Source organism: Fringilla coelebs (genome assembly GCF_963513975.1).
Source record: "Fringilla coelebs genome assembly, chromosome: 10".
Lineage (NCBI taxonomy): Eukaryota > Metazoa > Chordata > Aves > Passeriformes > Fringillidae > Fringilla > Fringilla coelebs.
Window position 1 is genome coordinate 25,154,791 of NC_140036.1, and position 70,390 is coordinate 25,225,180.

The 70,390-nt window shown below is 53.1% G+C and overlaps 5 protein-coding genes across 5 annotated transcripts in view; all 5 read left to right on the forward strand.

Moving 5' to 3' along the window:
- Positions 1–3,224: 3,224 nt before the first annotated feature.
- On the forward strand, positions 3,225–15,258 carry IGSF10 (immunoglobulin superfamily member 10; the record flags this gene model as incomplete). Its single annotated transcript, XM_084212284.1, has 10 exons — positions 3,225–3,418; positions 4,479–4,608; positions 5,239–5,629; positions 6,135–7,926; positions 8,395–8,567; positions 8,865–8,980; positions 9,729–10,116; positions 10,209–10,358; positions 11,815–12,697; positions 13,350–15,258. 10 exons carry the CDS (start codon positions 3,225–3,227, stop codon positions 15,256–15,258), a joined length of 6,126 nt encoding a protein of 2,041 aa, XP_084068410.1.
- Positions 15,259–31,687: 16,429 nt separating this feature from the next.
- On the forward strand, positions 31,688–32,717 carry P2RY12 (purinergic receptor P2Y12; the record flags this gene model as incomplete). Its single annotated transcript, XM_084212468.1, has 1 exon — positions 31,688–32,717. The coding sequence occupies exon 1, from the start codon at positions 31,692–31,694 to the stop codon at positions 32,715–32,717; it is 1,026 nt and encodes a 341-aa protein (XP_084068594.1). The 5' UTR covers positions 31,688–31,691.
- Positions 32,718–35,291: 2,574 nt separating this feature from the next.
- On the forward strand, positions 35,292–37,001 carry P2RY13 (purinergic receptor P2Y13). The gene is made up of 2 exons (XM_084212091.1): positions 35,292–35,367; positions 35,887–37,001. Exons 1-2 carry the CDS (start codon positions 35,318–35,320, stop codon positions 36,929–36,931), a joined length of 1,095 nt encoding a protein of 364 aa, XP_084068217.1. The 5' UTR covers positions 35,292–35,317; the 3' UTR covers positions 36,932–37,001.
- Positions 37,002–54,166: 17,165 nt separating this feature from the next.
- Positions 54,167–56,021, forward strand: GPR87 (G protein-coupled receptor 87; the record flags this gene model as incomplete). Its single annotated transcript, XM_084212092.1, has 2 exons — positions 54,167–54,200; positions 55,000–56,021. The coding sequence occupies 2 exons, from the start codon at positions 54,167–54,169 to the stop codon at positions 56,019–56,021; spliced, it is 1,056 nt and encodes a 351-aa protein (XP_084068218.1).
- A 7,527-nt stretch (positions 56,022–63,548) lies between these two features.
- P2RY14 (purinergic receptor P2Y14) overlaps positions 63,549–70,390 on the forward strand; it is a 7,862-nt gene continuing 1,020 nt past the window's right edge. The window contains exons 1-3 of the mRNA XM_084212198.1: positions 63,549–63,618; positions 68,186–68,273; positions 70,003–70,390. The exon at positions 70,003–70,390 is cut by the window's right edge and continues 1,020 nt beyond it. Coding sequence (XP_084068324.1) covers positions 70,021–70,390 — 370 coding nt within the window. The 5' untranslated portion in view covers positions 63,549–63,618; positions 68,186–68,273; positions 70,003–70,020. The remainder of the gene's footprint in view (positions 63,619–68,185; positions 68,274–70,002) is intronic.

Genomic DNA, 70,390 nt, shown 5'->3' on the forward strand with positions numbered 1-70,390 from the left:
GCTGGGAGCTTGTGCAGCTCACTGCGGTGGAACCAGGATGTCTGACTGCGGCCGTGAGCCACAGGGGAGCTGTACCTGAGCGTGCTATTGTGAAAATCCCCAGCGTGGGGAGCACTGACCCTGCTTCCAGAGCCCCTGCCGCCCGGCTGGGAGCTTGTGCAGCTCATTGCGGTGGAACCAGGATGTCTGACTGCGGCCGTGAGCCGCAGGGGAGCTGTACCTGAGGGTGCTATCGTGAAAATCCCCAGCATGGGGCTCGGAGGGTCAGGGCAGCCTTGCCAAGGCATCCCGCCACCCACCAGGCATGGGAAGGATTTGGCCAGCAAGGAGCTGTGAAGGAAAAGAACAACATGAAAACACTTTGCACCGGGCCTTTGGGGAGAATTGGCACAATGTGGACAGAAGAGAGAGCGTGAGGAGGCACAGACTGAGGCAGAATGCTGTGCTGCAGGAACAGAGGCACCTGCAGTGCTGGCCTGGGAAACAGCTGGGACACTATCACAGGGGAACAGGGGCATCAGGGAGGGACCAGCCCATGGCTGCAATGGAAGAACAAATTTAAAACCAAACCTCATCAAACAAAATCCAGATATATAATTCAGTACCTAATTAAGATTAGAATTGCATAAAAATCCCGTTTGCTGACGCTGATGCATGGAACACATCAGGGTGGTGCTCTCCAAAGCTGCCTTTTGAATTGAATTTCTACTGACCTGCCACGGTCACCTGCCCACTGTACCTGCCCACAGTGACCTGCCCGTGCCCCAGGAGCACACAAACCACACCGATGAGCTGTGGAGCAGCTCTGCCTTCCCTCCTGGCTCGGACAAAGCCAAGTTATTCCACAGAAAGGTGGGTTAGGAGCTGAACTGCTAAAAAATGAGCTGAAATTGTGAAATTCCATTTTTGATAGGTACAATTTGCTATGCAGATCCAGTTCACAAACACCTCCTTCCCTCAGCTTTTCCCTTCCCATCACTCCTGAGCTCACACTCAGTCACACTTTCTTGCCAAAATATAGTTTCACTTAACAAAAAGCTCCTTTCATCCTCCCTTGTAATGAATTCCAGCTAAACCAATGTCTCAAAGTCAGACATGGGCCAGGACTGCCAGCAAAGCAGCGAGCTCAGCCGGGGTTTGTGCAACCATTGTGCTCCCTGTAAGGCTGCCCTGGGAGATCCCAGCCACATCATAATAAAATATTCCACATGTTCCTCAGCCACCTTCCTGAGGGAGAACTTGTATCTCTTTGTATCTCTTGTAATTTAATGCTCTGCCTCTCAGCAGTGAGAGCTGCAGCTTAATGACAACAGACAGCACATCCTGAGATGAAAACCTTGTTCTTAAAATATTGACAAGGTCCATGTACATTTAAAACATTTGTTTTTATTTCAATGCAAATTTTCCAATTTGCGATTTTGGAAAACATTCTCAGAAGTGACTTCAGTTCCTTGTCTACCATGTCTATAAATTATGCAGACTGGTACAAATAATTAAAAAATGTCTTTTACCTGATGTTTAAACTCACAGAAGCACAGCATTGGAATGTTCCAGAAGCCTTGACCTCAGTCTTCCAGAAGAAAAATTTGATGAACTGAAAGAATGCAATTGATGCTTTGCTTTTCAGACAGTGATTAAGATGGAGAAAAGGCACCTAACAACAGCCTTCTCACCTTCTCTGGCACTCGGGGGAACAGAAATCAGTGTGACCTGTCAACATTTTCCCTGTTCTTAGGGGGACACCTAAAAATGCCACCTCAGGATTTAGTGCAGGGCTCAGTTGAGGCATTGTTCTTTCCCCTGAGACCAAAGTGCCAGTGACACGAGTGGGTGAGCGTTTCTTGGCCCCAGCTCCTGTGCTGGATCGAGGTGAGACCATCCAGCCCCTGAGATAACAAACACCAGCCAGCGAGTTCCACCAGTGAAGTTCTAACTGGCTTACACACAACACCCCATTCCTGCCAACCCTCCTGAACTCCCACAGCTCACATTTGATTTTGAATTCATCTGAACAGTTTCAGAACCTTTAAAAAGATATTTGAGGCTTTGTCTTCTCTTTAAAGTTTTGTATTGCCTTTACATCTCCAGTCAAACTCCTAGAAGGAGGTTTGCCCTAGAATGACACACTCTCAGCAGAAGGGCGCTGTCAGTCGAGTTTTGTGGCTGTCACAGACACCTCCGAGCCAAGAAAAGCACCCGAAGCACCGACAGACACCTCTACAACGAGAGGAAACTTGTCGTCCAAAACCGAACTGAGGGTGGCACCGGCCGCTCTCGGGAGGGATCGTGCGCGAACAGCCCCGGGCAGCGAACGCCCCTCGTGTGCGGGGCAGCCGAGCCCCGGGGAATGCGGGGGTCCCGTGCGGGCCCGGGGGGATGCGGGGTTCCCCTGCGGGATTCCCCGGCGGGATTGCCCTGCGGGGTTCCTGTGCCGGGTTCCCGTGCGGAGCCGGGGAATGCGGGATTCCCCAGCGGGGTTCCCCTGCGGGATTCCCGTGCGGAGCGCGCAGGGAGCGGCGGTGCCGGTCCCGCAGCATCCCCGGAGAGACGGCGGACCCTTCTCCCTCCCCGGCTCTCAGCGAGCGGTGCCGATGGGGCTGCGGGAGCCCGGGCTCCCCACGCGAGGAGGAGGCGGTGTGGGGTTTGCCCCGGCCCGGCCCGGCCCGGAGCGGGAGCGCGCCGGTGGGGACGCGCAGGTGGGAACGAGCGGCCGGTCCCGGTGCCGGGGAGGGTTTGTGCGAGGGATGCGAAATGAGTTAATTTTGCTTGGAATAGTTGCTGGCGGGGAAGGAGCTGACGTGTGGAGACGCCTCCGGGGGATGAGCCGCCGGCGGAGCCGGGAACGCCGAGCGCAGCCGGGCCGGGTCCGCAGCCGGGGCGCACGGCGGACACGGGCTGCAGCTCCCCCGCCGCTCCCCGCGGGATTCCGGCCTTTCCTGCGAGCGGCAGCTCCCGGCACATCGCGCCGGGCACGGGCACAGCGGGGCAGCTGTCAAATGACAACGCTTTAGGTCACGACACAGATCCGTCGCCGAGGGGAAACCCGAGAGTTTGGGGGCTGGCTCGTAGGCGGGTTTTTCTTTCAAGTTAAGAATTCTTTTTTGCTTATGGCTTAAACCCGGGCGGCTCAGCTCGGCTGGCGCTGTAAGCCCGCGTGTTCTGCTTCCCCGGCAGGAGCCCGTCCGCCGCCGCTGCTGGGGATGGCAGTGTAGGATCCCCGCAGGATGGGGGCCCCGCGCAGGGAACGGCCCCGCTGGCTGGGGACCCTCCTGGCCGCCTGCCTGGCCACCCTGCCGGCCATCAGCGCCTGTCCCCGGCCCTGCGCCTGCCACGGCTCCGCCGAGCTCCACTGCACCTTCCGCTACTTCACCGCCGTGCCCCCGCGCATCCCGCCGGACGTGCAGCGCATCAACCTGGGGTACGTGCAGCCGCGGCATCCGAGCACTCAGCTTGCCTTTCAACACTTTGCACAGCAGTAATTAACCGTCCAGATTTAGGGCTAAAAATTAACCACGGCAGTAGGTAAGTCTATAATGTTCTGCAGTGCTCAGCAGGGGCTGCAGCCACAGCCAGCAGAGCCCGAGACCACCCACAGTACGGAGAAATTTTGGGGATCTAGCACAGGGCACATGAGAACTTCAGAAAGTTTTGAACTTAACTTTCCTTTATATTACCTGAAGGTGTTGTGTCTGTAGCATGGACCCTGGGAGGAGGCTGAAATAGATTTCTCTCTGGGAAGGATAGTCCACAGCTCAGAAAGTGGTCTGGGAAAGGAGCACAGGTATTAAAATCTGCAGAGACTTCGCAGTGATGTAACACCAAGGTCGGGGGTTAGATCCCCCTGTGAGCCATTCTCTTAAGGGCTGGACTCAATGATCCTTCTGGGTCCCTTCTGGTTCAGCCTGGTCTGTGATTCTGTCACTTAGAATGTCCCACAGTGTTAGGGTCTCTGCTTTCACCCCCTGAGTTCAAGGGAAATTTCACTTGTCTGGCCATGTCAGCCTCCACGGTGGCTCCGTCCTCTGTGTGGTTTAAGGAGCAGAGACTAGATCATACCCAGGCTTGTCTGGCCCCTTCATGCAGTTTCCAGCAAGTGTCCTCTCTCTTAAATCAAATTATGAGACCCATCAGCAGTATCTGTCTGATCTGTGTGTCCTTTTTGACACACATAACCTTTGAACCATCCAGATGTGTCTGCAGAAAATACACAAGGAACTTTTCACTGAATTGGTAGCAAAGTGAGCACAGACAGATGTGTTTCATTGCTGCCACTCACCCCACCCACTGGGAATTCATCAGAACCCCGTCCTGGAAAAAAGTGACCACCTTTTGTGCTAACCTGTAGGAATGACTTACTTTCTTCTTGGCAAGGGGAAGTGCTGCTTACCTTTAGCCATTCCCAAAGAGTGGTTCTTTTGTTTTGGGTTTGTTGGATGTAAAAGCTGTGAGTTGGGGCTGACTAAACCCATCCTGTACAGCTACAACAGCCTGAGAAAACTCAGCCCCACGGACTTTGCTGGCCTGGAGAAACTGGAGTTACTGATGCTGCACAGCAATGAGATCAGTACCATCCCTGAGAAGGTGTTCAGCGATTTACATTCACTACAGGTAAGAGCTAAATTAGCCAGTGTTAATTTTGTTATGATTTAACTCTCAGTGATACTGGTAGGCAGCCACAGAGCAGCCTTCTGCAGCATTTCAGTTTCCTGTTTCTTACCTTGTTCATGTGAAAGTCAATGGCCTTCAAAATCCAGTATCCTGGTGGGAAATGTCTTTCCTTCCCAGCTAGGCACTCAGGTACAGGCTGTAGAGCATGACAAACGCTTTGGTAGATTTCTCTCAGCTGTACCTTAGCAGGCAACTGCAGTCAAAACTCTCTTTCTACAGAGAAGAAAGGTTGCAAAGCTGCAAATACTGTGTCTGAAAAAGGAACCTGCCATTGTTAATTTGCTCATCAGTTTGGGGCTTTTTGAGGATTTTTTTTTCCATTGAGATTTCCCTTTCCCTTCAGTACGATCCTGTCCCTTTCTTGCCTTCATGAAAAAAATGCCTAATTGTGCAGAAGCTTAACACAGTGCATATAAACATTTCAGTTCTTAAAAGAAACTCCAGTTAACTGGCATTCCTGGTCTGGTGAAGAACTTTCACTGCACAGAGCAACCTGCAGCAGCATTTATTAGGGCTCCTATAACTTTAACATGGCTTAATATTATGCATTTGTTACTTTTTCATGAACAGGTCTTAAAAATGAGTTACAACAAGGTCAGAGTGCTTCAGCAGGATGTATTTTATGGCCTGAACAGCTTGGTACGGCTGCATATGGACCACAATCAAATTGAATTTGTGAATCCCAATGTTTTCTATGGACTCACTTCCTTGAGGCTGGTCCACCTGGATGGAAATTTACTTCAGCAGCTGCATCCAGACACTTTTGTCACCTTGCGCTATAGCCAAATATTCAGAATATCCTTCCTGAAGCACATCTCTCTGTCTGACAATGTGCTGACTTCGCTTCCACAAGAGATGTTTTCCTACATGTCAGAGCTGGAGAGCATTTACCTCCACGGGAACCCCTGGTCCTGCGACTGCAGCCTGCAGGGGTTCGCGGGGTGGGCACAGGAGAGGCCAGGTGAGCTGAAGGCTTTGTTTATGCTCTTCAATCCTGTTGTAGCATCTTACTCTTCCTGATACAGGTAATTGTCCTTTATTCATCTCTTTATTCTCCCAGGAAAGACTGAAAGATAGGATTTGTGTTGGTGTGTTTAATCAGGATAAAGAGATTAATGCCACTGCGTTTCCCAGATTAAATGAATCTAGTGGCCATTCCCAAGTGCAGCTTTCCTTAATGGAGAATTTTCCTTGGCCGGTCCAAAGCTTCTGTGCTTTGGTAGAATCCACAGGGAACAAGCTAACTTTAGTGGAACTGGCAAGAGCAAGGGCCACATTGCACTTGATTCTTTGAAAAGAAAGTCAGGAACTCAAGGGACTCTGGGACTTTCTCTGCTGCTGCCTTCACATGTCACTTCAAGCTTTGGTTTTATTTTATTCAAAAGAACCACTTGTTAGTAGATATATGTCATTTTTACTAGTAAAACTTGTAGCACAGAAACTTACTGAGGTTTTCTTCCCCTCAGATGTTATAAAGTGCAGAAAAGAGAGAAGTTCTGGTGTCCAGCAATGCCCGGTCTGCGCTAGCCCCAAAAATCATAATGGGAAAAGCTTAGTGGATCTTCCTTCTGCATCTTTCACCTGCATGAAGCCAGTCATCCATGACTCCCTGAAATCCAGAAACCTCTCAGTGCCAGATGATGGGGATTTCAGTGTCGTGTCACCCAGGGACTTGATAGCTCCAATAGGATCTGTGGTTCTGAATATGACTGACCAGGCAGGACATCGAGGCAACTTGGTTTGCAATGTCCAGAGACCTAAAGAAACGTCTCCTATCTCATTTGACCAAAATGGCCCCAGCAGAGTGCTCAAAGCCTCGTTCTCAGCATTCCTGGTGTGTGGTATCGATCCTGGGCACATCCAGCAGCTCTGGAGCATCCTGGCACTGTACAGCAGCTCTCCTTTGAAACTGGAGCAAACCGTGCGGGCGGCTGAGGAGCCTTTTGTTAGCTACAAGTACAAGCAGATGTACAGCGAGAAGGATGAGCTCTTCACCGGGATCGAGGCTGAGCTGCGAGCTGAGCCAGCGTGGCTGATGCAGAGCCAGGTGTCCCTGCAGCTGGACAGGACAGCCACCACGCTCAGCACGCTGCACCTCCGCTACGCCGCCCGGGCCCAGGTCACTCTGCCCAGCCAGGACCAGGAGCAGGCGAGGCACGGCTGGGCCATCATTTCCAGGGACAACAGCACGCAGACGGAGCACACCGTGCTGGTGGGGGGCTCGGTGGAGCTGGGGTGCCAGGCGGCTGGGCAGCCAGCTCCTGCCGTGGAGTGGGTACTGGCTGACGGCAGCCAGGTGCGAGCGCCCCACATCAGCGAGGACGGCAGGATCCTGGTCCTCCAGAGCGGGGCGCTGGCGCTGCGGACGGCTGACGTGTTCGACTCGGGGCTCTACCACTGCATCAGCACCAACCGCCAGGATGCTGACGTGCTCACATTCCGAATCACAGTGGTGGATCCCCACGTGGAGCACAACGGCGTCAATGGGGCCCAGCTGCCGGCTGCTCTCGGCAGCACGCTGCACCTCCCCTGCACGTCCACGGCTGCCCCAGACCCTGCCGTTACCTGGGTGCTACCTGAGCGCACGATTCTCCGTCAGTCTGCTGGAAACAAACACATTTTTGCCAATGGCACCTTGAGAATACGAGGGGTGACGCAGAGAGACGTGGGCTACTTCCGATGCGTGGCGGCCAACCGGTACGGTGTTGATCTCTTGGTTTTCCAAGTGCTGGTGAGACAGGACGGAACTGCTCTGCAGAAAAAGCATGGAGCTCTGGGAGACTGGGAAGAAGGCTCTGGCAATGAGCTGCTGCACTCTGCTGCAGCACAGAGACATCCCTCGGGCGCTGCAGCCGCCCCGAGCGCTCCCGGGGAACCTGCTGCAGCGGCCGCCAGCAGCCAGGGCGCACGGAGCCAGAGCCAGAGGAGCAGCCACGGGAAAGTGCCCCACTGGCCCTACACAGACAGAGCCGGCCGGCGCTTCAGGGGACACAGGAGACAGTTTGTGTCCTCAGGCAGGAGAGCTGATCCTCAGCGCTGGGCAGCCTTGCTGGAGAAAACAAAGAGGAACTCAACAGTGACAGGCAAACGAGGAGAAGCTGCAACAGAACCACCCATTCGAGTCCGTAAGCTCCCAGAGGATGAGGAGGAGACATCTGGTGATCTCGTATCTCCAGAAGAAGGATTCATGATACCAGCCACAGAGAGATCCCCAGTATCTGCTCTGGGCAGAGCAACAGAGCTCATGATCACTGCAGGGCCCAAGGAGACTGAGAATCTCCCTCCTGCCTGGAACACCCCCCTCCTTCTCACAGAGCCATTAACTCCCCTGCCCTCACCTCTTCCACACTCTGGGGCACCTGCTAGCAAAAGGCTGCAAACACTTCCAAAACCTACAGACTCATGGGAAAGATCTGATTTGAGTCAAATATCAGCAAATGGTGTAAAACAGCCAACTGTACCAAGTGGGACAGCCACACTCTTCCCTGCTGGGCAAAAGTCAGTATATTCTGGGGAAAGTAATAACCAGCACCTGAAGTCTGCATCCATGACACCCACTACAGAAGCTACAGGCACCAGCAAGGCTGTAACTCCCCAAAACACAGCAGACAAGTTACATATTTTTACTGAGTCTATTGATAATGTCCCCACCAAAACAGATCACCAGGTCTCTGTGACAACAGTCCATGCACCAAGCTCTGAATTTGGCCCCATTTATTTTCATAGTACTCAGAAAGGAGGAACCTCTAATCCACCACTGGCCTTGACTTTTGCTACTCATCAGCAAATTCAGGTTATCCAGGATGTTCCAACTCATCCAGCCCAGCTCCAGCAGCACTATGGAAGACGAAGGAAAATTTCTGGTCGGAGACAAATTGTTAGACCAGAACGTGTCCCAGGTATGAAGGAGCCCCGATACAATTTTGGGAGGCCAGGGTCTGCCAGAGGAAGTACAGCTGTGGCTACAGGTGTTCAACTGAATATGAACCATGTTTTAAATGTACCAGCCTCAAATAACTTCAGCAGTTCCATCAATCCATTTAGCCCAGAAACACCCCAGTCCTCCCCCTCCACCATGAAAATGCCATTGGAGCGCCCCGTGGGTGCCCATCAAAACACAGCATTCCTCAGGGAAGAGGAAAAGAAACATAGTGCAAGGCAAAAATCTGCTACCACAGTCATGTCCGTCCCTGCAGAGGACACTGCCACTACTGCAGCCAGTGGACTGGGTGTGACGGGTTTGAAACCAACAGTTACACTTGTTGTTACTCCTCAAACCAACACCAGAGCCGCCAAAAGTAAAATACTCAGAGTGGGAGGAAGGAGAGGTCAGAGGAGGAAGAGGCCTCCTAAAACACCTGCCCCACAGCATGTGACTGCAGCCCAGAGCACGGCAGGCACCCCTGCAGCCCAGAGCATTGCAGCCACCCCTGCAGCCCAGAGCACTGCAGCCACCCCTGCAGCCCAGAGCATTGCAGCCACCCCTGCAGTGAGCATTGCAGCCACCCTGGCAGTGAGCACAGCCACCCCTGCAGTGATAATTGCAGCTACCCCTGCAGCCCAGAGCATTGCAGCCACCCCTGCAGTGAGCATTGCAGCCACCCCTGCAGCCCAGAGCACTGCAGCCACCCCTGCAGTGAGCATTGCAGCCACCCCTGCAGCCCAGAGCACGGCAGCCACCCCCATGGTGACAGCTTCTACATCACCAGCTGTCCCTCCAAGCCTGGCACCTGCAAACCCTCTCCCTGGGAGCATCAGTGCAGTCTCCAGGACCAAAGTGGCAGCACTGGGGGTCCCTGACAGCCCCGAGGCACCCCAGCACAGGCCCATGGCAGGCACGCAGACGGCAGCAGCCCCAGGCACCTGGAGGAGCACCCCATCAGCAACGCCACTGGCCGGCAGTGTGACAGCTCAGAGCCCCCCCATGGCACCCCAAACCACACCAGACTCGCAGAGGAACACCCAGCTGGCCAGTCCTGCCCAGACACCCACCGTGGGTCTCCAAACCTCACCGTGGCTGGACGAGCCCCCCGGTGCCACGAGTGCCCCCCCTGCTGCAGTCAGGGCCACGCCAGGGCCAGGACCTGCCCAGCACACCAGAGCCAGCGCCGGGGCAGGAGAAGGGCCAGGACCTGCCCAGCACACCAGAGCCAGTGCCGGGGCAGGAGAAGGGCCCTGCCTGGATTCGGGGAAGGGAGCTGTCCGGGAGGAGCAGGGGGCACAGCCCGCAGCCCCAGCCGGAGCCCTGCCCGGCGCTCCCGCTGCAGTCACTGCCCCCAGCACCCAGCACCCCTCCCCTCTGCCAGCCCCCACTGCCGCCGGGCCCGCAGACCCCCCGAGAGCCCCCGAGCCCCCCCGGGGGCATGGACAGCTCCAGCTCCAGCCCAGGCCACCTCCCAGGGGCACCGAAAGGGGGGACGCGCTGCGGGCACCGCAGATCGCACCTCCGTGGGGAGGGCACTGGGACGGCTCTGTCAGTGCCTGGTCTGAAAGGAGGCAGAATCAAGTCACCAGCACCCTGCCCAGTCACATCACCTTAGGTTCTGCAAGCAGAAACCATTTTTCAAAGCCCAGAATCGTTGGAGGAAAAGTGGCTGCTTTCACTCTGGTGGCGAATTCAGATGCTTTTATTCCATGTGAAGCTACTGGGAACCCCCCTCCAACAATACAGTGGACCAAGATACCATCAGGTGAGCTTGATAAACCTCTCTAGAATTTACCTTCCATTAACCCTGTAGTTTGGCACCTCTTTTGTGTGCCAAACTCATGCATTGCTTCATTTCAGAGTACTGTGAAATATTAGTGAAAGGCAAACTTGGAAACAGTGACAGAGACTCACTGGAGCAACTTAGTGCTGATTCTGGAACAGATCTTTAGTGAAATGATTAAAATAATCAAATCTATGGTCAATTATAATTCCTTGCTTATTGTGGGAAGAATTCAGTATTTATTGTACATTACCTGCTATTCCAGGACAGCGAGACAAGTGAAAACAAAAATGTGGTAAAACCCACTCGAATTGAGTCACAGCAGCACCAGGTTTGGATTGCAAAGCCCCACGTGCTTTATCCAAACTTTGTCTCTGGTGGAGATTCAGCTTCATTCTTACTTTAAAGCTTTGTCAGTCTATATGCAGAATTCTCTGATTTCTTTCCGGTTTATCGCTGTTGTCTTGGTTATTTGGGCAGAGCAGAGCAGGTCAGGGTATTTGGGACTGGGGAAAACGCAACAAGAGGCAGGCAGTGCCAGGCTATGCCAGGCTGTTCCAGGCTGTTCCAGGCTGTTCCAGGCTGTCAGGCTATCCAAAGCAGTGCCAGGCTGTCCCAGCTGTCCCAGGCTGTCAGGCTATCCAAAGCAGTGCCAGACTGTCCCAGGCTGTCCCAGGCTGTCAGGCTATCCAAAGCAGTGCCAGGCTATGCCAGGCTGTCCCAGGCTGTCAGGCTATCCAAAGCAGTGCCAGACTGTTCCAGACTGTCCCAGGCTGTTCCAGGCTGTCAGGCTATCCAAAGCAGTGCCAGGCTATGCCAGGCTGTCCCAGGCTGTCCCAGGCTGTCAGGCTATCCAAAGCAGTGCCAGACTGTCCCAGGCTGTCCCAGGCTGTCCCAGGCTGTCAGGCTATCCAAAGCAGTGCCAGGCTGTCCCAGGCTGTCCCAGGCTGTCAGGCTATCCAAAGCAGTGCCAGGCTGTCCCAGGCTGTCCCAGGCTGTCCCAGGCTGTCCCAGGCTGTCCCAGGCTGTCAGGCTATCTAAAGCAGTGCCAGACTGTCCCAGGCTGTCCCAGGCTGTCCCAGGCTGTCAGGCTATCTAAAGCAGTGCCAGACTGTCCCAGGCTGTCCCAGGCTGTCCCAGGCTGTCAGGCTATCCAAAGCAGTGCCAGGCTGTCCCAGGCTGTCCCAGGCTGTCCCAGGCTGTCCCAGGCTGTCAGGCTATCCAAAGCAGTGCCAGACTGTTCCAGGCTGTCCCAGGCTGTCAGGCTATCCAAAGCAGTGCCAGGCTGTCCCAGGCTGTCCCAGGCTGTCAGGCTATCCAAAGCAGTGCCAGACTGTCCCAGGCTGTCCTAGGCTGTCAGGCTATCCAAAGCAGTGCCAGACTGTCCCAGGCTGTCCCAGGCTGTCCAGGCAGTGACTGTCCCTGCCTTGCTCCGCAGGGCGCGGTGCCGCGGGCCGCTGGTCGGTGCTGCCCAACGGGACGCTGGCCATCGCCCGGGCGGGGCCGCAGGACGGCGGGCAGTACCTGTGCACGGCGGCCAACGCGCTCGGCTCGGCCCGGCTCCTGGTCACGCTGGCCGTGCGGGCGCACCCGCCGCGCATCGCCGGCCGCGGCCGCCCGCTGACCGCGCTCTCCGGGGGCTCGGCGGCGCTGCCGTGCCGGGCCGAGGGCAGCCCCCCGCCCCGCATCTCCTGGCTCCTGGCCAACGGCACCGAGCTGGGGCGCGGCTCGGCGGGCAGCGGCAGGGCGCGGGTGGAGCCGGACGGCACGCTGCTCATCCGGGCGGTCACCGTGTACGACAGGGGCATCTACACCTGCCTGGCCCGGAACGCCGCGGGCACCGACGCTCTGCCCCTGAGGCTGCAGGTGGTCGCGGCCCCCCCAACCATCCTGGAAGAGAAGAGACAGAGCGTGGCAGGAAGGGCGGGGGAGAGCCTGAGCCTGCCCTGCACGGTGCGGGGCAAGCCCGAGCCCAGCGTGCACTGGGTGCTGCCCGCCGGCGCCGTGCTGAAGCCCCTGCAGGGGCTGCACGCCAGGCTGCTCCTGCTCGCCAACGGCACGCTGCACCTGGGCAGCATCGCCCCCTCCGACAGCGGCACCTACGAGTGCATCGCCACCAGCTCCACGGGCTCGGACAGGAGGGTGGTCAGCCTCGTGGTGCAGAGCAGAGAGACACCTCCGAAAATTGCCATCGCCTCCCAAGAACTGACTCGGCTGAGCTTTGGGGAGAGGTTGCTTCTGAACTGTACAGCAAGTGGGGAGCCCAAGCCCAGGATAATCTGGAGGTTGCCCTCCAAGGCTCTTGTGGACCAGTGGCACAGGTATGACCCTTTTTTTCCTCCTCCACTTTGGAGCTTCAAACACTGTCTGCTCACATAAGAGCCTATTACAGCACTAATGCTCTGTGAACTAAATCAAACTTTAAGTATTAACAGTTGTGAAACACCTGTTCTAACAGCATCTATATCTAATAACAGACCTATTAACAGATCACATCAATTGCCATAGGTGAGTGAGGTCTCAAAACAGGTACAAGTCATATTTGAATTAAGGTGATTACTGTCACCATGCGCTGGCTGACTGCTGTCAGTTTAGAGGAGGGGAAGTTATTTGTAACAGATTTGTGAAGCAGGGCTCAGGAGGGAGGGGTTTCTCTCATCTCTGCCAGGTCTACCTTTGGGGGTGTCCCCCCACCCCCTCTCACAGTGGCACTCACCTCCACCTTAGGAGACACAGCCCCAGCTCAGGGTGCTCCCAGCAGAGCCAGCACCGCTCACATCCACCCAACACCAAAACTGGCAGTGACATCAGGGTAGGACACGCTGGGTGGACAGGAGGCACAGGCACAGCACCTTTGGAAAGGCCTTCTGCGTTGCACCCTGCTGCTAACAAGCTCAGTCCCTTCCAGTGCTCAGTGTTCACCCCCAGCACTTGCTTCCATAATTCTTTTCCTCTCTCTCTTGCTCCCGACAGAATGGGAAGTCGGATCCATGTCTACCCCAATGGATCTTTGGCTATTGAGGCAGTTGCAGAGAAGGATGCAGGTGATTACCTGTGCGTCGCGAGAAACAGACTCGGGGATGATCTGGTACTGATGAAAGTCAGCATCACCATGAAACCAGCCAAGATTGACCACAAACAGCAGTTCAAGAAGCTGGTGCCATACGGGAAGGATTTCAGAGTGGACTGCAAGGCCTCGGGGTCGCCCACCCCAGCAATATCCTGGGGCCTGCCGGACGGGACGGTGGTGAACAGCGCGATGCAGGCGGACGACAGCGGGCACAGGGCTCGCAGGTACGTCCTCTTCCACAATGGCACTCTGTACCTCAACAAAGCTGGAGTGGCAGAGGGAGGAGACTACACGTGCTACGCCCAAAACACTCTGGGGAGGGACGAGATGAAGATCCACGTCACGGTCGTTGTGGCAGCCCCTCAGATAAAGCACAATCACAAGACACACGTTACAGTGACAGCTGGAGACATGGCCCTGCTGGACTGTGAGGCTGCTGGAGAGCCCAGGGCACAGATATTCTGGTTGCTGCCCTCCAGTGAGATGATCTCCTCGTCCACAGACAGGCACTCCCTGCACGCCAATGGCTCGCTCTCCATCAGCCAGGCCGGCCTGCTGGATGCTGGGGAGTACCTGTGTGTGGCTCAGAACCCCAGCGGGGATGACAGCAAGCTGTATAAGCTGGATGTGGCTGCTAAACCCCCCATCATAAATGGTTTACACAGGAACAAAACGATCATGAAGGTGGCGGCAGTGAGGCACTCCAAGAAGCACATCGATTGCCGGGCGGAAGGGACGCCTCCTCCCCAGATTATGTGGATCATGCCCGATAACATTTTCCTAACAGCCCCATATTACGGGAGCAGGATTGCGGTGCACAAAAACGGGACACTCGAGATTCGGAACATCAGGCCCTCAGACACGGGGGATTTTACCTGTGTGGCACGTAACGATGGGGGAGAGACTGTGCTGGTGGTGCAGCTGGAAGTCACAGAAATGCTACGGAGACCAATGTTCAAAAACCCTTTCAATGAAAAAATAATAGTAAAACCTGGGAAAACTATCACGCTGAACTGTTCTGTGGATGGAAACCCTCCCCCGGATATAAGCTGGATGCTGCCCAACGGCACGTGGTTTTCCAGCAGCATCAGGACTTCCCAGTTTTCCACAGGAAGCAACGGGACCCTGACCCTCTACAGTCCCGAGAGCCAGCACGCCGGGCGCTACCGCTGCGCTGCCCGGAACCAGGTGGGCTACATCGAGAAGCTGATGGTGCTGGAGGTGGCCCAGAAGCCCAGGATCCTGACCCGCCCCGCAGGGCTGGTGCGGGGGGTCAGCGGGGAGCCCCTGTCCCTGCACTGCCTGGCCGAGGGCAGCCCCAGGCCCAGGCTGGCGTGGACGCTGCCGGGGGGCCGCGTGCTGCAGCGGCCGCAGCTCAGCGGGAGGCTCCTGCTGCTGGAGAATGGCACCTTGGTCATCGCGGCAGCCTCGGCCCACGACGCAGGTGACTACCTGTGCAGGGCCCACAACGACGCTGGAGACTCCTCCCTCACCATTCCCGTGGTGGTCGCAGCCTACGCCCCGCGGATCGTGGGCAGGCCCCCCCCGGCCATCCACACCCTGCCGGGGGCAGCAGTTCAGCTCCACTGCGTCGTGCTGGGCATCCCCAAACCAGAAATCACCTGGGAGTTACCTGACCGCTCCATTCTCTCCACAGCTCACCAGGGCCGGGGCTCTGGGGGCGAGCTGCTCCACCCCACGGGGACTCTGCTCCTGCAGAACCCCCAACCCTCCAGTTCTGGCACGTACAGGTGCACAGCGAGGAACCCCCTGGGCACCGACACTGCGGCCACCTACGTCCACGTCATCTGAGCCAGAAACACACAGGAATGGTGGGGAACGCGGGCTGCAGCCAGGCTGGGCTCACCCCTGCCGTGGCTTCAATCAAAGGCAGCCACAAGCACCCGAGTGCCTGGGCACATCACAGCATTCAGCCTGCAGTCACTGGGCAAAAGGAGAGAGGAAAGGGAAAATTAGCTCTAGCATTATTTGCTAGCACTGGTTATCTCCATGTTCAGGGGATTTAAAGAAAAGCAAAATTAAGGCACTTAAGTGTCTGAGCCGTGGCAAGAACAAACCCCGCAGTACCTGAGCCACAGGTGCCCGGCTGTGCCGCCCTGGCACAGGGGCCAGGAGGTGGGGAGGGCAGCGAGGGTGTCCTGCACAGCAGGAACACAGGGAGCACCTGAGAACTCTCAGAGCACCTGGTCTCGTCCTGTCCTGCAGTGTCCCAGCAGGGGTGTTCAGCCTGCAGAAGAGAAGGCTCCAGGGAGGCCCCACTGCAGCTGTGGCACGGAGCACAGCGGGACTGCGCCCAAACTCAGCGCCCACCATCCATCTCTGGTCCCTCAGCTTTCAGATCTGCCTCCTAAATCCCCAGCTGTTTTTCTCATTTGACCCAGTGAAAATGCACTTGCTTCTAATGCTTTTAATTAAGTGATTCTTTGGAAATCTGATGTGCTGAATAAAACTGGAGTAATCCTGTACCCTAATAACTCTGTGGGCGCTACAGAAACCGCCCGAGCTTTGCTCAGCAAATCCTGGTGCTTACTGAAGGCAGTTTCAGTGTTTTACAAGACTTCAGCATCTTTTCCCTTTCTGAAACCAAATCCTTCACTTTAAACATCTTGTGTAATCTCCTGGCTACTGGGCTGTAGGAACTGCTGAGGTTAGTCAAAGGCACTACCTGGCACCTGGAGGTTTTTGGGGGCATAAACCCAGGCACAGCACCTTCTGCTGTGCAGGTGCTGGCAGAGGAGTCTGCACCAGGCAGGTGCCCATTGCAGCAACACTCTCCCATCAGTTTGTTCAAGATATAGGAACTCTTTAAAAAACCCTCAAAAATGGATTAAAATTATGTAAGATAAATGCTTTTTAACTCAAAAGCTGCAATTTCAGCATGACTGTATTTTTCTACTTTTCTATAGCAAACTTTTCCTAGTTATCCTCACCTACCTTAAATATGTTTGGAAAAACTGTGGAAATAAAGGAACAAGCATAATGAGATTTCAAAAGGATTTGGCAGTGACAATTGTTCGGTAAAATCATTCCCTAACCCAGCAAAGGCTCCAATCCAGCAGAAAGTCATATCTCAAAACTAATTCAGTTTGTTCAGCTGTCTTCATGCAACTCTGGTTTATTACTAACAATTTAATTTAAAAGGATCTTCAGACAGTAAACCCCATTTCCCCCCCAGCCTGTTAGCAGCACAGCCCAAAAGTCAAGGGCCCCAAGTCAGGAGCAGTGCCCTGTGATGGGACACAGCAGGGCTGGAGGTTCCAGGCAGCAGCAGGGATGCTCCTCAAGGACAGCACAGGGACAGGGACAGGCACAGGGACAGGGAGCAGGGCCAGCCACCAGCGCCTCGCCTGGGCAGGGGCTTCCTTCTCTGTCCACAGGGGACAAAGCCCACCCTGTCCCTCACCCCTCCCCAGTGTTTCCTGTGTGACTGGAATGCTGCACAGCTGCACTTGGCCATTTCTAAAACCATTCCACCCAAAAAGCCCAGGGACAGGTGGGAGCTGGAAAGCAGCAATGATCCATCCTGCAGCTGCCCAGTCCCCCAAAGAACCAAACACAAATCCAAGTCCTCCAACAAAGCCTTTGCCATTCTAGACAGGATGTCTTTACAGAGATGTACAAATTCAGGTTAAAAGTGGCTTTGATAACACACTGCAAGCAGCAACATCACAACCCAACACAAGTTGGGTGAGGATTGGAGAGCCCTCCCTGTGTGCCTGCTGCAAATCCAGGTGTGCCTACCTGGCTGCAAACAGGGCAATGGGTCCCCTCTTCTGACACGTCCCAGCAGCACCAGCAATGATTGCAGGTGTAGGAAATACAGAAAACAGGGTCAATGGCATTGCCTCTTTACACTTACATCTGGCTTTGCCTGACCAGTGAGGGCTTTTGACCGTGGGGCAGCTTCCCTGGGACAGGACCAAAGTCCTGGGGACCAGCTCTAGAACAGCTTCACTAATTCTTATCTGGAAAGCTTTCCAGCATGGATAGTAACAATGAAACTTCATAGCATCACTGTTTTTCCCAGAAACAGCTGAATTCTATGAAAGTCAATGATTTAGTAGGTAGGTGTTAGCTGTTACTGCTGGTGGAAGTACCAAGATCTGATTATTCCAATAGTGGCCCATCCTGTCAGTGCAGAACACTCAGCCATGCTCACACAGTCACAGCTTCAGGCATATCCTGCAGCTGCTCTCATCTGCCACAGCAAGAAACACCTGACAAGAGGGAAAAAATGAACAGTGATGCAGCTATTGGAAATACTATTAAGTATCCATCTCTGTAGAGGCACAGCCTAGATTAAACCTGATTTCTGGCCTGAAAATTTAAATGGGCAAATCAGCTTTGAAAACTGCCACTTGTAAATGAGAAGAGAAAAAGCTCAAAGACTGTGGGCTGCTGTATGTTCTGTGTCACATAAAGCTGCTGCTGAACAAAAGCTGCATGGCACATCAAAAGCAGGACCTGATCATCTTAATATGTCAAGCCAATTTTATGATATGGCAGCAGTTTATGCACTCTCTGCAGCTTGATAAAAACCATGTATCTCTCTGTCAGACTTCAAAGGTCATCTTATACATTTGTTTTCAAAAGCAGCATTTCTTTAAACTCTTTAGCCACTCTCTAGTATATTCTGAATACTTCACTCACTTCTAATATAGGTTAGTTGTACTTGGAGCTTCAGGAATGAATATTTAATATTTATAACTGGAACCAAACTTTTAAACTTCTGCTTGGAGAAGTCACAGTAATGTTTCTCAAATCATCACAAAGTGCTGCCCTCTGGAGCCAGCAAATTGCTGTAAAACTCTAATTCGCTAACTAGAACAATTCATTAACTAGAAGAAACAGGACAATCCCCCACAAAATAAAGCTCATATCCGAAATGCTGAAAAAATGTGAGCCTGTGGATTTATTACATCTAGAAGATGGCAAATTATCCACCATGGCTCTTGGTATGAATCACAGAGGAAGTAACCCAAAGGGCCTTTGTTCCTTTAATTGTCCTTTTCTCCCTTCACTGCCACCACAGGAGCTCAGGACCCCACAGCCCCAGCCCCAGGAGAAGGGACAGTGTCAGACACCAGCCCAGGCTGCCCAGCAGGACAGTCTGGTGTGCCAGACCTTTCCAAACTGGTTTCCATTTGAATGGGACCTGTTCACACCAGCATGTTTACTGCCAACACAACATGGCCAGGAAGCATTTCAGAAACCTGCCCATGCAGGAGCAGCTGCAGCTGACCCAGACAAGAGGCAGCACACACAAACCAAGTGAGAGCAGGGCTGCCAGGCCCTGGGATGCTCTCACAGCCCCTGTCCAAGAGGAGGGACACACAAACCCAGTGAGAGCAGGGCTGCCAGGCCCTGGGATGCTCTCACAGCCCTCGTCCCCAGCTCCACCTGGGAGCACACAGACCCTCCAGCCAGACAGAAACAGGGACAGGGCACAGCACCACGCTGCTTTCACTATGAGAAAACATCCACTTTCTGCATGAATCATTTCCTTGTACTTTTACTAAATTTAAGCAGTGTCTTTGCAAGGTTTTTGGGTTTTTCCATCTGTTTGAAGAATGTAAGTCTTCTTTTCATCTCTGCTTTAAATGCAACATAGAAAGTACATAAAGCAAGTTTAGTGTCCCAAACGTGAATAAAAGTAACTAAGTGTCTTGCAGGGTTCCCAGATTTAATAGAACATGAAGAAAATCCCAGCTGTGTCCCTACCTGGGCCTGAGCTGAGGGCCATGTGGGAATTAACAGTGGTATCAATTCTCACTGTCACAGCAGCTGACAGAAACTGAACCCAGAGCAAGGAGCATGGCCCTGCTGGGCACGGGGCTTGTCCAGGCTGAGGGAGGCTGGAGCAGGAGCTTTGGAGCACCATGAGCAGAGGCTGTGAGACAGCTCAAGAGAGCCAAAGGAGAGCTGCAGGCAGCAGCCAGGCTGGGACCAGGAATGTTGCTTTTTACAGTATGAAAAACTCTTAAACACTCTCTCTGTGCCAGCTGGAGAGGGGGACAGGTTTTCCTAAAGAAGGACAGTTTTAAATACATCCAAACTTTCCAGGATCAAGCAAGGGGCTGGGAAGACATGCTCTCAGGGCTAACACCTTTATGTTTTTCCTAGAAAGAACTGAAATCAGACTCCAGTTCATTCCATTTCTCTGCAACAAATTTAGGAGAAAAGATGTATTCACACTCAAAAGAGGAAGAAGGCCTCCCCCTTTTCCCCTCCTGGGACTGCTCCTCTTGGCACAGCCCTGTGATTCCCTGGGTTTGCACCCTTGTGCACACATAAAACTGCTGACACACACCCACCTGACCAGGGTGCTCACAGCTCTGTGCTTGTCTTACCTGAGTAACTCGACTGTGCAGGGTGCAAGGAGCCCTTCCCTTCGCTCATCCTGACCCTTGAGGCAGGGAGCACCACTGGCAGGAAGGGCTGCTGGCTCAGCAGGGACATGCTGGAGGAGAAGCAAACGCAGCACTGCATTAGTAAAGTTATTTTGATACTTCCCATCCTCAGTCCCTTCCCTCTTTTGTCTACTCGTTTTCCCCTTAAGTGGCACTGCTGCATCTGCGTCTGTTTCTGTTTTAGTCAATTTGAACCTTGGCAGAGGCATCCAGGACCCTTCAGGAAGGCAGTCCCAGCCAGCCCAGCTGCATGAGCTGTCCCTGGGGTCCCCCAGCTCAGGGGGCCCTCAGGGAGCAAGAGCTGCCCCACACCTGCAGGCCTGACCCAGGACACAGCAGGTTATTCCAAGACTGCTCTGACTAACCAGGACTAACTAATCATTTTGTGGAGATAAGGCAATTAAAGTTTCTAATCCATGCTCGTGGTCTGAAGCAGGTCCCAAGGAAGTTTCCCCTCAAGGCTCTGATTAGAACAAGAGCTGCCCTACTTGCTCTAAAATTCCAGCATTAATTCAGTGCAATGTCCAGCATAACCCCAAGAAAGTACAAACACATTCCAGGCATCGTGGATGACTGCTTTACTGAAGGAAAATCAATAACTATTAATCAATTAAAATTCTCATACATTTGGAGCTAGAGATGAGTTTAAGATTAATTCCCAACAGGAAGCAAGAGTCATAACAATGGTGGGAGCTTAACAGCAAGGAAATCTCCTCCAGCCCCAGAAGGGAAGAGACAACAAGTGCCCTAACTGTTCCTTCCAACCCCGAACATTTCCCACCACCAAGCTGCCAAGTCGCCCTGGCAGGTGGGTTACAAAGCTGCCACATTTCTTCCTCTGAGACCAATGGCATTTCATCAGACCAAAAGCCATCTCAGTCCTCAGTAAACTGCTCCTCCAGCAGCCCTGCTCAGCTCTGGTGCAGGGGTTCCCCTGCCATTCCTCTTTTGTTTCTGTCTCTCTCTCCTGTGCAGGTGGCCCCAGGTGCTGCCCTTCCCTCAGCTCCTCTCCTGCAGCTCAGTTTGGCAATCAGGGGGCACCAGCCACACTCCTCACTCAGGGGAGCTGGGAGCAGAACAACCTCACTTCAGCCAAAATATCTGTGCAGTTTTGTGGCCAGTTTTACCTGTTCCAAGACTGGGCTGCTTCAATAAAGCAGAGGTAAAATGCCTTTGCAGCCACCAGTGGGGACTGAGCAGTCACAACTCCTCAGAAAGTTCAAGAATAGCAACTACATTTATTGTGAATCAAAAGTGAATAGAAGGAGCCTTCAGGTAACTATTTCTGTACATTCCTGGCTCGAGTGCAAAACAGTCTTGGCAATCTAATACAGTTAAGCATCATGTTGGCTAAAAGAATTAAAAAGGTGCTACAAAAAATAACATAGGAATGTCTTTTTACCACTCTGTCCTGTGTGACTTGTGTCAGCATTTCCAAGAGAGTTTGGACAGAAGAGGCCAATAACCAGAAGGGTTATTGTTTAGCTCAGGGGCTGCTGAAACACCTCCACTGTGACCTTTGTGATATTATCCAAAAAGCTGCTCATTTCAGCCCCAGCCCCAGGCAGTGAAACACAAGTACACTTACACCTTCCTGGCATGTTTGCTCATGGACTATGTCAACATTCAACAGACTTTTTCTGCGTTAAATATTTAAATCAGAAAGTTTGGAAACCAATACTCACAAGGTCCTTCTGGCACTGTTTGAGCAGGAGCTGCAGCTCCAACCACGACTGTCACAGAGTCCACTGGTCTAAGTTCTAGGGAAGAGTTTACATTACAAATGTTAACTGTTAATGATATTAACATTAAAGTCAGCACTGCACACGTCTGAAGAAAATAAATAAACTTCAAACTTTACCACAGCATGTGCAGGAACCTCATCTGATAAGCAGGTCCTCACAATCACTGACCTTCTCACCAGTTAATGGCATGCCAAAACATCAGCCCACAAAGGAGCAGATGTGCATGCCACAGCTCTCATCTGACACTGCTCCTCAGTACTTTTAACCCAGAGCAGGGAGGGAGCCCACTCTTCTCAGATGCCCTTTCTCCAAGTGCCATCTCTCCCTTTGATTTATTACCATTCTGCAGTTCAAGAGGTGAGTCTGACCAGTGGCCCCTCAGCCTTTCTGCCAGCCCACCCCTTATCCAGGGAGGCTGAGAGGGAAGAGCCTGGCAGGGAGAAAATGCAATGAGGAGAGTGGCACCAAGGCCACATGGACCCAAAGCCAGCCCAGAATGCTCTGATAAAACTGGGGCTGCTTCCTCAGCACAGAACTGCAACAGCTACCATTTATCTGATGCTTTTCTTCAGCAAAGCCAGTAAAAATTTTTAATTAGTACTGGAGGGTGCCAACAAGCTGAACTAGTGCCAAAGCAAAGGCAGTTACTTTTTTGGAAAATAATACTCACCAATCATGGAGAGCTGCTCAAAGTGATGCTTCTGCAACTTCCACAATGGCAGACACCCAGGATCTGTGGAAAAACACAGAAAACTCATCTGAGACCCTATGTCCTATCTATATTGGAGAGAGACTTGCCTGAGTTTAACTGCACTGGGACTCGGGGGTGGAGGTCAGGGCCAACATCTGAAATGTCACATGTGCCTACAGCCTCCTGTGGGGCTGACCCACCAGGAAATGTGGCTTTGACCTGGGCTCTGCACTCCCCAGGCTCCCTGCAGGAGGGTGTTTGGACAGCAGCCACGTTCCTCCCTGGCTCTCAGGGCTTTCTTTCCCAGGAGCATTCCCCCAGCAGTGAACCAGCCTCAGCTGTTTCCCACACAATCACTGGCACAAACACATCACACAGGACTCTGCACCCCCTTACCAAGCAGCAGAATTGCCTTCAGGACTGTAAACACAGCCCCCACCTCCATGCAGTTGTGAGCAGCAGCCAAGAGGAGACGATCACAAGCAGAACAAATTCCATAAAATAATTTCTCTGTGGCAAGAAGAGGAAATCTTGTAAAAAATGGGTATTTTTTACTAACTAACATTTCTTTATACAAAATCCTCCTCAGCTAGAACAGCTACAGAAGCTCAAGAGTTGAAGAAAGAACTGAATGTTCTGACATTGAAACTGCAGCCTAACAGGTAAGTGATTAATTCAGCTGGGGTCTGTGGTTGTGATGGATTAATATCAAAATAGGCTGAGGGCACTGAAATAGAAAAAGGAGCCTGTGGGTTCACTGTGCCCACGTGAACAGGGAAGGTAACCACGACGAGACACTGAAGCCTGTGTTGGTTTTGACACCTTAGATTTAGGAAATTACTTCCCTTACCTCACCTGCATGACAAATGAGGCAAAATTAAGTGCTGTAAAGGCTTGAAATCACGCTTACTCTCCATTTCCATGTCAGGCTCCCAAACAGCACAGCCTGTATCCTGTTAGTGCCTCTGACACTGCCCTTCTCAACACTGCCAGCTGCAGAGAATGAATAAGTTTCAGCAAATTCCTCTAGTTTTACCTGCATCCAAACCATTTCCCAAACAATTAAGATTATTTGTATTAACTCCTCAATAGTGAAACACCTGCAGCTTTGAACTTGCACTGTGGATATTTTCACCTATGAAAATATAGACACATCAAAAACCAACTATGGGTTCACAGAGGGATGTGACACCCAGCTCAGGCACAGAGGTGTGAGACACCCAGCATCACAGACAGAGGGGTGTGTGACACCCAGCTCAGGCACAGAGGGGTGTGTGACACCCAGCTCAGGGACAGAGGTGTGTGAGACACCCAGCTCAGGCACAGAGGGTGTGTGACACCCAGCTCAGGCACAGAGGGGTGTGTGACACCCAGCTCAGGGACAGAGGGTGTGTGACACCCAGCATCACAGACAGAGGGGTGTGTGACACCCAGCATCACAGACAGAGGGGTGTGTGACACCCAGCTCAGGCACAGAGGGGTGTGAAACACCCAGCTCAGGCACAGAGGGTGTGTGACACCCAGCCCAGGGACAGAGGGTGTGTGACACCCAGCATCACAGACAGAGGGGTGTGTGACACCCAGCTCAGGGACAGAGGTGTGTGAGACACCCAGCTCAGGGACAGAGGGGTGTGTGACACCCAGCTCAGGCACAGAGGGTGTGTGACACCCAGCTCAGGCACAGAGGGGTGTGTGACACCCAGCTCAGGCACAGAGGGGTGTGAGACACCCAGCTCAGGCACAGAGGGGTGTGTGACACCCAGCTCAGGCACAGAGGGGTGTGTGACACCCAGCTCAGGCACAGAGGGGTGTGAGACACCCAGCATCACAGACAGAGGTGTGTGACACCCAGCTCAGGCACAGAGGGGTGTGTGACACCCAGCTCAGGGACAGAGGGGTGTGTGACAGCCAGCTCAGGCACAGAGGGGTGTGAGACACCCAGCATCACAGACAGAGGTGTGTGACACCCAGCTCAGGCACAGAGGGGTGTGAAACACCCAGCTCAGGGACAGAGGGGTGTGTGACACCTCTCCCCAGCTCGGTGTCACTGCAGGACCCTCCCCCTGCCTGGCCAGCACTGCCATCAGGAGGGAGACCAGCCACAAAAATCAACTGGCATTAAAGAATGTCACTTCAGAGATCCCATACAGCGTAATGTGGGATTTGGGGCATGATTCAGGTTTATGTAACAGCTGAAGAAACAGCAGCGTTGACTCACCCCAGTGCAAGTTATGTTCTCTCTATTCTAGGGTGAAACTCGTTTGGCTGCATTTGGATGTTCCCTTTTGTGCTCTTACAAAACTGCTTCCTCTCAGCTGCTCTGCCCTGCCAAGGATGCCCCACACTCCCAAGAATCACAAACTGGTTTGGCTTGGAAGGAACTTAAAGACTCATCCCATCCCACTCCTGCCACAGCAGGGACACCTCACACTGCCCCAGGTGCTCCAGCCCCAGTGTCCAGCCTGGCCTTGGGCACTGCCAGGGATCCAGGGCAGCCCCAGCTGTGCCAGGGCCTGCTCACCCTCACAGGGAAGGATTGCTTCCTCATATCCAATGTAAACCTACTCTCTGCCACTTTTGTGCCATTCCCCCAATAAAAACTCTTATTTCTTTTAAAAACCAGATTTTTAAATAAAATCTATGCAGACAAAATCCATAATCTATAAATTACACATTTAATAAACAAATCACCCATCGTAACAGGAGGCAAGGACCTAATGCAGAACCTTCCCTCATTTCCAGACTTTAAACAGGAAAAGATTGTCCTGAGCTGTTCAGTCTGAAACAGCAGCACAACTGCTGATACCAGACAACAACTGCTGATACCAAACAACAACTGCTGATACCAAACAACATCTGCTGATACCAAACAACAACCGCTGACACCAGGCTGCTCCTGACTGACAGCAATGCCTGCTGCTCCTGCCTCCCTTCTGAGAAACCACACAGACTGATCCCACACAGTAACTCTATACATTTTCAGAGCACTCTATACATTTTCAGCAAGAGGGATGGAAGTGAGCGGGGTTGCAGAGGCAGGCCCAGAACAAACAGGAGGAAGGAACGTCTGCAGCGCTCACCTGCTGCAGTGCTGCTGCCCAGCAGGGCTGCCCTGGCACTCAGGACTCTGCCCAGCATCAAGGAATTCATGCTGGGAGCTGGGGGCTCTCCAGGAAATCCAGCATGAGCTCTGGGTCCCGCAGCAGGCTGGAGTTTGAAGGCTGCAGATCTTCTGCTGCACCTGGGAGCACACACTGCTGGCCACCCAAAGCAGAGCTGCCTGCAAAGCACCCTGCAGGAAAGCTGCTGGCATGACAAAATCCTGCTGGGTTGGCACTCACTCCATGCACATTTTCAAAATCCTGGATGAGTTAGCACTCCATGCACATTTTCAAACTCATTTTGGATAAGAAACATCTTCCAGACAATAAGGCTGATACACCTAGTTTGTTCAAGTTTTCCTGCAAAAAAGGTCATGAATTTCCAAACCAATTCTTGGACATTTCTAGGACTGAAATTGTGAGCAGCTGGGTAAGGCCCAACATCCTCCTCCCCAGCAGCTTCCTGGGACATCAGATGTCCCTAAAGGGCACAGACCCTCACTTCCCAACACTGCCACCCCCTCCAGGGGTCATGACCCAGTGAGCTGCAGTGGGGCAGAGGGAATTCGTTAAGGAGAAATGAGAAAAATTATCCAAATTAAAAGCTACATTTAATAATAAGGTGACTTAACAGACAGGGTTTGGAAATATACTTAAAATATACTTAAAGCTCATATTTTGTCATTAAGGATTAGACAAAAGGGCATAAACTGTCCCAGGCAGGAACACCAATATGTGAAGTGGTTTTCTTGAGGGATAAAAATAGGTGCTAGTGAGGAATGCAAATTTCACACCCAAAATATTCCAAGGAGCATTTGTCTACAGCATAAAGCTTTATATCACAGGGTCAAATTTCACTAATTAGCCCAGCTGGGAAGACTTCCTCATTACTAAAAAGAATCTATGAATTGAAGTTAACTTAAAATATCTCCTGCAGCCCTGGCAGCCCCGTCACTGCCAGCCCCTGCCTGCTGCTCCACATCCTGATACCCCAGGGCAGGAGGACAAGGCCATTAGCAGGGTAATTAATTACAAGGACCGTGCCTGATGATAACCTTCTGCTCTGACAGCCAGAGCCCCAGCCAAGACTGAAATACAGTGAGTGTTCCACTCTGGGACAGCACTTGCACCAGGAGCGATGCTGAAGGTCAGGAGATAGAATCTTTAAAAAAAGTGAAAGAATTATTTTAAAAGAGGAAGTCTGGGGAAGATAAGTAACTGTTCCAGGCACATGAAACCAAACACACCCCTCCCTCACTGACACCCACTCAGAGACACCGCAGAGGAGACCAGAGCACAGCAATCCACAGAGGGTGAGTCTCTAAACGTGAGCGTTTGTGAACTGTAATTTATTATTGCTTCAAACAGGCTGAGAGGAACAGCTGGGCTCACAGCAGGCTAGAAAGGGGCTGAACATGCTCCTGTGAACATGCAGTGGGGTCGGGTGTTTGGAAAGGGCACCAACAAGAATGTAATGTTATTACCTTAAATATAGCTGCTTCAAAATGTAGACATAGATTTTATTAACAGTTTTCAGGAATTTCTAACTCCGTTTGATAAAAAAAAGGTGCTTCCAAACAAGTTCTGTGTACCATATATTTAACAAATTATTTTATACCCTGTATTATTACTAGACCCTCTTCTGGCTTGTTATTGTGGACTAACATTAACAAAACTTATTTTTGTTGTGTTACTGAACTTCAGCTTGTAAGCAGAAGAAACTACCAAAGAGCTCAGACACTTGCGTCGTTCTTTATTTCCTATTTGTTTTTCCTGGTGTTTCTGATTAAATGCTACTGCTGCCAGGTAAATCTATTAAAACATTATTACTGAGAAATACTCTCCTGCTCCCTCTGAAATGGAACCACAAATCGAAACTATGCAGACCCAAACTAGGGACACAAACCAGGAGGGGAAACAGCAACTGGGGCAGTTTGTGAGTATTACGAGATGTGGGTTTGCATCTGAAAGGTTTCCATTCCTCCTTTACAAAATAAAAGCCAAAAATGTGGCATACGGGAACCTAATTCTATTTTAACTTAAAAATCAAGGAACTGAACAAGCATAAAACTTCACAAACACAAACACGTTTGTGCCTCTCCCCGCATCAAAAGAGACCTTTGAAGAGCACGGCAGCCGAGGTTGGGCAGGTTTTCCTGTGCTGCAGCCGAGGTGCTCCAGGGGTGCTCCAGAACCGAACCGGGCGCCCTCAGCCCGCGGGGCCAGCGGGTGAGGAGGCTCCGGTGCCGCGGGGCTGCGCCGGGAGGGTCCCGAGCTGCGGCCGGGAGCGGGCTCAGCCCCGGCTCCCCGAGCACCGCCCCGGCACCGCACAGCCTCGGGACCGCTCCTCCTCCGGGCACCGCACAGCCCCGGCACCGCACATCCTGCGGGACCGCACAGCCCCGGCACCGCACATCCTCGGGACCGCTCCTCCTCCTCCGGGCACCGCACAGCCCCGGCACCGCACATCCTCGGGACCGCACAGCCCCGGCACCGCACATCCTCGGGACCGCTCCTCCTCCTCCGGGCACCGCACAGCCCCGGCACCGCACATCCTGGGGACCGCACCTCCTCCGGGCACCGCACAGCCCCCGGCACCGCACAGCCCCGGCACCGCACAGCCCCGGCACCGCACAGCCCCGGCACCGCTCCTCCTCCTCCGGGCACCGCACCGCCCCGGCACCGCACATCCTCGGGACCGCACAGCCCCGGCACCGCTCATCCTGCGGGCCCGCTCCTCCTCCGGGCACCGCACATCCTGCGGGCAGCGAACATCCCCCGGAGACCGCACCTCCTCCGGGGACCGAGCATCCCTCGGGCACCGCACATCCCCCCAGGGACCGCACAGCCCCCAGGGACCGCACATCCTCCCGGACCGCACAGCCCCCAGGGACCGCACATCCTCCCGGACCGCACATCACCCGGACTGCACAGCCCCCAGGGACCGCACATCCTCCCGGACCCGCATCCCGCAGGGATCGCACATCCCCCAGGGACCGGACAGCCCCCAGGGACCGCACAGCCCCCAGGGACCGCACATCCTCCCGGACCGCACAGCCCCCAGGGACCGCACAGCCCCCAGGGACCGCACATCCTCCCGGACCCGCATCCCGACGGGTCCCAACATCCCCCGGGCACGGGCAGAGGAGCTGCATCAGTGACACGAGGGCTGCAAAGGCCACGGCGATTTCCACGGGGCACAAAGCAAAGGGAACCCGCTCCAGTCTGAGCAGGGTGACAGCAATTCCTTCACACCCACCAGAACAGTCCCCAAAGATGCTCTTCAGGCAGCTGCAGGACACGAACAGGTCGTGCAGGTAAGCTAAAATGTTCTGGAGAGGTTCACTCAGAGGGATTCACAGGATAAACTGTGTGGCAAACAAAATGCAATTCACTAGAGAACAAGGAGAAGAGGGAGTTAAATAAATGGTTAAAGTAGAAAAACCATCCCTCAGAGCTACTCCTCAGAAATCCACAGTATTTCAGGCAATCAGATGTGTTACTGAGTAATAGGATGGTTTGGTCCAAAACAGCAAAGCCCATCCTAACATCCTTTGTGCTAAAATAATCTAGAATTTCATTAATTTTGAAAGATTCAAAAATAAAATGCTTGTATTGATTCTCCACAACTCTCGCAGTACAGCAGAAAGGGGAAGTGCCCAGCACTGTGTTTCAGGGGACAGGAAACTGAAACAGACACAAGCACATGGCATCAAATCTGGGGAATTTGCAGTCCAGACCTTGCGATTTTCTGGCTTCACAGAAAATGTACTGCAGCTTTGTCCTGACATGACTCCTTAACATGAACCCTGCTCACCTGCACTGCAAGGTCTATGAGCCCACTGATGCTGAGTGCTGGCTCCATGAGGTCCAGGATGGGCTGGATGTGGTGAGCCAAGGGCAGCTGGTATGATGCTCCTGAGGAAAGCTGGTGACCCACTCGAGGACATTGCTGGAGATCTGGGAACAGCAATGTCAGAAATCAGAGGTGACTGAGGGCACCTCAGGTACAGCAGCACCCCAAAGGTCACTGTTTGCCACACTACCTGAGATGTCACTTGAGGTTGATGGAAATAGGACAGCTGCAGTCTTGTGACCTGGTCTCCCCTGGTTTGGTCTTCCTGGCCTTCTGTCCTTCATCCTCAACAGATATAAAAGGATACCTCAGTAATTTTATATTTAATGCAGCCCTAGCATGTTTCCATTGTTACAGATTTAAAAGACAATAAAAATCTTAGTAAAGGTTTACTCATGACTAGACAAACCATCCTTGCCCCAGTTTTCCATTATAATTGGGACAGGTACACCAGAGCAGGAAACACTGTCAGAGCTACTGTGAGTTATCCCAGCACAAAGAGGTGACCCTCCAGAAGAGCTGCCAGCAGTCACTCAGTGCCACCAGGAGGCTTGGGGACATGGATCACTCACATTCCAGGCTTCAGCCCACACACACTGTTTGCAGCCAGGTGCCACACTGGAAAACTGGGGCTTGTGGTGGCTGCTGGTCATCCCCAGGCACCACAGGCAGGGCAGCACTCAGCCCTCTCCCAGGGACTGCCAGGGAGGAAAACCAAATTATGGCTGCTGATGATGTGCACGGCTCCAGCAGCAGTGTCAGAGCATTTACCACCCATTTCTGCAGTGCTCTTCTTGCTCAGGATTTTCAGGATGCCTCTGGTAACCTCCTTCAGCTGGTGCCTTGCTTCTTCAGGCTCCTGAGAATTCACAGAATCATGCACTAGCTGCACTCAGCTCCAAGATTCACCCTGAAAAGAGCAGATACAGATGAAATCTCTTTGCCTGTCCCTGTCATCACCTGTGGAAACCTGAGGGGAAACAACCAACCCTGCCACAAAACCATCTCCCATGGCTGTCAGCAGGGAGGGAACGGTGCCAAAGGGAAGCGCTGCAGAGGGGGTAAAAACAGAGAGGGGAAAATGCAATCTGCTGTTATGAATTCCGTGGGTATTGACAAGGACAGAGTCAGAGAACTTAAATGGATGCCCCTCCAAACTGTGCCCTGGATCAATACTCTGCAGCAGATCGGTAAACACAAGAGACATGTTTAGAAACTGTGACACTACACACAAATCCATTGAAAAAAAGATGCAGCTCCTAAAGTGGTGTCTTGTACACCCCAAAGAAACTGAAATATGCGTAGTTCACTTCATTGTTACTGTTTATATTTAGTCTTTCAATTACATGTATATATCATATAATATATGATGACTTACATGTTGACTTACTGTATGCAGCTTAAAACTTGAAGCACTGTTCTACAAGTCACATAAGGAAGAAATATTTCCTTCAATAATAACCTTCCCCAAAGTAACAAATCACGACTTCTTTCAAGTGCTTTAAGAGTTTTAAGAAACAAGGCTGCGAACACAAATAACACTGAGGACTCACAAGGCCAAAAGGGGCAGACAGGAATGCAGCTCTCTGCTCAGAAAAGTTGCACAATCTGACAAATCCCTGCTCCCTTTCAAATAGTGCCTCTGGGAGTCAGTCAAAGGCAGGAAGCAATCTGCTAATTATTTCTTCAAATCTCATTTCTCTCTCTTTTCTACAGAAAACAGAAGCAGAAGCTCACAGCGCATCATCTGGAATCTGCAGCTGCCCCTGGCTAAGAAAGCAGGCTGGAGCCAGAGCAAGGTCTGAGCCTCAGGCTGGGATGCTCAGCTGCTCCTCCTGCCCTGCCTGCCCGAGGGGCTCCCCAGGAGCACTCCTGCCCTGCCCTCCCCTGCCCCGAGGGGAAGAGCTGCTGGGGCTGCCCGAGAGCAGCCTCTGCCCAGGGCACCCAGCTCCTCCTGGGACCTGCCCTGGCTCCTGGGCCACCACCTGCCCACCTCTGCCAGGGCTTGCTCCCACATCACAGGACTTGGCACACGAACCTGCTTCACTCTTCAACGAAAAAGCCTTTTTCTTCTACTTTCTAGGAAGAAACAAAACTTTGTCAGGGATTTGGGCATCAGCTGACAGCACATCACTTCCCCGAGTGCCTGTTTTCCACTGGCAGAGCCCAGACAGACAGAACCAGCTGCATCACCACACACCTGAGCTGCACCAGCTGCATCACCACACACCTGAGCTGCACCAGCTGCATCACCACACACCTGAGCGCTGCCCTGGCCAGCCAGGCCCCACCAGCTGGGTGCACCTGTCCACAACACAACAATTCAAAGCTGACTGAAAGGGCTGAAGCCTCACAACAGATAAAACTCTCAATTTCTTCTTTTTTTTTCTGTTTGTTTCTCCAGGGAGAAAAAATACCACAATGCAAATGAAAGCCACAGCCCAATTCAGCTCCTCCAGGAATGACAGCAACTGCACCAGCGACAGCAGGATCAGCCAAGTCATCTTCCCTCTACTCTACACATTTCTGTTCCTGGTGGGGATCACCATGAACAGCCTGGCAATGTGGGTCTTCTTTAAAATATCCAGTAAATCCTATTTCATTATCTTCCTCAAGAACACTGTGATTTCTGACTTCCTCATGATCCTGACTTTTCCATTTAAAATCCTCAGTGATGCCAAGCTGGTGTCCTGGGTCTTGCGAGGGTTCGTGTGCCAGGTCACCCAGGTGGTGTTTTACTTCACCATGTACATCAGCATCCTGTTCCTCGGTCTGATAACTGTTGATCGCTACCAGAAAGCCACCTCACCTTTCAGAACCTCCTCTCCACGGAGCCTCCTGGCCGCCAAGGTCCTGTCCACTGCAATCTGGCTCTCAATGTTTGCTCTCTCCCTGCCCAACATGATTTTAAGTAATAAGAAGAAAACACCCAAGAACGTAAGGAAGTGTGCTCTCCTGAAATCAGAGTTTGGCTTAGTCTGGCATGAAATTGTAAACTACATCTGTCAGCTCATCTTCTGGGTTAACTTAGCAGTCATAGTGGTGTGTTACATCCTGATCAGCAAGGAGCTGTACAAATCCTACAAAAGGACTCGATGCACAGGGAAGGCACCTAAAAAGACCGTCAATCTCAAGGTTTTCATAATAATTGCTGTGTTCTTTGTTTGTTTTGTGCCATTCCACTTCACCAGAATCCCCTACACCCTGAGCCAAACGAGAGATGTGTTTGACTGCTCTGCTCGGAACGCTCTGTTCTACCTGAAGGAGACCACGCTGTGGCTGACGTCCCTCAATGCCTGCCTGGATCCCTTCATATACTTTTTCCTGTGCAAATCATTCAGGAAGTCCTTGCTGGACATGCTGTGCAAGCACAGGGCAGTGTTGGGGCTGGGGGCACAGGCCAAGGGGCAGAACGAGGGGGATGACTCTGACGAGACGCCGCTCTAGACCCCGGGGCTGCTCTCCCTCCTGGCCACACTGAGGGTGCCAGGAGCACAGACCCATGAGGGGCATCCAGAACTTCACTGGCTTCTCCAGAAACAGCCCTGCAGATGAAGCACAACCACCCTGGAACCACCACCCCTGCTGCAAAAATAGAAAGCTTAAATAAATACCAGAGGAGTCCCCCCAGCCTCCACCCTTGCCAAAACAGGAGCTCCCCAGACCCCAGCCTCCACAGCTGTCAGAACTGCTGGGAACAAGTCTGAACTGAAAGGTGGAACTGTGAGGAAAAACTTAAAAGGGAATCATGAAATGCTACAGATAATACCATGAACTGTAAAGATTTTGCAGAAATAGCTAAACTTGGGCCAGAGTAACGTTCATGACGACACAGGACCTGAGAAATGCAGATAAAATCCACAGTAGATGTCATTTTCAATACAGAGAGCTGTCAGCCTGTATGCTGGCAGGCAAACAGAAGCCTAGAGAGAGCCATTTGGGCAGATTTTTGGTAACAGAATAACACTTTGCTTATCTCATTCTGTGCTTGCAGTTCCTAATCCATTGACCAATAATTAATAGTTGTATTTGAGAGGAAATAATTTCATAATCAGGCTTATCTTGATATTAATTAAATCCCCAAATCCTTCCCCTTACTACATAAATAAAAGAAACTGTATGTTTTCACAGAGAACATTATATTAGAAAACATGCAAACACTCGATTAGTATCATACTGAGATCTTGGGGAAAGACAGGCTCATGGTAACTTCTTTAGTGATGATTATGGGCAGCTTTTTCCACTACACAAAATACTCAACCACTTCCCTTTTTGCACTTGGAAAACCTGAAAAAAAAAGAGGGAAGTATTTTCAAGTACATGACATTTTGAGGTATCACAGCAATTGCCCATGAAATAGATTGTGGGCTATTGGAATAAGTTGTGGTTCATTTATCACCACTGCAAACAGCTCCAGCTGAGCAGTGTGTGTCCCCATCTCACAAGAGCTCAGCCTGCCAAAGCCATCACCTGTCCATCCTTTCTGGGACGTGTCCTTGCCTGCCAGGGCACTTCTGCAACCAAAACTCAATCTCCTAAGAAATTAAAAGGCAGCTCACTTGTTGCTCACCTCCTGCCACCCTTGGCCTTGGGGTTTGTGCATCTCTGACAGCCCACTGGGATGAATCCACCCTGCTTCCAACTGTGCCTGCCTGTGCTGGGCCCTGCTCCAGCTGAGGCAGTCAGTAACTGGGCTCCAGCCCTGAGCACCAGGATTTCCCTGGAACACTGTCCAGCCACCCCGGTGCTCCCCCAGCAGCCCACGGCCAGGCAGCCCCCATTAACGCCCAGGGAGGGCAGTGCCACGTGCCCCACTCCCACCCAGAACTCATTCTGCACACGTGCAGAGAGAGGGGCACTTAGGCAGGAGCTGCTTTCCCTGGTCAGGTGGGCTGTCCAGACAACAGACACCACAGGCACACCTGTCCCCAGAGCCACCACGGGCAGGGTGTGCACAGGCACCTGCTGACAGCTGGGAACAGCACCCAGAGCTCACCTGGAAGGCACTGCCTTGGGCAGCAGTGCTGGGGCATTGCAGTGGGCTGTGACACCTTGTGTGGTCACCAGTGGGGAGCCGACGGGACAGCCAGGGACACATCACACTGGTGGCAGAGCTGAGCCCAGCCATCCTCAGGGCCGCTTGCTCTCAGCAGCCATTGAACACTGGCACCAGCACCCACATTAACCAAAATGTCCCAGGGGCAGATGCACAAACCCCCTGGCCCAGCTGCAGCCCCAGCACCTCTGGAGCAATGCACAGCTGCCCCAGGAGATGCCTGACCAGGAGCACTGCCCCCACAGCAGTGAGCCCCGGGCCAGAGCTTCCCTCCAGCAGGCAGCAATAACCTCACACAAACACTCAGCTCCCAGAGAAATGCACCCAATTCCAGCACCCAATTCCAGCACCCAGTTCCAGCACCCAACAAACACACCCTCCATCCACAGCTCTCCTCGCAGCAGCAGCTGCCAGGACAGGAAGGGGCTGCCAGCAGCACGGTGCGTTCCTGCCTGCATGGACCAACCCCAGGAATCCTCTCTGCAGAGGCAGAGCCCAGCCCAGCCCGGGTCAGCAGCACCAGGGCCAAGAGAGGGGGCAGCCCCGGGCTCCACTGCCAGGTGGCCCTGAGCAGACCCTGGTAATGCTTTGGCAATGACTGGTGCCATCCAGAACACGGAATGCACACACCAACAACAACCAGGAGCTACATTTGAGGGTTATCCTGGAATGCTGTCAGGAAACACCCTGGGTTTGTTCATCCTGCCAGTCCAGGTGCAGCAGGTCTGTCCCATGCACGCACAAACCCAGAAACGTGCCTGTCCTGAGAGGCAGGCTAGGGTTTCCTTTCCTAGTTCAGGAGCAGATGGTGTGCTTTCTCACGCAGAGCAAAGGGAAGAGACAGAAGCGATAGCAATGTGACCAACCCAGGCGACACTGAAAATGAGGAAGGAAACCACACACCGAGAGAAAAACGTCTCATCTTTCTACACATTTCCCCACTCTTAACACTTTGCTGGAGGCTTCTGCTGGCAGAGGAGCAGCGGGTGAGATGGGGACAGCCACAGAGGGCTCTGTGACAGCTGCTGCAGGTTTGCCCAGGTACTCACAGGGTCGGAGTGCTCGGGGTGCGTGGGGTGCTCGGGCAGCTGGTGCTCAGGGCTGGGAGCCACCGTGTGCAGCTGATCTTGGAAATGCTATCTGAAGCTGTGCTGAGAAAGGAAAAGAGTGGGTGCTTGGAAAGAATTGCCAGAAGTCGCTCAGCCAGGAGTGGCTGGCTTTTGGGCCATAGCTCTAACATCTCTATTCAACACTAAAATACTTTTCCATGGAAAGGCCAATAGTGCTCCAGGCAGTCTGCTCTTGAGCCCTGCTGACATTACCCTAGGCTTCCAAAATAAGTATGAGCCTTTTTAACTTTCCCTGGATGCTAGCTTGCAAAGGATTTAAATTTCAGCAAAGATTTAGATTTCCCATGAGCCAGAAGAGGAATTGGTTGGGCTGTTTAACACAGGCTCGGGTTTGGGGTTCATTCATGCAGACCTGCTGTCACTGCAAGGAACGTGCAATACTGCCTACAGAAGGGTGTGTTTTGTGTTCTCTCCCTCCTTCTCACCCAAGTCTGTTTCCAACGATGGGAGACTCTGCAAGCACGGGCTCTGTGGGCAACACCAGTGGAGCCCCCTCCTCTGCACAGTGCCAGCGTGACACCACCGTCACCCACCTGCTCTTCCCAGTGCTCTACACCCTCATCTTCCTCCTGGGACTCCTGCTGAACAGCCTGGCTTGCTGGGCTTTCTTCCACATTCCAAGCACATCTACCTTCATCGTCTACTTGAAAAATATCTTGGTTTCTGATTTCATAATGACCCTGATGCTTCCCCTGAAGATCCTGACAGACTCTGGCCTGGCGCCGTGGCAGCTCAGGGCCTTTGTCTGTCGCTTCTCAGCCGTGATATTCTATGACACCATGTACATCAGCATCGTGCTGCTGGGGCTCATCGCTTTCGACAGATTTCTCAAGATTGTGAGACCTTTTGGGAAGTTCTGGGTGCAAAATCTGAGCTCAGCAAAGATCCTGGCGACTCTGGTCTGGCTCTTCTTCCTTGTTCTCTCCCTGCCCAACATGGTCCTGTCCAACAAGGCAGCGACGCCGCAGTCCGTGAGGAAGTGTGCCTCCTTGAAGAGCCCCCTGGGACTCAAATGGCACGAAGCTGTCAACTATGTCTGCCAGTTCATCTTCTGGACTGTCCTCATCCTCATGCTGCTATTTTATGTAATCATTGCCAAAAAGGTGTACGAGTCTTATGTGAAAACACAGAAGAAAGGCAACAGAAGCGAAAAACGGATCAAGGGGAAAGTGTTCATCATTTTTACCGTGTTCTTCCTGTGCTTTGCCCCCTTCCACTTCAGCAGGGTGCCCTACACCGTGAGCCAGACGAGTGCCCACATGGACTGCCGCCTGCAGAACCAGCTCTTCGTGGCCAAGGAGAGCACGCTGTGGCTGGCAGCCACCAACGTCTGCATGGACCCCCTGATCTACCTGTTCCTGTGCAAGCCCTTCCTGGAGAAGGTCTTCTACAGGAGGGTAAAGGCTCTGCAGAGAAGAGCCCAGACAAGCCCTAAAACAGAACTGGACACACAAGTATCTCCTACTGAGTCTTGATTCTGCAGCTGCACACTCTGCTCTGCATGTCCATAGAGAATTTGATAAACAGTTTGGTTTACTTCTGCTGAAGAGCTCAAAAGAGTGATTGACAAGTAATATTAACATTCAATAAATGCAGCAAAATGGATTTTCTAAGTACACTCACTGCATAGCCCTAATGGCCAAAAGGCTCTTGCTCAAGCTGCCTAAGACAATCCACAGGTTAATTCTATCTGCTTTAAACCAAACCAACTCACTTGCTAACATCTGAGCAGCTTACTGACTCTCGCTGCTCTGAAGGGCAATCCAGCTTTATTTGGGAGTGAATGAACCCCAGAGCTGGTGACTGTGTATGTCAGTAATTCCTACCCTGTCAGCTTGGCTGCACGTCAAGAGCTGGCAAGAGGAGGAACAGAGGGAAGGACTCGGTCCCTTCCCATCCCTCCTTGCCTCTCTCACACATGTAATTACTTTCCTGCCACCCAAGCTGTTTAACCACCCTCCCTCTCTGCTTCCAGCAGCACCTGGTGGAGGGCAGTGCTGGCAGTACCCCAGTTCATACCCCAGTTTCCCAGGACACCTCCTGTCCAGGAGAGCAGAGCAGCCAGGACTGCACCCCCAGCCTGAGCCAGGGGTGCTCAGCCCCACCCTACCCTCAGCAGGTAGAGATGTCCCCCTTGGTGGCACCTTCACCCTTCCCAGTCCCAGCCCCAGGCCAGGGGAGGGAGCAGGGGGCCCTGCCTGAGCCTCCCCCTGCACCCCCAGCTCACAGACCACTCACAGGGCTCTCCCCTGCCCATCCCACAGGGACTCTGCCTGCACAGAAACTGCTTTCTAACCACAGATTCTGGAATTTCTGTCACTATTTCAGGACAGCAGGGTCCAAACCATCCCTACTCCCCCAGCTCTCCTGCCAGCTTTACACTCTCTCACACGTGCCAGACACTTTGATCATCACTAGACTGCTATTTTTAGAAATTCATTGTTTAGAGCAGCCTAATCCAACCCAGCAGGTTGCTCCGTACAACCTGATTTTCTCAAAGCTGCTTTAGATTGCTGTGCATTAATTATCTCTGCCCCTGGGGTTCCCCAGCCTCTGCCACATAGGGAGATGTATGTCTTATTTAGCAACTTCTACCCACTTCATCTCCTCCACCAGGCACGTTACATGACTTCCACAGCTGTAACGCCCTTCCTAACTGGAAACTGAACTCATCTCCAACCAGCTTTCAATTGGTTCTGAATCTCCCTATAAATCAGTGTTATCTCAGCCACTGTCTCCCTCTTACATTAAATGCTGTTGCATTAAAGGCTCTCCCCACACACATACACTGTTAACAGGATTAAGTTTGCTCCTTTAGGAAAAGTAAATATAATAAATTCTTAGCTGCTGAAGCAGTCAGCCCTTCAGTAACTGCTTAGAGGAGCATACAGGAGGCTGGAAATGTTCCTCCCAACCTGCTGGCACAGCGTGACAATTGACAGAGGGGCCTGAGCCAAACACTGGCAGAGGAGGGTCTGTTCACCAGCTGTGGCCTCCGCAGAGCACAGAGAGCACAGAGCTCCCAGGGACCCCCAGCACTCACTGCATCCAGCTCTGGACTGGCAGAGCACTGTGGCACTGAGAAACTAAGATGAAGAGCAGAAATTTCTTTTACTTTGTGATTTCTGCTTGTGATCAAGGCTCATGCAGTGCTGTGCACACACTGGCAGCTCACACAGCTGAGAGCCCGTGTGTTAGGGTGGGTGTAACCACAAAATGGGATGAGTTGGTCCTTAAATAAAGGGTGTGACAAAGGTTTCTGAGGAGTCTTAATCATCTGTTTTTCAGCTGTTGTTTCTTAGGTAGGTAAAAGGGAGCCAAAGCTACCAAACTGTGTAGCAAAGTGGAGGTGACTGCAAGGACAGAACACCTGCTTGATGCGCTTAGGGAAAAAGCCCCTGAATACTAGCACTTGGGATTTTGCACAATTTTTCTACAAAGTTTTAGATCACTGCCTCCAGATGGAGTAAAAATCACAACAATGAAATGGCTCATAGTTTAGGTCTCTGTTTTTTAAGGCTCAAACAAACACCCCAAGCAGTATTTTGCTTTGCACGTGATCAAACAGAGCCGTGTTTGGAGAGCCGCTCTCCCCTGGCAGGCAGCCCAGAGCAGGGAGGGAGCACAGCAGCTGCCATGGACTCCCCACATTCCTGCAGGGCAGCCCAGGGATTTGTGGAATTCTGCAAAGTTTACCAGCATATTCAACACAGCAGTCACCATTTTCCCAAACCTGATTTCTGTCCCAACCCACCTGGAACGTGCTGGTGCTGCCCTGGGCAAACCCCTCGCTGTTCCCTGACAGAGCAGCTGGATAGGACAGCCAACACCATTCCCACCCCATCCCACCCCACCTGTGCTGGACAGGACAGCCAACACCATTCCCATCCCACCTGTGCTGGACAGGACAGCCAACACCATTCCCACCCCACCCCATCCCACCTGTGCTGGACAGGACAGCCAACACCATTCCCACCCCATCCCACCTGTGCTGGACAGGACAGCCAACACCATTCCCATCCCACCTGTGCTGGACAGGACAGCCAACACCATCCCACCCCACCTGTGCTGGACAGGACAGCCAACACCAGCACCATCCCACCTGTGCTGGACAGGACAGCCAACACCAGCACCATCCCACCTGTGCTGGACAGGACAGCCAACACCAGCACCATCCCACCTGTGCTGGACAGGACAGCCAACACCATCCCACCCCACCTGTGCTGGACAGGACAGCCAACACCAGCACCATCCCACCTGTGCTGCATAGACAGCCAACACCAGCACCACCCCATCCCACCTGTGCTGGACAGGACAGCCAACAACATTCCCACCCCACCTGTGCTGGACAGGACAGCCAGCACCAGCACCATCCCACCTGTGCTGGACAGGACAGCCAGCACCAGCACCACCCCACCTGTGCTCAGTCCAGCCCATCACACCACAGGCAGCAGCAGGGCTCTCCCTTCCCACGGACAAATGTTCCCATGCATGGCTTGTCCTCACTCCAGACAACCTAGGAACTGAAAAGTGGCACAAGGCTTTGAACCCTTTTGCAGAAATGACCCTTGTCCCAGGCTCCCATGGGCCAGCTCCACACAGAAAGTACTGACACTTGTCCTAAGCATCTCTACAGGTCATTGGGTTCCTGGAAAGGGAACTACAGGGCACTCAGCAGGTGAGTTTAATAGGAAATCACTCATTTGTGTACATAGAGGCTTATACAAATTTTTTATTTTCCTCTTATTTCAGAAAAAGGAAGTATTTTATACCCTCACCTGCACCCTCCTGCCTCTCCTCAGAGGGACAGCATGGTAATTCCTAGGTGCCCAGAGACAAACTGCTCTTCTGAGATGTCCTGACCCTTGGCACAGCTACACACATCCCTCCATCCAGGCTGCCCCAGCTCTGAGTACTCCGAAAACTCTCACAACACACAGCCGTGCTTCAATTAATTAGAAATGCAAACCAATGATTTGCATCCTGAACAGGAGCTGGGCAGACAAGTCAAGCAGCCAAGGTCTGACCCACATGATGGCACATGCACAGAGCCAGCAGGGCACAGGGGAGGACTGAAGGCACCAGAACAGACCTGAGCCTACAGAAAGGATCAGCCAGACAAGGCCTGGAGCTCCAGGTTCCCTTTCAGCACATGGTGAGGAACTCAAGGACAGAGGGGAAAAGAACTGAGCTTTGAAGTCAGTTCTAAGGCAGATACCTTCCTCCTTCTTTCCCTGTGAGTGACAGGTATCACACAGTGACTGGAGTAATCCACATCAGGAAGGGGAAATGTCAGCTCTTCCAAGACTCTTCCCCTGACAAAAGCACCTCCACCTTCACATCTGCAGTTCTAACGCTGCAGAATCCTCCCCGTGTTGCAAGGTCTGATCTTGCTGACACTTTTCTGCTTAAAAAGCAGAAACAGCCAGTCCTGTGCATTACCCAGGTGATGAATCTGCTCTAACATAACCTTGCAGTTCACATTGCTAAATATGGCAGTGAAGACGTTTTAGAGTGAAGCAACACAGTAATTGCTGTAATAACGTTGTTCGGGCTCTTATGAAATCTGAGAATTGCTCTCTAATCATCAAAACACAAAAAGGGACATCCAGCCTGTAAATAATGTGAACAATAGTTAAGCTACAGGTTACCTTCAGCTGTTCTTTACATCAGACCTTCGCACTTCTGCGCTGTTTTTAGGGCAAGCTCCCCAATTTCAGCGTTTCATGTGTCAGCTCGTCCTGACCTGCTCGGCCTGGCAGCAGCCACAGCACGTCTGCACTCAGCCTGCTCAGGGAGGCCAGGGCACCAGCTTCCAGCCCATCATGTCCTCTGGCACAGAGATTTTTAAGAAAAGTTAATGTGCCTTCACACTATATTCAAAAACTTAACAAACTAAAACTCCATTCTGGTGCAGATTTTATTTATTACTTGAGTGTTACTAACACACCACTTTTGGTGTGTAAACTCTACTTCCAAAGTGCCAACTCCCGAACACTTGGGTCTGTATAAGCAATTAAATCACAATTTTTTAGCATTTCAGCTTTCACTATCAATTTCTTCTCTCTTTCCCCACGGCACATCCTGCTGCACAGGTTCTTAGACCCCAGCCTGGGAGATCACCAGCACTGGCAGTGCTGGAAAGCAGCAGCACAAATGTAGGCAACACATGCCTGGACTGCAGGAGTGGCTGCATTCCCTGAGCCCAGCCGTGCCCCCTGAGCCCAGCTGTGCCCCCTGAGCCCAGCTGTGCATTCCCTGAGCCCAGCTGTGCCCCCTGAGCCCAGCTGTGCCCCCTGAGCCCAGCTGTGCATTCCCTGAGCCCAGCTGTGCCCCCTGAGCCCAGCTGTGCCCCCTGAGCCCAGCTGTGCATTCCCTGAGCCCAGCTGTGCATTCCCTGAGCCCAGCTGTGCCCCCTGAGCCCAGCTGTGCCCACGGAGCCCAGCTGTGCATTCCCTGAGCCCAGCTGTGCCCACAGAGCCCAGCTGTGCATTCCCTGAGCCCAGCTGTGCCCACAGAGCCCAGCTGTGCCCACAGAGCCCAGCTGTGCATTCCCTGAGCCCAGCTGTGCATTCCCTGAGCCCAGCTGTGCCCCCTGAGCCCAGCTGTGCCCCCTGAGCCCAGCTGTGCATTCCCTGAGCCCAGCTGTGCCCCCTGAGCCCAGCTGTGCCCCCTGAGCCCAGCTGTGCATTCCCTGAGCCCAGCTGTGCCCCCTGAGCCCAGCTGTGCCCCCTGAGCCCAGCTGTGCCCACGGAGCCCAGCTGTGCATTCCCTGAGCCCAGCTGTGCCCACGGAGCCCAGCTGTGCATTCCCTGAGCCCAGCTGTGCATTCCCTGAGCCCAGCTGTGCCCACGGAGCCCAGCTGTGCATTCCCTGAGCCCAGCTGTGCATTCCCTGAGCCCAGCTGTGCATTCCCTGAGCCCAGCTGTGCCCCCAGGCAGGAGTGCAGGAGTTGTGCTCCGCACAGCACTGGCTCTGGAGCTCAGTGCCTCGTGCAGGTGATTGTTCCTGGAGGGTACAAACCCCTCCAGACCCTCTGAGTTTTGTTCCCCTACTCCAACAGGCAGCTGCCAAAGCCCAGGGCAGAGGGGCAGCTGAAGGAGGGTGAAGGGGAGCACACACCATCCGGCACAGCCACGAGCAGGGCAAAGGCTTCCCCAGGTCTCCTCTCCCTCGTGCAGGGAGAGCCTCCTCCATCCTCAGGGGTGCCTGCAGCAGGACCATCCCTGCTGTCAGGGTATGCTGCTCCTGGGATGAGCTCGGCAGCCTGCAATAATAAAGCTGAAAACACAAGAGTGAGCCCGTGCTCCTGCAGCCTCATCTGCATGGGCCTGCTTTGCCTTGCAAAAGCTGAGCTTCAAAGAAGGGCTGTGCCAGCAGTCTGCTGTGATCAGGGACTGTGCCTGATCCAAGGGAGAGGTCCTGGGGCAAGAGGAAGCTTTGGAGTCTGCCCACAAGCAGCAAAGTGGGATTTAGCACAGGGTTCCCCCGCAGAAGCTGCTCAGCTCTCAGGGCAGCAGGTGGGTCCTGCTCTGGCTCAGCCCCTCGCAGGCTCCGTGCAGCTGACAGGGCTCTTGTGCAGAGGGGCACTAGGGGCTCAGCCCCTCAGGTATTTGAGAAAAAAATTAAACATGTCTATGGGAAAATCCAGGCAGAACAGACAGAAAATGGCCTTGGCAGCCGCTGCTTTCAGAGCACTGCGATTATTTTTTTCTTTTCTCCCAAATTTTTAATGAGAGAGACAGGAATTTGCTTTCTTTTAAAGAAGGGAGCAGATATGGAAAATTACCCACTTCATCCTCCACTGATATGAAGCAGAACTTTGTCCCAATGGAACAATCCCAGCATAATATGCCCCAATTTTACCCCATGATAATTTCAGTGCTCTAGAGGCACTAAATAGTCTCCTGTAAACATGTGTACAGCCAGGACCACTGAGGGCAGGGCTGTGAGGGGCTCAGTCCCCCGAGGAGCACCATGGCAGGAGACAGACACTCAGGGCATTTTAGCTGCAACACTGAGTGACAGACCTGGAGTTCTACTTTCATCCTGCACGTTATTTACAAGGAAGGATCTGTCCAAAGCACAACACTAAAGGCAATCTAAATATAATCAAATTAATAATTGACAAGATAAGCTTGATTAGCAGATATTTTCATCTATCCAGCACCAGCTTTTTCAGGCTGACATTAACTCCAGCGGCACGGTGTGCCCCGGGAGGCAGAGGCAGGGCAGCAGGAGCGCCCTGCAGGCTCTGCAGCCTTCCCCAGCACGCACCCACCTCCCAGGTGAATCACTGTCTGCGTCCCGGGCGCCCCAGCTGCGCCGGAGCCAGGAAGTGAGCGGAGCGCTCACCTACCCTGGCATGTGAGTCACTCCCAGGAATGAGAGAGCCAGTTGCTCCAGTTGCTCCTGGCCAGGGGAATTTTGACTCTCTGATCAGGTATCCCCCAAAAAAACCCATCAGGAGCCCAAAAACCCTCCTGCCAGCCATGGCTGGTTCAGCTGCCCTCTCCCGGGAAATACTCTCCTGCCCGCTGTAGCTCCAGGAGTTCTGCAGGAGTCTGAGGCACTTCGGGGATGCGGCTCCGGGAGCGGAAGGCGACGATGGTGACAGGTAAGTGAGCTCTGATCATCCGAAAAGCATTCGATAAGTTGTTCAGTGAATCTGCTAGCACTTTCTCACCCTCGGCTGAAAAAACAGGAATTAAGATAGAGTTTCTGAAAAACAGACTTGGAACCATAAACTGAATGTCGGATCAGTTCAAAGCGTGAAACATTCTCGTAATAGCATGCCTTCTCCAACCTTTCATTCACTCATACATAGTATTCATGGTGGCAAAAAAAGTTTGGTTTCTACTAATCCTTCCTTCTAAGATACGAGTCAAAGTGCAGGTGGGTCCATTGTTTCAGTAACTCGCTTCCTGACAGAGCTTAACTCATAGAAAGTAAGATTCAGTAACTACAGCACCTGAATTTTCTTCAAAAGGGTTTGTACTCTATTCCCTTTCACCTCTTTCAGTACAGGAAAGCAAACTTGAGCTCTCTTCACTATATGAAGAGAATAAATGTTCTCTTCCTTCGTACTTCATTCAAGTCATGTTAAAACTTGTCAGGTTCACTGGAAAAACCACATAGCTCTGAATGAGCAGACTAGATCTGATGAGTCTCACAGCTTGGGAAATACCTGAGGTGCTTGCAAAAACCTCTGTCTTTTAGGGAGATTTCACATTGGAAAGGTTGTTCTCGGTTACAGAGCACTGGGAGCAGCAGCGCGATTCGAGGGTTTGTTAAAAATCACTTCTCCCTCACAGTGGGGCCTGCAGCCACTCCTGCGTGCTCCATCTGGAAACTGGCAGCACTTCACACTTCTTTCCATCTTTTCAAAAAATTCTGCAATCCTCTTTAGAAAGGGAAACCAGGAAACCCAGGCAACCTTTGGCTGATATTGCTGATTCACTCGCAGGCGCTGGCCCTGAGCGTGGAAGCCACCAGCACTTTTCTGGTTGGGAAAACTTCCCCTGCTCTCCTTCTCGGGGCGGGCCAGCAGCCCCGAGGCACCGGCAGAGCCTCTCCTGCCTCCCCAGTCCATGGGGAGGAGGCAGGGCAGCACCGGGGACAGCCCCGACAGAGGGACAGCCCCGACAGAGGGACAGCCGGAGGGACATGGGGACAGAGGCTGGAGGACGTGCGGGCATCTCCCGCACGGACCCCAGGTGTTTGCACCGGGGCTGGGAGAGAAAACCAGCACATTTCGGCAGCATCAGCCGCGACCCCTCCTCCTGGCCAGCTGCTCAGGGCTGTCCCAGCTCAGCCCCGTGTCCCAGCTCAGCCCCGTGTCCCAGCTCAGCCCCGTGTCCCAGCCCCGTGTCCCAGCTCAGCCCCGTGTCCCAGCCCCGTGTCCCAGCGCCTGTCCCAGCGCCGTGTCCCAGCTCAGCCCCGTGTCCCAGCCCCGTGTCCCAGCGCCGTGTCCCAGCCCCGTGTCCCAGCTCAGCCCCGTGTCCCAGCGCCGTGTCCCAGCGCCGTGTCCCAGCGCCGTGTCCCAGCGCCGTGTCCCAGCTCAGCCCCGTGTCTCAGCCCCGTGTCCCAGCGCCGTGTCCCAGCCCCGTGTCCCAGCGCCTGTCCCAGCCCCGCTCCCTCCCGGGCTGGCGGAGCCCCGGGGCAGGGAGGGAGCGGCGCACACAGCCCGGCCGCGCTGCAGCACCCTGCCGGGCTCCAGAGCCCGACCCCGGGCACTCCCCTGGCCCCACAGACCCTGGGGACATCCTGGCCCAACTGGGGACATCCAGGAGCAGCACGGACAAACGGCACAGGAGCCCCGCGACAGGGCAGCGAGGCACCATCCGGACTGCCCCACAGCGCAGCAGCGCTTCAGGGGCCACAGGCACAGAGCCCTGGAGGAGACGGGACTGGAACCAGGCACTGGGAATGCTCCTTCTCCTCACCTGGTGACCAGTCCCTGGCTCGCCTTCCCAAAGCAAAGCTCAAGAATCTCCTCTTTGGTCCACTGGGCACCAGCAGAGTCCATGCTCAAAGCAAAGCTCAAGAAGAATCTCCTCTTTGATCCACTGGGCACCAGCAGAAGCCAGGCAAGCCCCCTGTGCTCTGACAACAGCACTGAACTCAAACTGTGCAGTCTTATCAACAGTTTGGGGCTGGGTGAAAACGCTCCTGACACACACCCTGAGCTCCAGACCCTCTGCACAGCTGTCAGCTCCACAGGAGCCCAGGCTGCAGCAGACACCGCCCCAGGGCTGCCAGGAGAACTCGAGAGGAAGGAGGCAAGATCCATTCCTACAATTCAACATTAATCCTTTCCAACAGAAAAAAATACATAACATCTTAAATGAATTTAAACACTGCACTGTCAATGATCAGAAGTTGGGTTTCCATTTCTGAACAACAACAAACCTCACACAAGGTACTGCAGCAACCTCTGCTTCTGGCTCTTGCTGCAGAAAATGTCAGTGGCATGCCAAAGGGAGAGCTGAGGCTGAGCAGCACGAACTGCACTTGGATCAGCCCGTGTCCCCCTCCTGCAGCAGCCAGGGCTGCCGCTGTGGAAGGAGCCCAGGGCTGGCGGGCAGGCAGAGCAGCAGCTCTCACAGCTGTGCCTGATGCCCTGCCCAGGGCCAGCAGAACTCTCCAGGCTGTGCAAGAAAAAAAGGCCTTGCACCAGGCTGGACTTGTCCCTGAAATCCCCGTGTCCTTTTCCTTGCTCTTGGAAGCAGTGGTGCTGCTGCAAGTAGCAAACAGCACGGTGTGGCAGCAGGACGGACTGGAGCACAGAGAAACGGGCACACAAGGATTTCTTGGTGCTTCTGTGATGTGAATTAGGATTGCATACAAAAAAAATCAATAGAAATTGCTTCAGCACAAAGAAAAATGCCCGAAAGTTAGACTGGAATTACAGAAAGATTTAAATGGCACTGGCTGTGTGTGCATACCAATAATTATTTTTGTTTCCCAAGATATTTTCTCACAGTGGCCCCTAAGGGATGTGATAGAGGCACAACAAACACAGGTCCAACAGATGAAGGTGCAATGCTACCAATTACACATCTGCATTTCTGTATTTGTGCCCCAGACATCTTGATTCTTTTTGAAGTGTCATTTTAGCATTTTTACTTAATGTTTTTCACTGCGCAGTACAAATAATCAAACCTAAAAGCTGAACTTTTCAGTAAAAACCCGGACTCAAGCCTGGCCACCCCAGCCATGGCCTTTGCTGGTGGGCTGCAGAGCTTGGCAGCCACGGCATCCCCATGGCAGCTGTGTCACCAGTGACAGGGCACAGTCACAGGCACCAGTGACAGGGCACTGCCAGCGTGTCACCCGTGCCACGGCAGTGCCAGCAGGGCACCCCGCTCTGCAGCAGTGCCAAGGGCCCCCTGCTCACCTGCACAGGAGCTCTGGGCCCTGCCCTGCCCGTGGTCGTGCACGGGGGCTGCACCTCAGGTGGTGAACCCTGGGAGGGGGCCAAGGAAAGGCTCCCTGCAGGGCCCAGACTGCTCCCACTGCCAGCAGTTTGTGCAGCCACAGCCAACAGCAGCATCTCCTAGACAGGAGCAAAGGAAACATTCCGGAGTTCCTGTCCTCCTTGCTAATTAGAGGCTGCCTTTCTGAGAAAACATTCATTATCCCAGCTCTGCCAGCCACTGCGTTGAGCTCTCTATTTTTTATCCCCCCCAGAAAGCAGCCAGCAGTTGCAACCCAGCTTCTCTTGCACCGAGGGCAGCTGCTCAGCTGCTGCCCAGGTGATGCCAGTTCTGTGGGCAGAGCTCTCAGCTTCGTGCAAAAGCCACTGCAGTCCTCAGGAGCTATGCTGCTGTAGCTTGCCATGACCCCCAGAGGTGGCAGGGCAGTGCTGGGCCCCTCTGAGCCCCTCCACACAGGAGCAGAGCCCAGCACACCTGAGGGACCCGCAGTGACCACTGAAGGCTCCTGTCCTGCCTCTGGCCCTGCACAGACCACCTGCTGGCAACAGTGCAGCAGCATCCCCTGGGAGCTACGGTGCCTGGGCAAGGGGAAAGGGAATTCATGCACCTTTAGGTTCTGCAAATAACCCTAAAAGCAGTCTTACTGTAACAATTAACAACAGTAATTAGATCTTGCAAACTCTGCACAGAAAATCCAATTCACAGTAGGTAATATAATCCATGACATTTTAGCAAGGAACACCACAAAAGACAGAAAAAAAGAAAGAACTTTTTTGCTTGGGCAACACCTCCTGTCAGCTATCTCACACAGGGACCATTAGTACTCATAATAATTCACTTGAAATGAGAAAAGAATTAATGGCTACATTTGGACAAAATATTTCAAAAAAGTGGCTTTGAGGAAGATTTGCCCAAGTATTTCTATTTCTAGCAGTACTATTTCTTTTTAAAGTGAGGAAATCCTATAAACATAGGGGCATATTCCCCCAAAATGAGAATTTTGCATGCTAGATGGTAATATCAACTGCTTACTCCAGGGTTTTGCTACCCCAGTGCAAGAATACAACAACAAGCTACAGGTGCAGACAGGCTGTGAGGTTTCAGCTGCAGCACAGGAAAAGGCTGAGCACACGCAGGGGCTGCCCTGGCACCAGGTACAACTGGGCATGGGCACAGCCAGGCACGGGCACAGCCAGCACGGGCACAGCCAGCCCGGGCACAGCCAGCCCTGGGCACAGCCAGCCCCGGGCACAGCCACCCTGGGCACAGCCACCCTGGGCACAGCCAGCCCCGGGCACAGCCAGGCACGGGCACAGCCAGCCCGGGCACAGCCAGGCACGGGCACAGCCAGGCACTGGGCACAGCCACCCCGGGCACAGCCAGCCCCGGGCACAGCCAGGCACTGAGCACAGCCAGCACGGGCACAGCCAGCCCCGGGCACAGCCAGGCACGGGCACAGCCAGGCACGGGCACAGCCAGCCCTGGGCACAGCCACCCTGGGCACAGCTACCCCGGGCACAGCCAGGCACCCTGGGCACAGCCACCCTGGGCACAGCCAGGCACTGGGCACAGCCACCCTGGGCACAGCCAGGCACCCTGGGCACAGCCACCCTGGGCACAGCTACCCCGGGCACAGCCACCCCCGGGCACAGCCGGGGCACAGCCAGCCCTGGGCACAGCCACCCTGGGCACAGCCAGGCACAGGCACAGCCACCATGGGCACAGCCAGCCCCCGGGCACAGCCAGCCCGGGCACAGCCAGGCACGGGCACAGCCACCCTGGGCACAGCCAGGCACGGGCACAGCCAGCCCCGGGCACAGCCACCCCGGGCACAGCCAGCCCCGGGGCCAAGCGGGCTGTCCCCGCTGTCCCAGCGGAGCGCTGCCCCGCGCTGTCGGTCGGTCGGTGCCTGTGCGGGGCTCTGCAGGTCACAGGTGACATTGGGCACAGCGAACGGGGGACATCCCAGAACAGCCGTGTCCCAGCACAGAGCCGGGAGGGCTGCTCCCGTGGACATCCCCACCTGGATGCCAGCTCAGGGCCCAGGCAGGGGTGCACCCTGACCACTGCCCTTCCTGTCTGTCCTGAGGACAGACGGACAGGGCAGGGCAGGGCCAGGATCCTGGAGACAGCAGCTGAAGGCAGAGGGAAGCCAGCTGCACAGCAGCTTCCCCGGGCAGGATGCTGCTCCTGGACATGTGGGAGGAGAGCTGGGCCGGACACGAGGGGAAGCCCAAGGAGGAACCTGAAACACAGAAGGGGTGCTGTGCCAGATGCTGGAGCAGCTTTCTGAGCAGATGCAGGTTCCTATTTCTGGCTAGGACTAAGAAGAGAGGCAGCATGAGCCGTGTCTGGCACAGTTATACCCCAGTCCTTCCTGGCAGGGGCAGGGTTCTGGCGCTTGGAGCCAGCCCAGGTGGCCTCAGTGCCAGGACGGGGGGCACGGGGGGCACGGGGCTGCTCTCACCCTCTCCAGCCGAGGAAGGGACCTGTGCTGGCTCTGACACCCCCACGCTCAGCCAGCAGCACGGGGCACTCAGGGGCTCCAGCACTGCCCAGGGCACAGGGGGGCCCAGGAGCTCCCACCCCACCCCGGCAGGGCCAGCACCAGGAGGGACTGGCTACAAAAACACCAGAACCATTACAGTGTGCAATGCCCAAGGCAGCAGGAAGGCAACTCACCGAGGTAGGCAGCGTTTCAAACAGGAATTTCAGGTTGCTCCACTGTGCATTACCAGCGCATTAACATCTTCCTCCACCAAAGGAGAGCTGGACCATTTTTGACAGAAGCCTCCAAGGAAGGGAAAGGTGGCAGTGCCATGGGACCAGGCCTGTAGTGAGCAGGAGACAGCACTCAGACGAAGAAAGAGATGCAGGCAGGGCAAACCAGAGCATGGAGGCTTGCTCAGGGAGCATGGGACAGGAGCAGGCTCAGGGGACACAGGACAGGTGTGGGGTGACACCCAGACCAGTGGCACGGGCTCACGCCTGCCTGCAGCAGCTCCGTGCACACATGCTCTTACCCTGCACCAGTGCTTTTCCCCCCACATCTTTACAAACAACTCTGTGATTTGGTTCTGATGGGCAAAGGAAAGAAGAGCATTGCAGCCAGCCTAGAGCAGGTTTAATATCTGCCTCACATGTCTATTTCTGCATCAGCCCTGTCATTTACCCACCCTTATGGTGATGAATGCAGCAGAAGGCCAGGAGGCAGACCTCAGCAAGTTATGGGCTCCAATAAAAAACATTACTAAAGACGCTGCAGCCCCATGACCTAGAATAGCTGGTCTAGGTCACAAAGAGAGTTTTCTGATTCTAAAATGTTTTAAATAAGATGAAAAAAGATTAGATTTGAGGGCATACAATTTCTTTAAACAGGAAGGTAACTTAAAGCCTTAGTCACTAGAAAAACACTGCAGTCATTCCCTATCCACCTGACTCTGAAGGCTACCATGCAGCCTGTTATTTCATTTCTTCTCTGAGGTTGCATCAGTCATGCACATAAACCAGTCTGTCCACATGAGAAGCAAGAGATTATCTCATCAACCACGGACGAAGCACAGAAGCTGCAAGAAGTAAAATGCGTTCTGCTTTACAAAGCTGCCTGGATAAAGAAGCAGCTTCTAGTGCATCTTCAAAGCCTTCCAAGCAGAATATGTTTGTATAGCAGACTGAGAAAGTTGCTTAGCATGAAATTAGTGAGGAAAGTGTCCAGAAAACTGGACGAGGAGGGGAAAGCCAGACCTCCTGAGCATGAAAATACTGTATTCAGACAAGTAAAAAATTCACAACTAGAGTATACAGTCAGTGAGCATCTACAAAATACCCTAAAATATTCAAAGAGAACACAGTCTTTATCTCCTGTTGCAATAAAACACATGAAAAAGAGTGAATTCTCCATATAATAAATGAGTTCCTACTCCTGGAATCTGCGATATAGCAGGCTTTGTTGGAAAGAATGAAGCTGCAGTGTACAGATACCCCAGCTCTACATTTGATCACCTACCCCAGTACATAAATAATGAAGCCACACTGCTCTCAGTGCTCTGCCCACCACAGCACCCCTCAGCCTGACAGACTTTGGGAGAAAACGCTGGAAACACCTTTGGGCTGCTGAGTCTGAGCAGGACCATGGCTCTGCATCCCTTCTGTCACATAGCCAGCTCTGTGCAGCAGGACCATGGCTCTGCATCCCTTCCATCACACAACAGCTCTGCAGCAGGACCATGGCTCTGCATCCCTTCTGTCACACAACAGCTCTGTGCATTCCTTCCATCACACAACAGCTCTGCAGCAGGACCATGGCTCTGCATCCCTTCTGTCACACAACAGCTCTGCAGCAGGACCATGGCTCTGCATCCCTTCTGTCACACAACAGCTCTGCAGCAGGACCATGGCTCTGCATCCCTTCCATCACACAACAGCTCTGCAGCAGGACCATGGCTCTGCATCCCTTCCATCACACAACAGCCCTGCAGCAGGACCATGGCTCTGCATCCCTTCCATCACACAACAGCCCTGCAGCAGGACCATGGCTCTGCATCCCTTCCATCACACAACAGCTCTGCAGCAGGACCATGGCTCTGCATCCCTTCCATCACACAACAGCTCTGCAGCAGGACCATGGCTCTGCATCCCTTCTGTCACACAACAGCTCTGCAGCAGGACCATGGCTCTGCATCCCTTCTGTCACACAACAGCCCTGCAGCAGGACCATGGCTCTGCATCCCTTCTGTCACACAGCCAGCTCTGTGCAGCAGGACCATGGCTCTGCATCCCTTCCATCACACAACAGCTCTGTGCAGCAGGACCATGGCTCTGCATCCCTTCTGTCACACAGCCAGCTCTGTGCAGCAGGACCATGGCTCTGCATCCCTTCCATCACACAACAGCTCTGTGCAGCAGGACCATGGCTCTGCATCCCTTCCATCACACAACAGCTCTGTGCAGCAGGACCATCTGCTCCACAGCTCTGCACAGCCCTGTTTGGTGAAGCCTTTAAAGCTCTGAGCTGCAGGAGAGCCTTTGCTGTGTGAGGAGGACAAGCAGCTGCAGGTGTAGTCTCTCTCCTCCACCCTGCAGACACCACAGCCTCTGCTGAGCTCAGGTGTGCTGGCAGGGCCCAAAGCTCACCTGGCACAGGTTACACTGGTGAAGAATTTGCTGCTTTCTTTTTACAACTACAGTTTGTTGAGATAATTTTGGAACACATCCTAACGTCAAAACCATCAGGAAGAAGACACAGAGAGGCTTGGTCTGCACACCAGCACACAGCTCCAGGATGGGTTCCAGGGGGTCCCTGGGTGTCCCGAGGGTGTCACACCTTCCCTGAGCAGGGGCACAGGGGCAGGGCTCCACCTGGGCAGGGCTCAGCAGGGCTGGGTGGGAGCCAGGAATGGCTTTGGGGACGCTGCAGAGTGACACCAGCTGTGTGCAGCCCAGGGCACACAGAGCCAGCCCCGGGGCCAGGAACGCTGCAGCATCCCCAGGGGACAGCAGGGGACACAGCAACCCCCTCCTGCTCTGCCTCCAGTCCCAGGCAACACATCCAGCACCTCCCTGACTTCTCTGCACTGGGGGTTTGGTAGAGCACTTGCCTGAAGAGCCTGAGAACAGGGAGTTTTCCAGGGGCCAGGAATTACACAGACTTAAAAGAAACTCAGAAAAGCAGGGAAATAAGCACCTTATTTACATAAGGAGTTAGATATGCATCTTTTCATAAAATCATGCACTCTTTTGATCTCTGCCTCCTGGGCAGAAAAGAGAGCTGCAAATCCTCAACAACAGCAAAACATGATGGATTACTGCAGCTCAGACACACAGAAAACAAAATACCTGCAACACCTTTGACAGCCCTGTCACTGTCAGAGCAAACAGTGCCAGCCAAGAAGCCAGACTGATAAAGAGGCTAAAATACCCTAATTAAAGCTTTTTAGTGATGCTTCCACACACCATTACTTGCTTTGGTGCCATCTAGTGCCACACAATACTGTTCCTACATGGAGATGAACCTAAAACAGGTTCTGATCTGCAAAATGGCTGCAGGATCCCATCCTCTCTTCCCTCCCATGAGAGCAGTCAGGTCTTGTGGAATTGGTGAGATCTGAACCATTTTTCCAGTTTTCCTATCAAAACTTGTAAACAAAAAATGAATCCCAGAAAAGTTATTGCATTTGCATACTGATTGAGGGATGAACAATTTGGAGCACAGCCTTACAAACTGGTATTGGTAAAATCCTTTTGAGCAATATCAAACATCGTGATGCCATCATGGCATTAATGAGTTTCTGCAGGTTTCAGTGTTCCTTGTGTGCCAGTTTCTATGAAAAAGGAACAGGAACTTGTCATTTCCACCCCAATTCGGGGAATACATTATGAAGTTTTACACACTGATCTCATAATTACTGATAAAACATTTTTATTTCAAGAAGTGAGTGATGATGTAAAAAAAAATCTACTCACAGTCACCTGTCACTGAAATGAGCAAGAAGAAGGCAAAGAAGACCTGACAGCACAACCACTGTGCAGTACCCAGTCCCCAGCCAACTCAGCCAGCCCCCAACTGGGAATTCAAGAGGCAGCTCCTTTCACAGGGTTCCTCCCCATGCAGGGGACAAGAAGCTGGGCTCTTCTATTTCCCTTTGGTTTTAATTTGGATTTTTTTTCCCCCAGAACATCATCCTGGCACAGGCCCTGCTGCATCCCAGACCCACAGCTGTCAGTGGGACTCCTGAAGAGCATTTCAGCTGAAAACCTGCAGCAACACGAAGGATGGGGTACAATTTGTCCTATGGAAAACTGCCAGGTAAAATAACAATGGAAATATCAGTGATTGATAAGTGTTTATTTTATTACTGTCAGTTCTTACCAACATTTGAAAGAAATCAGTCACTGCAGCACGGGTGGTCTGAGCACTGCCCAGCCTGCCCACAGCCAGCCTGCTTTGCCTCACCAGACAAGGTCAGAGCATAAACAACATGAAACAAAACCTACTGTCATTTCATGCCACAGCTTATAAGTTTTTCACAAACATTTACATATGAAATCTTAAAATCCCCCAGATACTCTGACTTTCAAATACGTTTAAGTAAACTAAGTTTAAATTCACATTTTGATAGGCCTGAGGAGTCACTCCAGAGCCCTGTCCCATGACAAACAGCTCACAAGTCACACTCTGTCAAGAAAGCCAAGAGCTGACAACCCACAGCTCTGATTTATGGCTCACCCAGGCAGCCTCAAACCGCCCAGAGAGGGCAGCTCCAAGTGGCCCCATCTGTAAAGCAGCAGAAAGCTTTACCATTGTCTCCCTTGCTTTGCCCACCTGTAAAGCAGCAGAAGCTTTACCTGTTGTCTCCCTTGCCTGGCCCACCTGTAAAGCAGCAGAAAGCTTTACCATTGTCTCCCTTGCTTTGCCCACCTGTAAAGCAGCAGAAGCTTTACCATTGTCTCCCTTGCTTTGCCCATCTGTAAAGCAGCAGAAGCTTTACCATTGTCTCCCTTGCTTTGCCCACCTGTAAAGCAGCAGAAAGCTTTACCCGTTGTCTCCCTTGCTTTGCCCACCTGTAGAGCAGCAGAAGCTTTACCATGTGCCCCTCTGTCCGCAGACAGCCGCCCCAGCCCCGAGAACAGCAGCTGGCCCAACGGCAGCTCGGCGGCGCAGGACGAGTTCACCACCATCGTGCTGCCCGTGCTCTACCTCGTCATCTTCCTGGCCAGCCTGCTGCTCAACGGCCTGGCCGTCTGGATCTTCTTCCACATCAGGAACAAAACCAGCTTCATCTTTTACCTCAAGAACATCGTGGTGGCGGACCTGCTGATGACGCTGACGTTCCCCTTCAAGATCATCCAGGACTCGCGGCTGGGGCCGTGGCACTTCAACTCCTTCCTGTGCCGCTACAGCACGGTGCTGTTCTACGCCAACATGTACACCACCATCGTCTTCCTGGGCCTCATCAGCATCGACCGCTACCTGAAGGTGGTGAAGCCCTTCGGGGACTCCCGCATGTACAGCATCACCTTCACCAAGGCGCTGTCCGCCTGCGTCTGGGTGGTGATGGCGTTCCTGGCGCTGCCAAACCTGATCCTCACCAACGCCTACCCCACCAGGAGGAACGTGGACGACTGCCTCAAGCTGAAGTCTCCCCTGGGAGTCAAGTGGCACTCGGCCGTCGTCTACATCAACACCTGCACGTTCGTGGTGGTGCTGATAGTGCTGATAGGGTGCTACATTGCCATTTCCAGGTACATCTATAAATCCAGCAAACAGTTCATCAGCTCCTCCAGCCGAAAGAGGAAGCACAACCAGAGTATAAGGGTGGTCGTGGCCGTGTTCTTCACCTGCTTTTTGCCCTACCATTTGTGCCGAATACCCTTCACTTTTAGTCACCTGGACAAAATTTTAGATGACTCTGCACATAGAATCTTGTATTATTGTAAGGAAATGACCCTGTTCCTGTCCGCATGCAATGTCTGTCTGGATCCAATCATTTATTTTTTCATGTGTCGCTCGTTCTCGCGAAGGCTGTTCAGGAAATCCAACATGAGAACCAGGAGCGAGAGCATCAGGTCCCTGCAGAGCGTCAGGAGGTCGGAGGTGCGCATCTACCACGAGTACACTGACGTCTGAGGGCACCCACAGAGGCTGTGCTGACTGGGAGGGCGCCTGTACATCATGTAAATAAAATGTCTCTAAGTGTCTGACCACGGAAGCTCATTAAGGGATGCACAGACACGCTCAGCTGTTCTGTCAGCTCCCCAACAGCCGCCTCAAATTCCATCCCCGCAGGGATCAGGCTCACTCCGTGGGGCTGGGGGTGTTTTGGGGGGTGGGCAGGTTGGCTGGTCAGGGTTGGGTGGTTTGGAAGCCACCCCTCCGTGGGGCTGGGGGTGTTTTGGGGGGTGGGCAGGTTGGCTGGTCAGGGTTGGGTGGTTTGGAAGCCACCCCTCCGTGGGGCTGGGGGTGTTTTGGGGGGTGGGCAGGTTGGCTGGTCAGGGTTGGGTGGTTTGGAAGCCCCCACGAGGCTGCCTCGGCTCTGAAAGCAGCCCTGAGCTCGGGGGGCTGCAGCCAGGATGGACCCTCTGGGCTGGGAGCAGACCACTGGGAGGAAGCAGCTTCCCCAGGCTCTGGCAGAAGGCAGCAGGCCAAGGGGAGGGCAGGAGGTGGCACAGCCCCCGTGGGACCCTCGGTGTGCCCGGGGCAGGGCAGGGCCCCGGTGCCACCAGCCCCAGGGCTCCGTGTCCCTGACCCAGCGCCTGCACTGAGCCCTCTGCACCCTGCGCTGTCCACGGGGGTCAGTCAGTCTGTCCTGGACTCGCTGGGGATTAAATCAGGTTTGTTTAGAGCAAAAACTGCTGGTAACCAAACGGAGGGAGCTGGCCAGGGCAGGCTGGAGGAGCTGGCAGGAGCCCCAGCAGCCAGCCCGGGGTGCAGTGCAGCGGCACAGGCGGGAGATGGCAACAGTCCATCGGCCAGGGCCCGGCACACAACGGCTTCCCTTCCAATACACACCAAAAAAAAACACCAAGAAAATCCTTGACAAGAAAATCCTCAAAATGCAGCACTCAAATGACAAGATTAAGTTCTGCATGAGAACATCTTTCATAAAGCTTTCCACTGAAAGAGGGGGTTCTTTCCTTATTTTTTTTAACACTATTAGTTTAGGTTTAAACATTGATTTATGAATAATTAAGAAGTTGAAATGTAAGTATGCTAATATTTGGATTCATGCAAGTATTATGAAACCACTTACATGATCAGGAGAGAGCACTTCTGGAAAGGAAGACAGAATACTTTGGGTATTTATCCTACTTTAAATAAAAATACTTTAAATAGCTAAAATACCACAGATAAACCCTGTTTCCCAATCAGCTTTGTAGGAAACTGTTCACGCACAGCAGACAAGTTCTGGGGCCAAATCTGCCATCTTGCACCCTAGGCAGTCCATGCACACACAAAACCATATTCAGAGAGCCACTTTGGGGACTGGGTTGCATAATTTAAATTCTGACAAGCAGCAGATGACACTGAGTGATAGTATTTAGGACTGGAACATCAGTTCTGTGTGCAGAACTGACGTTCCTGACCAAAGAGTGTCCTCTCAGGTCTTATATGGTTAAAGCAAATCAGGGCTGAGTTCTTCTGGTCTCCCTTTCACAAGTGTGAATCACCAAGGGTTTGTGGCTCGTTAAATTGTGCCTGATAATTGCTGTGTGAAATTCACAGTGACCTTTTCCCAGGTGGATGGTGGACATCCCACCCAAGCCCAGCAAAGCCCAAAGAGCCACTGGAGGGGCAATATCCCTGTTGGTCCCTGGCCAGAGGGCACCAAGGGCAGGTGAGGGGCAGCAGCCCAGGCTCGGCCCTGGCACAGGCTGGAGCTGCTGGTGCAGGGCAGGGGTGGCTGCAAACACAACCAGAGGGGCACCTGCATCCCCCAGTGTGCTGTGTGCCCTCCTGACAGGATGCACACGTGCCACCTTTCTCACCACCCACGAATTTTGAACTGCAGGATGGATTTGCAGGGTGTTTCCTCCTAGAGAGACACCACTGCTGATCCCTCTTAAGAGCTTTACCCAAAGCAGCCACACTCAGGGGATGGGATGGTGCCCTCCAAAGCACAGCCTGAAGATGGTCCCTGTGCAGGGACCAAAGGGATGAAGCGATCAGCAGTTTCTGGGAAGGGTCCCAGGAGGGAAATCCATGTGAAATGTGGCAAGAGAAGCCACAGCCATGCACCCCCAGCATGCAGGGCAGCACTGCAGCCCCAGCCCTGCAGGCACACAGCACTGCAGCCCCAGCCCTGCACGCAGCACTGCAGCCCCGGCCCTGCATGCACACAGCACTGCAGCCCCAGCCCTGCAGGCACACAGCACTGCAGCCCCAGCCCTGCACGCAGCACTGCAGCCCCAGCCCTGCAGGCACACAGCACTGCAGCCCCAGCCCTGCACGCAGCACTGCAGCCCCAGCCCTGCATGCACACAGCACTGCAGCCCCAGCCCTGCACACAGGCAGCACTGCAGCCCCAGCCCTGCAGGCACACAGCACTGCAGCCCCAGCCCTGCAGGCACGCAGCACTGCAGCCCCACCCTGCATGCACACAGCACTGCAGCCCCAGCCCTGCACACAGGCAGCACTGCAGCCCCAGCCCTGCATGCACACAGCACTGCAGCCCCAGCCCTGCAGGCACACAGCACTGCAGCCCCAGCCCTGCACGCAGCACTGCAGCCCCAGCCCTGCATGCACACAGCACTGCAGCCCCAGCCCTGCACACAGGCAGCACTGCAGCCCCAGCCCTGCAGGCACACAGCACTGCAGCCCCAGCCCTGCAGGCACGCAGCACTGCAGCCCCACCCTGCATGCACACAGCACTGCAGCCCCAGCCCTGCAGGCATGCAGCACTGCACTGCACCACACCCCAGAGCAGCTGGCTCTCCTTGACAGGGTGTTTCTGTGATAATCTGGTCACTGCTTTGTGCACACTCACATACATGACAGCTCTTTGAAGATGCTCTTTGTGAAGTATTTTCCCAGGGCTAAATATGAATTGGACAGAAAAATCCCCAAATACCAGATGACTATATTTAATTTATCGAGATTTGGCATGGAATTTTGGTCTCTAAGAATTCATCTTGAAAGAAAAAGCTACAAGGAAGTTGTATGGAAAGTCTCAGGCCCTGACCTGTGACTGCCCTTCCAGAGACCCACATCGGGGCAGACATGGGTATAAACTGTGGCTGTGCAGTCCCACAGTCCCATTTTTAAGAGGAAACACAGTTTTCTGGATGGAAGTACAACAGCAGATCTGACCCAAGAATGCAAGGAGCAATTCCTGAACAATTGAACAATTCATTACCATTTGGGATTTTTTACATTCAGGAAGCTTTGCATTACGGTGTTTGTAACTCAAATGTAATTATATCTTATACATTCTGATTGAATAGCCAAGACAGAGCTCTCTCTGCCAGGGCATTATTGTGGCAGAAATGTGATTTGCACCTGTACTCAGAGCCAGCTCCAGATCACTACTGCTGCAGGACTTTTGTCATCATTTATTTTACACTCTGCTTCTGGGGTTTTTCCACTAATGACCTTTCCTATGACTTTTTACCAGTGCAGCTTCACAGGAACCCTAGAAAAGGAAACTAAACCCACCCAAATTTCTAAAAATCTGTGTTTGCATTGGCACCCACCACTCTCGAGGTGTGTGAAGCAGTGGGAAAGCACTGATAGCAGAGTGGCCGTGACAGGTTCACCCAGCTTGGTCAGGGCTGGAAGCACTAAACAGTGAAGAAAATGCAAACCTGAAGGAGCCCATGGTGCAGGCACCACGCCGGATGGAGGTCCTGCGGTCTGTGTTAACCAGAAATGCTCTGTAAGCCAAACCCACCCCTACCTACACACATCTTCTGTCAAATGCACCCACAAACGGAAGGTTTGACTGCAGTCCCACCCACAGAGCTCAGACTTCAGGGGTATAAGGTATAAAAGGTATAAGGTATAAAAGGTACCCCAGTTCTGCATCCAACTGGGGCGTGAGAATTCAACACAAAGCTGCAGGGACAGATCAATGGGTTTGTCCTCACACCATTTGATAAGATTTTTGTCCTTGTCTGTGCCCAGTGCTGACCCAGATATGAGGCTTGTGATCAAGACACTTGTGACCAGATACTAATCTTGTGACCAGAAATGGTGGAAGGATAAGACAAAGGCAGTAGAGAAAAAGGTTAAAAAAAAAAAAGGAAAGAAAATGTGGAAAAGATAAAGGAGTTATTTGTGCCTTTTTGAGGAGAGTTTATCTTGCACACGAAAGGAAATCAAAAGATCCCCATCTCCTGAAAAGGCTAAAGATGTAGAATGCATGATTCTACAGTCAGAAAATGAGGTACTTTAAACACAATTGTCTTTTGAGAAAGAGACACGGGAGAAATTACAAAGATTATGTCGCCAGTCTTTGAAGTACAAATGTGTAACTAGAAAAACTGCTGCCCATGGCTGAAGGACAAGGGAACCATCTGCAGGAACGCCTGTTTGACTAAGTAAGGAAAGTTACTTGATCAAATCCCACATGAAGGATTTTCTAGTTCAGTCCAGCACAGTCCCCTCCCTCAGCACCCCTCTCCTGCCTCCCCCTAAGGCAAACATCAGCCTGGGAGCAGCAGTGGTGGCACCTGAACAGGGACATGATGAGGGAGCTCCAGACAAATCCTTGTAGGGGCTCAGAAGGCTGTTCCACGAGGACACACAGACACCCACCCATCACCCAAACAAAACTGAGCAGAAAATATTTGCTGGCAGATTTGACAGGGCAAAAACACAACTAGAAGTCCTGCAATACTTTTGTAATTAGCTGCCTTCTAGGGGGATTATCCTAGGAAAGTATTTGTTTTGTTCATCCTGCTTTTAGCAATTCCCAGAGTTGGCCACTGATGCCCCAGGACCTGCATGATTTTGTGCTCAGCAGGGCTGGAAGCGCTGGCAGCTCTGTCAGCAGGGCTGGGAAGGGCACAGGTGGGACCCTGGTCACAGACACCCCCTCCACACAGCAAAGCCTTGGTGCTGTAAGATCCTGCATTCAGAACTCCAGCCAGGACACGTCTGCCCCATTCTGCCAGCGAGGACTGCAGAGCTGCCAGCCCACCCTGCCCTGCTGGCACCAGCCAGGAGAACCAAACCACCCCCAGTCCTTCTGTCACCCGGCCTGCTGGGACACCCCAGCTCTGGGGCACAAATCCATCCGCAGGATCGTGCAATGGTAACAGCTGCTCTCAGTAAGACAACCAGCAGCTGGGAATTTTGGATTTGGGGGGAAGAAGCAGACTGGTATGGCTAAAGGCAGAATACATTATCAGTCTGTTCTTCAGTCACCTAAAGTGCATGGCAAAGTGCAGGGCCTTCTAGTGACCATGCCCACTGCCTCCTTTCTAACCCTTTAGAAACAGCAGCCATATCCTGAGATCCTTAAACACTGGGTTTGGCTGGCACATTGGAAAAATCCCCATGTTTGCACAACAGAGCAGCCCCTGGGTTTGCCCTGCTGGCCAGAGCCATTCCAACGGGGTGAAGCTGTACACAGAGCTCAGGCACCCCACCCTCTCTTTAAGCCCTTAATCCTCTGCCCTGGACAACTGCTTACTTCTCACTGCAAAAAATTATCTGTGCTGCAACACTCAATCCATCACAGACTGGCATCTTACACTGGAGAACGCTGCAGTATCTCTTCTTTGGGGCTGCCCGTGCTCCTCTCCACCTTAGAGCGCCCATGGCTTTTAAACCAAAGCCTTATCTGATCCACTCCTCCCATCCCTGCTTCAATAAGTGACCACAGGGTGCACGGAAAGACAGGAAAAGCTTGGCTGCCTGGTGTCTTCTGGGGAGCACCTGAGAAGCCTCATGCCTTGTTTGTTCTGCCTGATCCACGGGGAAAGTACAAAATTGTCACTGAAGCCAACGCCCAAACCCATCACCCCAAAGCTTTGGACTGACCACTGCAGCTTTGGGCTGTGAGTCTTGGGATGGAGAGAGGGGCAAGAGTACTGGCAAGAATGTGCAGACAATTCTGCCTCTCAGGATACCCCCTTATTGCACTGAGAGAGATTCAGTGAAATCTGGGGGAGGGAAGGGACTGGAGGTTCAGGGCAGCTCGCAGTGGCCCCTGGAAAGGATGTGGATATGGCAGCAACGCGCAGGGAGAAGGGACGTGTGTTTTCCTGTGCCTTAGGGCCCTTCTTCTACACAGATAAGCCCTCACAGAAGCAAAGTCCATGAGGAATTGTGTATTTTCTGTAGGGTTTAGGTGACACACTGTCAAGCAGAGCTCAAGTCCTGCACTAAACGTTTACTTGTTCTAAGGTACACAATGTACATATTTCACAGTTTTTAAATAAACATTTAAACCTCGATTTATCTATCCCCCAAAACCTCAGCTCTCTTTCAGCATATACTCCGTTCCTACATCCACAGAGAAGCTATTAGCTCTTCTATTACCATACATTTTCACTAATTCTGTGCTTGATTTCAAAGTTTCCCATAACATTTTTGGGAGGACCAGGAAGGGAGGAAGCCAAGCAGGTGTTTAAGGTTAAAAGAAAAGAATAGCACAAAAAGAAGAGAAAGGAAACAGGCAAACACCAAAGACCCATCTCGTGTCCCCAGAATCCATCTCCCAGCCCGAGCAGGCACCGCGCAAGTCCATGGCTCCCGTTCAAACCCTCCCGAGCACAGAGCCGCGGCTCTCGGGGCAGGATGCGTCACAGCAAAGGTCGCAGCCAGCCCTGGGAACAGTTTAGGAAAAGCAAATTCCAGCCCAGCAGTTCAGCCCTCTCGCTGCTGTGCCAGCTGCACTTGCGTCTGTCCCGAAAGCCGCTCAGCGCCGGGCCAGCTGCAGGCTGCGAGCCGGGCACAGCCGGGCAGGGGCGCGGGCACAGCCGGGCAGGGGCACGGGCACAGCCGGGCAGGGGCGCGGGCACAGCCGGGCAGGGGCACGGGCACAGCCGGGCAGGGGCGCGGGCACAGCCGGGCAGGGGCACGGCCCGGCTCGCCAGCCCTTCCCCTTTCTGCTCCGGAACCCTCGCAGGGCTGCGCTGGGGGCAGCGGCGGGAGCGGGCACGGCGGGCGGGCAGGAGCGGGACCGGCTCCCGGAGCGGCTCCCCGACCGATCCCCCTGACCGACCCATCCCGGAGCAACTCCCCGGGACCGGCTCCCGGAGCGGCTCCCCGGGACCGGCTCCTTGACCGATCCATCCCGGAGCGACTCCCCGGGACCGGCTCCCGGAGCGGCTCCCCGACCGATCCATCCCGCAGCAACTCCTCGGGACCGGCTCCCGGACCGGCACCCCGACCGATCCCCCTGACCGACCCATCCCGGAGCGACTCCCCGGGACCGGCTCCCGGAGCGACTCCCCGGGACCGGCTCCCTGACCGATCCATCCCGGAGCGGCTCCCCGGGACCGGCTCCCTGACCGATCCATCCCGGAGCGGCTCCCCGGGACCGGCTCCCTGACCGATCCATCCCGGAGCGGCTCCCCGCCGATCCCCCTGACCGATCCATCCCGGAGCGGCTCCCCGGAACCGGCTCCCGGACCGATCCATCCCGGAGCGGCTCCCCCTGACCGAACCATCCCGGAGCGGCTCCCCGCCGATCCCCGCTCAGCCAGCCCACGGCCCGAGCAGTCGTTGCGGCACGGCAGAAGAGGAGCCTCGCACGCCATCCCGCACCGCTGCCCAGGTGAGACGCTGCCTCCATCACCCGCTCCTGTCCCCTGCGAACGCTCTCGAACGCCCTCGGGTACTTTTAAGTAGCTGCCAGCACAATTTAACTTTATAAATTGGCAAATAAGGCGAGCATCCGCGCGTTCTGCAAACCACTAACTAATAATACAAACGAACAGTTCTAACTAACTAACTAACTAACTAACTAACTAACTAACTAACTAACTACAGAAACTACTGATTCAGCCATGGAGCAGGCTCCAGCTGCGCCAGCAGACAGAGGACCCACAGGCAAGGATTCTTCTTGTCTGCCTTAAAAAGATAATTTTCTTAAGCAACTACTTTTGTTTTAATTTATGGCTGAGAAAATGTAGCTATATGAAACTCATAGTTTAAAACATCAGAAAATAGAATTTAAAACAAAATATTTGAATGACAAATACCACCATTAAAATATAATATTAAAAGGGAAAAACTTTCTTGAGCCATATTTTACTACTTTTAAAAACCCAGTTTTACGACAATGCAACTAATAATGATTAAAATGTTTTATTGACCCAGGCCTCTGGTTTTAGCTGGGATAGAGTTAATTTTCTCCCAGTAGCTGGTACAGAAATGTGTTTGGATTTGGGATGAGAACGATGGTTCTCTGATGAACCCTGATGGTTCAGCTGTTGATGAGCAGGGCTTGCACCAAGTCAGGTTCAGCTCCTCATGCCCTGCCAGTGCAGAAGAGCATGCCAGGAAAGCTGACCCACTTGTTTTTCTTGGGGTTTCTCTCTCTCCTTGTAATCTTCCTTCATTACAATCTATTCTTATTATTATTGTTATTATTAACTTAAGCTACTCTTACCTGACCTAACATTTCCTCTCACATCCACCACCCCCCAATTTCAGTATGATAACTGATGTGAGATAGGAAGGATTTCAGTGGAGGAATTTTGAGACAATTTTAAAAACTGAGTATTTGAATTAGATTTGAAATTTTTGCAAAAAGCTCAAAGCATTGCCCAAGTTTTCATCACATCAGGTTTTGCACAGATGTGTCACATTCTACAATCTTTTAAGGTTAAAAGCGTGCTCAGAATAATGCATACTCTTGTCTAAAAATAGAAAGAGTGAAAAATTTAGCTGATGAGGAAGACAAAGCTGCTAAATTTCAGGTACTAAAGAGCACAGAGACTGCTGGACAGGAAGAAGAAATGAAACAGTTACTGGTGGTTTTTGCCAGACAGAAGTGCAGTTCTGCCCTTGCGGTGTCCGGCACTGCAGCAGAGGAGCCCTGGCTGTAATGGAGCACACAGCCTTATCTCCCTGCTCCCTGTGCCTGCTGGCTCCCTCCCCGTGTCCTCCAGAGCCCCAGCAGCTCTGCAGGCGCCAGGAGAGCACCACGGAGGATCCCCCTGATGTAACACTGCCCCTCCTCACCAGCATCCCGGGTTTGGCCTGGGGGAGCACAGGTGGGATGTCCTGGTAACCTGGACAGAGGCAGTCCCACCTGTCCTTGCCATGTCTGCCTGCAGCGCAGCCAGAGCACAGCCCATGTCACCCATGTCACCCATGTCCCCAGAGCACACCCCGTGTCACCAGGGCCACCGCACAGGACACGCTCCTTCTCAGCCGCTGCCACAGGCGGCCCAGGAGCAGCCCAGGAGAGGCACGGCTCTGTGTGCCCTGTCCTTGCACAGCACACCTGAGGGGTCCGGGCAGCAGAGCTGCAGGGCAAGGACCAGGCACGGCAGCGGTCACTGCTGCACCGAGTTCTGCACTGCTGCACCGAGCTCTGCACTGCTGCACCGAGCGCTGCACTGAGCACTGCACTGCTGCACCGAGCGCTGCACTGCTGCGCTGCACTGCTGCACTGAGCGCTGCACTGAGCACCGAGCTCTGCACTGCTGCACTGAGCACTGCACTGAGCACTGCACTGCTGCACTGAGCGCTGCACTGCTGCTGCAGCCCTGCTGGAGGAGGGGCACCGCCCGACCCACGGCAGATCCTCCCCTGCTGCAGGGAATGCCACCCACTCCTTCTGCCAGCCCAATTCATCCCACCTTCACCTCGGCAGATCCTCCCTTACTGCCTCCTGCAACAGCAATGCCACCTATTCCTTCTGCCACCCTAATTCCAGCATTCCTCCACTACATTCTACACCCAACATGCCATTTCCAGAGGCTAAAATATCCCATTATTTTGCATACTTTTATTCTCCTAAGTATTAAAACCCAGACATTGCCCTATGACAAATGTCATAATAAGAACAGTAAATAACAAAATTTTAGTCTCTTGGCACCCTCACAACGAGTCCAATGCACCAGCATATCCCCAGAGTCGCTGTGAGCAGTGCCCTGCAGAGGAGAGCAGCAGCTCCAGCCGGGACCCTGCGTGTCTCCACTGGCACACGCCCTGGGCTCCTCTCTGGGGACACAGAGGAGGGCCAGAGCAGCCCTGGCCACACTCAGGCCGAGGAGTGCCCGGTGTTTGGGGGAGGAGGGTCCCCTCAGCCAGCCCCCCCAGCCCCTGACAGTGCCCAGCACAGCTCCCAGAGCCTCACCCCCCTCCTGCCCCACAGCAGCTTTCCCACTGCATTGCACCAGCATGCACAGCGCTGCAAGCTCCACCAGCACCAACATTCCTACCACATTAGAGAGAAAATCTTAAAATAAGGTTCTTCTTTTAGCACACTCAGCACAACTTGCAATGGCTGTGGTGTGTGTTGTGCTTCTTCCTTCTCCAGCTTCCTCCTAACATCAGAGGTACCATCCAGCATGATTGTCTCCCCTGATTAACTCCATTTTGCAGTTCAAAAAAGACTTGTGCAACAGTGACCACTGTCACCAGTTCCTGACCCAGTAACTCTATTACATATTTATTAAACAGCTGCATTTGTTTCCATAAATAACTAAAACGTGTACTTGGAACAACACAACCTCTGGTAAAGTCAGGGTAAATAAATTTAAAAAACAACTTATAAATATTTTTCTTATGTTCAGTAAAGCAGGGTGAACTTTGAAACTTGACAGCCATGTCACAGAAGTCAAGAATTGCCTTAATGCTACTGTGGAAGAGTCACAGGGGACAGCACAAGACTGACCTCAGAAGGGACAGAGCACTTCTAATGGTTTATGCAGCTGTCCTTTGGTGTGTTGTGCCAAGAACATGATTTACACACTGAGAAAGTTCAGAACTTTTTTATATTTTACCCAATCAATCTTGGTCATCTGGTGAATCAAGTTTGCTGGTTTTGCACAACTACATGATAACATTCACACAGAATCAATGTACATTTTGCTGGCCCAAGCATTCAAACAAAAACAGCTGCTTGCGTATGAAAGGCTGTGTGCCACCCTCCCAAATGGCACTGACACACCCCCTCTGTGTGCCACCCTCCCAAATGGCACTGGCACACCCCCTCTGTGTGCCACCCTCCCAAATGGCACTGGCACACCCTCTCTGTGTGCCACCCTCCCAAAAGCTGTCACTAACACACCCTCTCTGTGTGCCACCCTCCCAAAAGCTGGCACTAACACACCCTCTCTGTGTGCCACCCTCCCAAAAGCTGGCACTAACACACCCTCTCTGTGTGCCACCCTCCCAAAAGCTGGCACTAACACACCCTCTCTGTGTGCCACCCTCCCAAAAGCTGGCACTAACACACCCTCTCTGTGTGCCACCCTCCCAAATGGCACTGGCACACCCCCTCTGTGTGCCACCCTCCCAAAAGCTGGCACTGACACACCCCCTCTGTGTGCCACCCTCCCAAATGGCACTGGCACACCCTCTCTGTGTGCCACCCTCCCAAAAGCTGGCACTAACACACCCTCTCTGTGTGCCACCCTTCCCAAATGGCACTGACACACCCTCTCTGTATGCCACCCTCCCAAATGGCACTAACACACCCTCTCTGTGTGCCACCCTCCCAAAAGCTGGCACTAACACACCCTCTCTGTGTGCCACCCTCCCAAAGCCTGGCACTAACACACCCCCTCTGTGTGCCACCCTCCCAAATGGCACTGACACACCCCCTCTGGGTGCCACCCTCCCAAATGGCACTGGCACACCCCCTCTGTGTGCCACCCTCCCAAATGGCACTAACACACCCCTCTGTGTGCCACCCTCCCAAATGGCACTGACACACCCCCTCTGTGTGCCACCCTCCCAAAAGCTGGCACTAACTCCTAAATGCTAGCTTGTTCCCTCTGCCCCCCCAGCAGCCACTGCAGGAGCCACCCTGGGCCCCCAAATGACAGAGGGGACAGGCCAGGAAGGTGACAGTGTTTGCTTCAGTGCTGAACTAATGACAGCAGCTGGACAAGGCCCTCCAAAAGGAGCAGAATGTGACACAAAGAACAGATAAAACTGGCCGTGAGCACCGAGCTGTGATGCTCAGCAGGGACACAAGAGCCTCCAGCCTTTCCCAGTGACAGGCTTTACTGGAGCAGGACTGCTCCATGTCTGTCCCCAGCCCCTTCTGAAGCTCTCCTGAGCCCTGGAGCTGTGTCTGAGCACTGCCCAGTCTGTGGGAGCCCCTCAGCAGCGCAGGTGAGCTCTGCCAGGATCCAGGGCTGTGTCTGTCTCTCCCACAGGTGTCCCAGCAAGAGCAGAGCCCCGTGCCTGGGGATGGACAGCGCCCTGCACACTCAGCAAAGTCCCCCAGCAGGCAGCTGAGGGAAGGTAAGGACGTGCCAGTGTCATGGAAAGATGGACAGAGTCTGGCCTGGCCTGTGGCCCCCTCTCTGTGACAGACAGTTGATCAGTCTGCTGGTATCAGATGTAAAACTTGTCTAGGCTATCCTCTGTGCTGCACAGACACAGAGGACTTCACAAAGATTTGATGTCCACACCTGCAGTCACAGAGTTCTGAAATAAACCTTTGTTGTATGATGCCTCAGCACAAAACATGCTCCATGAACTCCTGAACAATTTACTACCTACCCCCAAGTCCAAGCACAGGAAGACCCACCTGGGGGTTCTTGGCTGTAGAAAACCCTACAGGGAAGGAGCAGGTTCTTAACCCACCATGAGCAGAGAGAGGGTCCTGCTGAGACAGCCTGGAGGGAGAAAGGGAACAGGGACACAGCAGGAGAGAACAGTTTCTAAATACAGTGTGTTACTATTTAAATTAAAATGCCATTTGCTATTAGTGCCTTTCCAGAAGATGCTTCTGATTTCAGCGGTGTCACCCCAAGCTCTAGCCTCATAACCTCCCAGCTCTAACACACCTGTACATGTGGTAGTTTAATACCTGCTCTCCGAACCATCTTTTTCTTTTAGAACCCCAGCCAAACAAAAACAAATGCCTTGATGACAAAGGCAGGACAGGTGCTGCTCTGTCAGGATAATGAGCAGGACGAGGTTCAGGGCAGGCTCGAGGTGTGCTCAGGGTAACACCCACCCCGTGCTCCCCTCACCCATGCAGGCTCCAGGACACACCTAAGCTGATCAGCCTTCCCACCATCTGCAAGAGGTACAGAAAACAACACACCAAAGGAGACCATTTTACCTATTTGAGAAAAAAATGTCAATTCCTAGCTATTGCAAGGTTGCATCCAGGCTCCTGCCCACTCCACAGAGACATCAGCTACTGACTCAGAAGGGGGATAAAAGGAAATTCTTTACTTTCTAAAAGACAAGGTGGGTTTTTCCCAGCTCCAAGGCACATATTTTCCAGTTGCCCAGGGTTTCACTTGCCAAATACAGCAGCATTATATTTATATCTATATTTGTTCTGCCCTCCCCACAGAGGATAATCCACCCCCACAAACATTCTGGCAAAGAAAAGCAGACAGCAGATGTGATTTCTTCTTGGAGATTCTTTAAAATGTAAATCTGACTGACTTGAGAAGCCAGCTCAAACTCCCACATTACAAACACAGACACACTGCTGTGTGCTGGGCTGCTGGAATTTTAAAGTGAACTCTTCCAGCTGCACATGTGAGTTCCTTGCAAGGGAACACTGGGATACATTGCCATAGCTGGGTATCTCCACACTTGACTAACAGGAGTTCCTTCAGAGCATTTTGACCAGGAATATTCATATCCCTCATGTTTCACGGTAAATCGATGTTAAAAAATCACCTTTAAACCCTTTAAAAAGCACATCCCATTAACCCTGAGTCACCACATCGCCGTGGGTCAGTCCCACTCACAGCACGGGGCTCATGCCTGCAGGGAAGGGGCAGCCCTGGGCTGGAAGGTCAGGGGTTAAAGGCAAACAGAAAGTGAGATGGCACTGCTCAGAAAATCCTCTCCATTCCCTGCCGGGAGTGCTGAGGTGTGGAACGTGGCTGTTTCTGAGAGGCACACCGAGTTTGTTCGGAAGTGAGGGCAGAAAGCTCAGAGCAGTTAGCAGAAAGCCCAGCACCCCCCTGTCCTGCTCAGACACTCTTTTCTCTGCTTCTAGGAATGAGGGTACTGCAAGATGCTCAACTCTAGCACCAACTCCTCGGGGAGCAGCTGCAGCCACAGCACGGTGATCACCACCACAGTCATCCCGCTGCTCTACTGCCTCATCTTCCTGGCGGGGCTCTCGCTCAACGCCCTGGCAGCCTGGGTCTTCCTCTACGTGTCCAGCACGAAGAGCTTCATTGTCTATCTCAAGAACATCGCTGTGGCCGACCTCCTGATGAGCCTGACGTTCCCCTTCAAGATCCTGGCAGATTCAGGAATCGCCCCTGCGGAGCTCAGCCTGTTCGTGTGCAGGTACTCGGCGGTCGTGTTCTACATGAACATGTACATCGGGATCACCTTCTTTGGCCTCATAGGCTTTGACAGGTACTACAAAATCGTCA

What these genes read in the sequence shown, in the direction of transcription:
- P2RY13 (XM_084212091.1), top strand. Translation starts at nt 35,318, where the DNA reads ATGGGGACAGCCACAGAGGGCTCTGTGACAGCTGCTGCAGGTTTGCCC. An exon ending in GCTGCTGCAGGTTTGCCCAG is followed by an intron (nt 35,368 to 35,886) that starts GTACTCACAGGG and finishes TTCTCACCCAAG; the next exon opens with TCTGTTTCCAACGATGGGAG.